General features: G+C 48.7%; 2 protein-coding genes and 1 long non-coding RNA gene across 4 annotated transcripts; 2 read left to right on the top strand and 1 right to left on the bottom strand.

The window, feature by feature from the left end:
* Positions 1 to 6064: 6064 nt before the first annotated feature.
* Positions 6065 to 10723, top strand: NKX1-2 (NK1 homeobox 2). The gene is made up of 2 exons (XM_058698046.1): positions 6065 to 6443; positions 8113 to 10723. Exons 1-2 carry the CDS (start codon positions 6230 to 6232, stop codon positions 8862 to 8864), a joined length of 966 nt encoding a protein of 321 aa, XP_058554029.1. The 5' UTR covers positions 6065 to 6229; the 3' UTR covers positions 8865 to 10723.
* Positions 10724 to 23541: 12818 nt separating this feature from the next.
* On the bottom strand, positions 23542 to 25938 carry LOC131493518 (uncharacterized). Its single transcript, XR_009252722.1, has 2 exons — positions 25440 to 25938; positions 23542 to 23795 (listed from the first exon to the last, which is right to left on the bottom strand). It is a non-coding gene; the product is annotated as an uncharacterized LOC131493518 (long non-coding RNA).
* A 28-nt stretch (positions 25939 to 25966) lies between these two features.
* OAT (ornithine aminotransferase) lies at positions 25967 to 47765 on the top strand. Of its 2 annotated transcripts, XM_058698045.1 has the most exons (11): positions 25967 to 26073; positions 32933 to 33018; positions 35372 to 35599; positions 38050 to 38274; positions 38378 to 38473; positions 41802 to 41929; positions 42697 to 42819; positions 43460 to 43588; positions 44614 to 44727; positions 45463 to 45607; positions 46702 to 47765. In XM_058698045.1, the coding sequence occupies exons 3-11, from the start codon at positions 35401 to 35403 to the stop codon at positions 46860 to 46862; spliced, it is 1320 nt and encodes a 439-aa protein (XP_058554028.1). In that variant the 5' UTR covers positions 25967 to 26073; positions 32933 to 33018; positions 35372 to 35400; the 3' UTR covers positions 46863 to 47765. The 2 variants fall into 2 exon arrangements, with proteins under 2 accessions (XP_058554028.1, XP_058554027.1); XM_058698044.1 differs by lacking the exon at positions 32933 to 33018 and having other exon boundaries at positions 25976 to 26073.
* Positions 47766 to 69854: the final 22089 nt, after the last annotated feature.

The following is a 69854-nucleotide window of genomic DNA, read 5'->3' as shown; positions in this document are numbered from 1 at the left end:
CACTACTGGCAGGAAACGTGCCATTGGGTCTTGATCAGACTCTGGGATCGGACTCCTGGGGTCTGACTCAGCCAGGTCACCTGGTTGAGCTGACTGCTTTAGGCAGCCCAGGACTGGGCCAGCCCAAAGGCTGGGTGTCCCCTCTGCTCCCCTGGCCCACTGACCAGTCGCCGGGATCCAGAGGCTGGGCAGAGTCTCCGAGAAGGCAGCACGTGTGGGCAGGAGACCCACACACATCTCACATGGAACACCACCGTGCGGGGACCAGGCAGTGAGTGGGGTTGGATTGTGAAGAACACCCCCCCCCCCGCCCCCGCCGCTCGGTGCTAAGGCATTTGGTCTTCACCCCGCGGACCACGGTAGCCACGGAAATGCCGCAAGCCCTGGTGAATCAGGTGAGGTCCCTTGGCGTGAGCCCAGCTAAGGTAGCCGACTTGCGACTCACAGATGTGCTTCTGATGGTTTGGTTTTCAACATTTTGAATTGCTTGCCAGCATTGAAAACTTTGGACTTGTGACATACGAATCCAGCTTCCCAGCTGCTTTGGGGCAGCATGGAGACCAGGCAGCGCTGATCAGCATTCCACCCGGTGGAGTCACAGCAGCCCCCAGTCGGGGAACACTGGCACTCCAGCTGGGTTTACTGGTTTAGGCCACGGCCACGGCCAGGTGCTCTCAGGGCTGCAGTCTGCACACCCACGTGAGGTGAAGAGCTTGGGGAGAAGGCAAAGCTAGGGGGACCAGGGACTAGAAGTTAAGAGCATGAAATTTAGGGGCGTGCTGGGTGGCTCAGTCAGTTAAGCGTCCAACTTTGGCTCAGGTCATGATGTCACGGTTCGTGGGAACGTTTGAGCCCTGCATCGGGCTCTGTGCTGACAGCTCAGAGCCTGGAGCCTGCTTCAGATTCTGTGTCTCCCTCTCCCTCTGCCCCTCCCCTGCTCATCCTCTCTCTCTCTCTCTCTCTCAAAAACAAATAAACATTGAAGAAGAAAAAGAAGAAGGAGGAGGAGGAGGAGGAGAAGAAGAAGAAGGAAGCATCAAATTTAGGCACAGATGTGGGGAACAGAGGGCTTTGACGCTTACCTTGCAGGACACTTGCCTAAGAATGACGATCGTACTCATCTCCATTCAACAGGGAAGCAGATGCTTCATATATTTGCAAAGTGCCACCTTGGCTCCTGTCTTTATTCTGCAAGCGGTGTCTCCCTTCGGAAGGGCATTAACACGGCATTCGATGCTCACAGTGAGCAACAGCCCAGACTGCATTCATTCGCGTCCCTCTTCCTTCTGGCCCTGTCCCTCCCTCATCACTTCTCACCCCATATGTCCTCAGCTTGTCACTTGGCATTTCTCCCCCATTCTCCTTCTTCCAATTACATGTCTCTATTTTTCCAGATGCCCAGAGCAATTTGGTTTGCCTGGCAATCCCCGTGTCTCAGGCTCCTCCCGGGAATATCGTAAAACGGTAGGAAAAAACACTGAATGTAAGAGCCAAAGCTGGATCCCCAAACCTGCGCCACAGTCTCCTCCTAGGTAGTGTTGGGCTTAGTTATTTCCTGGCAGGGCTTCTCACATATCCCAGCTCCGTGTGTAACTTTGAAGGAAAGCCATTCGATCAATGTCTGAGATTAGATTTCACCCTGGGGCAGCAATGTGATTTCCTTAATCAGGATTTTACCAAAGCAGGTTCCGAAATCTCACCGCCCAGGTTCAGATCTTAGCTTCACCACTTCCTCGCTCTGGGGTCATGGGCAAATCGGGGATAATAACAGTGCCTGCTTCGTGGGGTTGTGGGGAGGATGAAATGAAAAAAACCCCGAATAAGCAAAGAGCTTGGCCGAGTGCCTGGTTCAGAGCAAGTTCCCCAAAAGAGCAGCTATTATTAATATCGTCATTATCGGAAAAAAATTAACATGGATTCTACTTATCAATGTAACCCCTGCTTTATCCCCTTCTTTGATGCTTCCTCAACATTGCTGAGATAAAGAAGTTGATTTTTTTTTTTTGTAACCTGTTGATTTCCAGGAAGAAATACTGATTTCCTAGAGCAAACTATGCTAAGTACACATTTTTGTTTTGGTTGCAATGGGGGACGGTGGGAAGGCTACTGTTTGAGCTTTCACAAGTGAAAACCTCCAAGGTGGGTTTTTAAAAGACCTTGCTCTGCTTGGCAGTCAGAGTTCAAAGCCCTGGTGGGAAACTGTAAATGCTAGCCTTTAATTGTAAATGAACTCTCCAGCAACAAGGGGTATAGAGTCAAGTAAACATTAACAACTGATTCTGCTGTTATCAGTAGTTTCCTTTTAAAATCCAGCACCTTCCATCTCTCCCCCCCCCCCCCCCCCCCATTTTGCAGACCGTTTCTGAATTGAAATACATCTTGGGGAAAACTGGCTGAGGTCATGAGTAATGGGGTTGCCCACAAGGCTATCCCTGCAGTTGACTTCTCTCCCTTTGTCACCAAGCTGTGTCTTATGAAGCTGTCTCTTTGGCATATATGTCCTGCCCAGGGGGCTGGCCCAGAACTGCAGGGTTTTACCTAGAGAATTTGTTTATTTTATTGCAGGAACATAAGATGTTATCTAAGGTGCTTTGACACGGCTCATAATATTGCTCTCCCTCTGCATAAATAGCAAATTCTTTCCGTGTTAACACTGTTCATGTCTCTGGCAACAGCTCTTCAAGGCTGTGCTGGAATTATAGGCCACTTTGTTTGTGGAATAGCTTGGGAAGCTTGGCACCATTGATTTGCATCAGTGCCTCTGGAATAGCCTTTGCCTTCTCCTTAAAGATGCTATCTAAACTGTGAAATTCATTAAATAGCCCCAGAAATGGATCAGGTTATTTAACACAACATCCCTAATGGCGCAATATCTCAGCTGTCTGCACTGATAGTGAACATTGTCTTGGACAGTGTTATCAGCCCAGGACACCCGCTATGAATATTGATCCCGAGCTTGTTACAGCCATCAGTTGCCATCAGGACAGGTCAGGGTGGGAACCCACCTAGCATCAAAGCAATTTAAAGACAGCACTCAGGCAGAATTTTAATGCCCACGTTGAAAAAACAAATCAACTCCATGCACAAAGGGAAGGTGGCTTGCTGGATATGGATATATTTATTATACAGGAACACCTCGGGTATAAATACATGGGTGAGGACATTAGCGAGTGAACACAAGGCCAGATTGTACCAATCGGAGGTCTCACTGCCTCCTGGTCACTCACAAAGCCGGTGGCCAGAAAGACAATTCCCTAAGGCCTCCCCCGCCCCTCACCAAATTGCAGAATTTTGCCTGTCTGTTGGGTGGGGTGGTTCTCTCTAAAATGGGTAAAAGGGAGCATTTTCTATTCCTTCAATGCTGCTGGTACACGCTACAGTGTTTCTTTTGCATCATCTATTTCCAGAAGCCAAGCACAGAACCTGAGCTGCACTGAACACACGTGTTAGAGAGATGATGGGGCACCTGGGTGGCTCAGTTGGTTAGGTGTCCGACTTCGGCTCAGGTCATGATCTCGCGGTCCGTGAGTTCGAGCCCCATGTCGGGCTCTGTGCTGACAGCTCAGAGCCTGGAGCCTGTTTCAGATTCTGTGTCTCCCTCTCTCCGACCCTCCCCTGTTCATGCTCTGTCTCTCCCTGTCTCAAAAATAAATAAAACGTTAAAAAAAATTAAAAAAAAAAAAAAGAAAGAGAGATGAAAAAAATAATAATAAAGGGCCAGGAAAAATTGATAATAACTAAAAGAAGTTATTAAAGGTTGAGTCTTAAAGAACGTGGCCTTTATGTGTCCTTGACTTTGTCTCCAATTTGTTGCTTCTCCCTTTTTTGCTCCTTTTCTATATGTGACACCTGCGGACCCCAAAGGAAAGGGGATTCGTATCATTGAAACAAAATTCTTTTGAGGCAATTTATAAAGCGAAAATGGAAATGACCCAGGCTGGCATGGCTCTTAGCTGTCTGCAGCCATCCCTGTCCCTCTGGTTTGGGTACGAGGTGCCTCTGGAATGCCAGCCCATCTTCCCGTGAAAATGGCTTCAAGGTTGCCAACAGGAGAACAGAAGAAGGACTATGGGATGCCACAGATGCCCATTCTGGAGCTAGCTACCTTAAGCAGATCTCTTTCTACCCTGAAGAACCTAGATATGAAAAAATATGAATGTGGGTGGGAAAAAGTAAAAGGGGGCTGGGATCAATATAGGGAGGGAGGGAGAAAGAAAAGGAAATTAAAAAAGAAAAAAGCGTGTGATCTGGGTGAGAAAGAGCTGTCAAAGCAGAAAGCAAAACACCCTAATGGGTATGTGTTCAGGAAGGTTCTGTGATGTGCAATCCAGGGTCCTGGGTGCCACTGTTTAGTTCCAGGGCCACCTTCTCTTTGGTGTTCACAGGGCGTGCATTCCCTCTGGTGGGAGGTGGGCCAGGGGGCTCGGGCAGGGCACTTCCTTTCCTGCTTTCCTGTAAAAGCACAATCCATCATGGCTTTAGAACGAGAGCTGGTTTGAATTTCGGCAGGGCTTTAAAGTCGGCAGGGAATACAGGGGCGGCCTCTGGGAGGGGCCACAGGTTTGAATGAGAAAAGCTACAAGAAACCGGCAGATAGGGTCTTCGCTTCAACAACAGATGGGATTAACAGCGCCCCACCCACGCCCGCACTTTAATGGGCCAGTTTCCCCACCTCTTCCTACTGCTACCTTCTCGGACCATATTAATTGCCAAGTCATTGTTTGGGAGCCCCATGGGGCAGGGAAGAAAGGAACAGCAGAGTTTGAAGTGGTTCTGGGAAGAGGGGTGGGAGAAACCTCAGAATTTGCCGCTGGGATAAATACTTACAGGTCATAGACCGCTCCCCAAGCGATGAGAGGAAAAAGGAATGTTAAGATGGACCCGGCTGGGGGAAGTTTCCCCCAAGGACTGATGTGCATCATTCCATGGGACCTGGCGGGGCAGATGGGAGCCCTTTCAATTATCTCTGTTCTCTGACTTCAAATTCAAACCAGACAAGCATCTTTTAACCTTTTTCCTCCTGGGGCTAGAAGGAGATGGGGGTCAGAGATGCAACCTGGGTCCCAGAGACCCAATTTCTGTTGCAAATGATTGAATCTGTAACTGTGAAGAAGGGCTCAAGGGCATCAGGATTATGCTTGGCGTCTCAGCAAGCCGGGGGCAGCCACCCTCGCCTGGCTCACCGGGCCTCACCAGGGCATCTCCCTCCCCTGGCTTTGAACCCGCAACCTGACACGGTTTCCACAGCGGCGGGGCCCCCTGGCGGGGGGCGGGGGGGGGGGGTTGGACCTCTCTCCAAAACTCCTCCAGCTCTCCTGACTCTGCTGGGCTAGGCTCCGGCTGGGGGCAGAAGGGAAGAACTTTCTCCCTCCATTTCTGAGATGGCAGGATATACTGGAAAGGATACAGGTCCGGGAAAAGAAGACCTAGGTTCGAATCCGGACGCTGTCACCAGTCAACAGTAACCTTGGGCAACTCCTCATCTTTGAACCTCAATGTCCTCATCTTTAAACGGGGATAATAGTTTTGCCGGGCCACTCCCACCTCACAGGGATGCTCAGAGAATCAGACGAGATCGCGCAAGCCCGGGGGCATTGTGAACCGTAAACCGTGAGAACGTTGGAGCCTTTCAGTCCGAGGTGACCAGGTCTGAGGTCACCCCTGTGATCCACAGGCGCGGCAGATGTGCTGAGCGTTGCCTTCGAGTAATCAGTGCTGGCCTCAATTACATCCCCAATTCAAAGTCACGGGGGAAAAGTCACAAACGCAAGCGCAAGTCAGTGTGTGTGTGTGTGTGGGGGGGGGGGCGGGGGTGTCCCCCAGGAGGGAATCGTCGCGCGATCCCTCGCTCGCGCACGCCAGCAGTCCCCGTGGGTCGGGCGGAGGCGCGCGGAGCCGGCGGCGATGTAGGGGCGGGCGCGCGCGCCGGGCTCACGCAGGCGCCCCCGTGCCGAGGCGAGCGGCCCCCGCGCGGCGCGGGGCAGTCGTGGGGCTGCGGCGAGCGCGCCCTGCACGTGGTGGGGGCCCGGGCCGAGCAAGTGCCAATCCCGGCGCTGCGCCCCCGCGGCTCTCGCCCAGCCCCGCCCCCGCGCCCCCCTCCCCGGCTTCACTTGGCCGCCGCGACCCTCCTACTGGCCGGAGAGCGGCGGCCCCGCCACAGCCGAAGGCAAGCCCCAGCGCGGCCATCCCGGACCCCGCGCCGCCGGCCTCGGGCCCGCGGGCGGCGGGCATGCTGGCATGGCAGGACGGCGGGGCCAAGGCGGCTCCCGCCCACCACAAGATTTCCTTCTCTGTCCTGGACATCCTGGACCCGCAGAAATTCACCCGCGCTGCGCTCCCGGCCGTGCGTCCTGCTCCCCGGGAAGCCAAGAAAAGTTTGGCAGAGGCCGAAGCGGGGAAGGACGCCAGCCCGGGGGACTCAGCTCGGCAACGGGAGACCCCTGGTAAGGATGCGAAGCGGTCCCCAGTTCCGGGAAGCCTCAGCCCAGATGATGCCATGGGGAGTTGGAGGCGCGCGGGGGGAGAGGGGGAAGGGCAACCGGGGACAGAGTGAGCGGCCCTTAGCGGAGCGTTCGCCAAAGGGAGAAGGCCGCCCGGGACGAGGTACAAAGTGTTGCCTTGCCTCTGTGTCGGAACTGAACTGAGGCAGAAAAGAGGCCCCCAACATCCTGGGTCAGGGATTTGCCTACCAAAGCTGGTCCCTACTCACCGGCCAAGTCACTAAGCGCCACAGTTCTATTTTTTTGCTCGGCAGTGGAAACTAAACAGCGGGCGTCCACCTTAGTATCCAGGCTCACTCATTTATCGGGCACTTAATGCGCCCGCTACGTGCCAGGGCCTAGCCTAGAGACGGGGATAAAAGTCATGGAAAACTTCAGAACCCACGAGGCAGAGAACATCATGAATACTGCCTCCATTTTATGATTGAGGAAACAGAGGTGAAATCATGTGGAGGGGTCTTCGTGAGTGCGAGGTCAGGTTTAAGCACCCGCGTGCCCACTTCCAACCACCCTTCTCACCATAGAGACACCTGCAGAGATGCCGCTGCCCCAAGCGCTCTCTCTCCCCAGACCCAACCATTGACTGGGGTGGGAGCAGGGATGGAGTGGGGCGAGGGGAGGCCGCCGTGGTCCTCTCTCCTCGAAACATTTTGACCTAACTCTGGTGGACACTTGATGAGAAGCCTGGGAGAGTTTGTGTCCGGAAGGTAGGACAAAAGACAGCAGGATCCGTGCTGGGTTGAAGCGTGGGCACGAGGCTCCCTGGAGAGACGCTGAGTCCGGGCGCAGGTCCGAGAGACGCTGGATGTGGCACAGCCCCCCGCTTCTCCTCCCCAAGTTTGGCAGTGATTGTCTGGGCCTCCGGGCGCCTCTGGCGGCTGCGCTTGGGCCAGGGTAGTCTGCCTGGTAATTGTTCGGATCGCCCCTCGGAGGGGCCGCTCTCCCCTCCCCCCACCTCCATGATCGATATTCTATTACTGGCGCCTGCATATCTCCTGCCCGCAGCTTGCAGGTACCGACTTCAAACCCCCTTTCCCTGTCTGATCCTAATATTGTTCGATTAAAACTTACCTTTAATAGATGACATCTATCGATCCGGCCCCGCACAAATCTGAAACTCTATTAACACGGCAGGAGAGAGAAGATGGGAAAGAGGGAATTTCACTTTAAGGCGGGGGGGGGGGGGGGACTTAATAACTTCTTTTTTAATTGCTAGGAGTTCCAGACCAAAATAGGCTTCTAGCGACCAGAGAGACACAGCCCTAAACGCACTTGACATTTCGATGTCTCAACGTACAGTGATCCTACCCTCCCAATATTGTCCAATATGGTCATTATTTTTTCTTAATGCAAGGTGTCACTCATTCATTCAAAACCCACTTCTTGGAAGTCAGCTAGGCGGCAGCTGAGTAAAGGGCAAGAGGATCCCGCACCCCTAAACCTCAAATCCTGGCTTGCGAGGATGTGTGGTCGCGGGGGTGGGGGAGGGGGGAGCGCGATGCCGGAGAGGGGCCGACCTGGGGGCTCTGAAAAAGAACAGGAGGAGGAGGTCTGGGGACCCGGAGGGGCTGGGTCGTGCGGGGCTTCTGGTCACCCGCCCCTTTTCCACTAGATGCTGCGGACCGCGGCGCGGGCGCGGCGTCCCCCTTGGAGGGCTCGGAGGCGGAGGAGGCCGAGGAGGAGGAGGAGGAGGCCGAGGACGCGGGGCGGCGGCGGCGGCGGCGGAGGGAGCGGGCCGCGCGCCTGGAGGCGGACCCGGCGCGTTCCCCCGAGTCCCGGGCGGCGGCGTTGGCGGCGGGGGAGCGGGCCCCCGGCGGGCTGGCGGGCTCCCCGGGCTCGCCCGACTCCCCGCGGCCGCGGCGCCGGCGCACGGAGCCCCGCTGCGCCAAGCCCAGGCGCGCGCGCACCGCCTTCACCTACGAGCAGCTGGTGGCTTTGGAGAACAAGTTCCGGGCCACGCGCTACCTGTCCGTGTGCGAGCGCCTGAACCTCGCGCTGTCGCTCAGCCTCACTGAGACGCAGGTCAAAATCTGGTTCCAGAACCGCAGGACCAAGTGGAAGAAGCAGAACCCGGGCGCCGACGGTGCGGCGCAGGCGGGGAGCGGCGCGCCCCAGCCCGGGGCGCCCGGAACGGCAGCCGCGGCGGGCGGCGGCGGCTCGGGAGGCAGCCCCGGCGCCCCCGGGCCGGGCGCGCTGCCCTTCCAGACTTTCCCCTCCTACTCGGCGGCCAACGTCCTCTTCCCAGCCGCCACCTCCTTCCCGCCGACGGCCGCCGCCGCCGCCGCCGCCGCCGCCGCCGGGGGCCCCTTTGCGTCCTTCCTCGGACCCTCCTACCTGACCCCTTTCTACACCCCGCACCTATGAACCTGGAGCTTCTCGGGGGTCCACTTCGTCGGGACTCACAAATGACTGGCGTCGTCGTGTGGTCCCGGTTCCACCGAGGGCGCCGACGTGCACGGCCCGCCCCCTCGTGGTGAACGGGTGTCTGCGCGCCGCTTCCTTTCCAGCTGTGGGGAGGCGCCACCGGAGGGCAGGGAGAGGCCGCCTGCCGACTCCCGCAGCGCCCCTTGCCGCCGCGCCGACCCCCTGAATCCACGAGATCCGCAAAGGGGATCAAGGATCTGCAGTCTTTAAAAGTGCCCCGAGACGAAGGCTGTCCTCAGAGCTTAGCGTTTCTGAACTTGGCTCTTCGCTTCGGGTCAGGCTCCATTCGGTTCAAGGGCTCCTCTTGAGGGTCTGGGTGTCCCGAGCAGGGCTGACACTGCCGCGCTGCGGGGTTGCAGATGCCGGGGACCCGAGACTTCCTGCCCACGGGTCGCTCACAATTAGGATGGACTCTTCGAACATTTTAGCTCACACACGTGGTAAGCAGCTTGCCCTTTTCGGAGCGGATGGTCTCCCTTTTCGTACTTGATTTTTGGCCCCAAACCAAGGCTTCCTCCCAAATATTGAATGAGCTGGGTCCACGAGCACACACTGGCGCGGTGAAATGGACTATTTTTCAGATGCACAAATTTCTACGTTTTTAGATTTTCATTTCAGATGGGGACTTGAGCACAATTCTTGTTCCAAACGGACTCTCCTGAGAGACTAGGTCTCTTACTTTTCTGAGAAGCCCTAGAAGTCTCTGCTAGGAAACGTAACGGCTTTGTGGCCGGGCTTACCTGCTAACGCAGACACAGTTCCGCCGCGCCGCACATTTTCTGAGCAGTTTCCCGAACCAGGCAATGGCCTCAAACGCGTAAAAATGATAAGGAAGGGACCAGTGGTTCGAAGCCTATGCCTGAGGCCGCCTGTTTTGATTTCCAGTCTTTGATATTCTTAAAACTTCAGTCCTGTTTCCTACGTCGGTCCCGGCAATGCCTAGGCCCGCAAATAGTGAACCAAAAGCTAGGAGAGAGGAGCTCCTCCGGCACACGTGACTGTCATGAATTGGACTTTTTTTTTGAGCAGCAGGCAAAAGTTCCTATTAGAGTATCAGATTAGAAAAGAATGGTATGAAAGCTGTCTTTACAGAGAGGGGACATTCGAAAGTGAATGCCTGCTGGGCTATTTTTTAAAAGCACAAACTCAACATTATTAGAGCTTCATCTAGAGCAATTCTTGTTCCAAACAGACTCTCCGATGGCATGGTGAACATGTGAAGGGTTGTCAAGGGTGTGAAGGAAGTATTTCTGGGGCTACAGCGGAAGCAAAATCGTACCCATAATGGATTCAACCGCCGCAGCTTAATGTATGGTCCTTAGTTCCAACTGCTACTTTTTTCTCCCTTAAAAGATTAGTTATTCTGTCAAATTCTCACGCCAGACTTGTTTGGAATGCTGCTTTTAGTTTTCTATGTAATATGTGTGAAGCTCATATCTCAGAAACCCAGCTCTGCCTAACTAGGTCACGTTTATTTCTTCCTTACCTGGATTTGATTATTTGAGGCCTGCTGCTATCTACGTGGATAGCATCCTGCTTGCCATTTTTTGATAGCCTGTGCCATTAAAAATTAAATTTAATGATCACGGGCTGCTTCTAAAGTACATGCAGTTTGGTCTCATGAACACATGATATCATAATTTTTAAATATCTAGTTTATGGTTATCAGAAATGATAGAAAATATCCCCCCTCCCTTATGCCAAATTCAATGAAGACTCCCTATTCACAGGACTCTCACAAGATTTGAGAATGTGTATCATTTAATTGCGTATTATTTACTAATTACTGTTTTCCTTCTATTTTATTTTATTTTGTTTTTTTTTTTTTAATTTTTTTTCAACGTTTTTTATTTATTTTTGGGACAGAGAGAGACAGAGCATGAACGGGGGAGGGGCAGAGAGAGAGGGAGACACAGAATCGGAAACAGGCTCCAGGCTCCGAGCCATCAGCCCAGAGCCCGACGCGGGGCTCGAACTCACGGAGCGCGAGATCGTGACCTGGCTGAAGTCAGACGCTTAACCGACTGCGCCACCCAGGCGCCCCAGTTTTCCTTCTATTTTAAAGAAGAGTGTCCCCAAACAGTGCATTGTTTCTAAAAGACAATTGATGCCAGATGAGATTAAAAATGCAGTTACTATGGTAGAGAACATTTTATTCACTTTACGCGTTCCTTGGTTTCTGAAAAGCAACACCCATGAGTCACAAACAGGCAATTCAAGTACACAGAGGCAAGATCTGTAACAAGAAGCTGGATTTCCATAAGATGTGGAAACATTTCATCTCTCAGGTACCAGAATCCCAGAAGACTCCAGTCGGAAGAGGGGGACTAGGGAGGGAGGCGGGAAGCTTATCTGTGGACTAGCTTGAAGTGCTGTCATTCTTGACCTTTCCTGTTAGGACACCTTGTAGCAGAGTAATGCTCCAAGTGTGTGGCTTTGGATTTGTGCTGCTTTGAAAGGCCCCGTGGCTTTCCAACCAAATCCATGGATGTGTTTGTCTAATAAATCCTTTTTGTAATGCTTTCTCATTTAACTGTTTCTTGTTTTCTCTTAGCAAAGTTTTCAACTAATTTTGTAATTATCAGAGTTTGTATGTATGTGTCCCCTCCCCTCGCCAGCTAGTATTCACAAACTGAGGGTATCTCCACCCTAACCCTACTTTTTCATGCCACGTTAGGTACTTTGCCAAACCCATGCCAAACATACACGGAGTGGCTACCCTGGCAGGCAGGATATACAAACACACAGGGCCATTTTCTTTTCTTTTCTTTTCTTTTAATTTTTTTTTTAACGTTTATTTATTTTTGAGACGAGAGAGACAGAGCATGAACGGGGGAGGGTCAGAGAGAGGGAGACACAGAATCCGAAACAGGCTCCAGGCTCTGAGCTGTCAGCACAGAGCCCGACGCGGGGCTCGAACTCACAGACCGCGAGATCATGACCTGAGCCGAAGTCGGCCGCTTAACCGACTGAGCCATCCAGGTGCCCCAACAGGGCCATTTTCAAAGCAAAAGTGAAGCATCTTACAGAATTTTGTTAGTGGCTACAAATTAAATCAACACCTATGTACCAGATTTTTAGGGCATTAACTTCCTAGACTTACTTTGCAAGTTCTTAGTACCTTATAAAGTGCCTGGTAGGTCACTTTTTGGAGTTGCGCCATCCATTGGTCATAGATTTCTGACGTTAAAAAATGACTATTTCAGATCCCCACTTGAAACCCCACAGCCAAGAAGAAGGGGAGTGAGTGGAGAGCGTCTCATACGTTGAGAAATCCCCATCCGTTTTATGGGCACGGATCAATTTAGTGTATTTGTCTTTTTAGAAATAACTGCTAAGCACCTATTGAACTAGTTTAGAAAAAATCTTTTTTACATTTATTTATTTTTGATAGACAGAGGCGGAGTACAAGTGGGGGAGGAGCAGAGAGAGAGAAGGAGACACAGAATCGAAAGCAGGCTCCAGGCTCTGAGCTGTCAGCACAGAGCCCAACACGGGGCTCGAACTCACAAACCGCAGGATCATGACCTGAGTGGAAGTCAGACGCTTAACTGACCGAGCCACCCAGGTGCCCCTGAACTAGTTTTAAAAATTATGAATAGGTCAACAAGATATTCTTCAATAAATGCTAATAAGTACACTTAAAAACATAATTCCCCCTCAGGGTGCCTGGGTGACTCAGTCGGTTACCCGTCCAACTCTTGATTTCGGCTCAGGTCATGATTTCAGGTTGGAGCCCCATGTCGGGCTCTGTGCTGACAGCTCAGAGCCTGGAGCCTGCTTCAATTTCTGTGTCTCCCTCTCTCTCTGTCCCTCCCCTGCTCGCACTCTATCTCTGTCTCTCAAAAATAAAATAAACATTAAAAACTTAAAAACAACAACATAATTCCCCCTTAAGGCCAACCGAAGGGAAGCATTTAAGCGTGAATGAAGTGGGAAGACCAGATTCAGGGAAAGAGAAATAGGAAATGTCCCTTCTTGCTTCTAGTTGGAAGAAAATCCCACGGGAGCCCAGTTGTAGAGACAGAGGGAGAGGGAGCCTTGGAGACTGGAGGACTCGGTCCCTGCAGGAAGTGGGAGGGGAATGCCAGCTGGAGAAAGCCAGGCTTCCCCATACCTAACCCTCCCTGGTTCTCTGGGGCTGTGGTTATCAAGGACCACAGGTGAGGCCCCTGACCTCTGAGTGGCTGGGTTCGAAGTCACTTCCACCCCGGAGTCCATATAGGAACTTGGCAAGTTCCCTGTGTCTTGGGCCTCAGTTTCCTCATTGTGGTGCCTAGCTCAGATGAGCAATTTGTATGGAAAACACTTAGTTCCTGACACATTGAAGGTAGTTGTTACGCCCAGTTTGATGCTGGGAAGGACAGTAAGCACGCTGTACCTAGCCCGACCACCTCATTTACAAAATTTTTACTGCAGCATAATAAACATACAGAAAACTGAAAATACCCGACGCGTACAGCTTGGTGCCTTTTCACAAACAGAATACACCTTCCTAGGGGCACGTGGCTGGCTCAGTGGAGCGTGTGACTATTCATCTCGGGGTTGCAGGTTCAAGCCCCACTTCAGGTGTAGAGATTGCTTAAAAATAAAATCTTGAAAAAAAAAAAGAATATACCTTTATAATCAGCATCCAGATCAAGAAACAGAACAGGATGAGCATCTCAGAGCCCCCTTGTGTCCCCTTCCAGTGATTACCTCCCCCACGGACATCTGAAAGCATAGATTACTTGTGCCTCGTTCTCTTTTTCTTTTAATTATGGAAAAGGAGTCCTGCAGTATATATACTCTTTGTGCCTGGCTGTCTTTGCTCAACATTATTTATGAGTTTCATCCATGTTGTGTGGCATATAGTTGTAGATTATTCATTCCTGTTAACTGTTAGCATAGCACTGTAGACACAACTCATTTATCCATTCTACTGGTGGTGGGTGATCGAATACTCCTTCATTATTTGATTGAACTTTCTTACACACATCTTTTGGTAAACATATCTTCCTATTTCCGTTGATAATGTATCCAGCAGTGGGGTTACTGGGTGCGCAGATGCCTAGCTTTAGATACAGTCAACCAGTTTTCCAGCATGTGGGGGCAATTTCCATTCCCACCTGCAAGGGAGGAGAGTTCCAGGTGTTCCACATCCTCCCAACATATAGTATTGACCACCTTTTCCATCTGATGGTCCTGGAAGCTATGTAGTAGGCATCGCACTCTGGTTTTAAATTTCATTTCCTGATGGGTAATGATGTTGACTACCTCTCCATATGCCTGTTGGCCATTGGCGATCTGTTTCGGTGAATGCCCTGTCACATCTGCCCACTGGTAAGACAGACTGAGTCTTAGAGAGGAGTGGACTTGTCCCAGGTTGTCCGTGTTACCAAAGAAACTGAGACTCGGCGAGGTTATGAGACTCGCCTAAGGTCTCACAGTAAGAGAAGAGCAGAGCCTGAAAGCTAGGCCTGATGACTCCAGGATGATTTAAATTGTACATGAGGCCACCAGTCATATAAAATATTTGGTAATTTTTTTTTAATGATCTGAGCGCTGCTTGGGCATTTAAAAAATGTTTATTGGGGCGCCTGGGTGGCTCAGTTGGTTAAGCGTCCGACTTCAGCTCAGGTCATGATCTCACAGCCCGTGGGTTCGAGCCCCGCGTCAGGCTCTGTGCTGACAGCTCGGAGCCTGGAGCCTGCTTCGGATTCTGTCTCTCTCTCTGCCCCTCCCCTGCTCGTGCTCTGTCTCTCTCTGTCTCAAAAATAAATTAAAAAAAAAAAACATTTAAAAAAATGTTTATTTTTGAGAGAGAGAGAGAGATAGAGAGTGCAGGGGAGGGGCAGAGAGAGAGGGACAGAGGACCCTGAAGCAGTAGTTATAGCTAAGTATCAGTGTTGGAAAGAAAGGGTATTCCATTGCTCCTCCGTCCTCCCTCCCCCTCCTCCTTCCTTCCTGCCAGACTTGTACTGAGCACCCATTCTGTGCCAACTGTTTTGGATGGTGGGAATTTAAGTCAAATGAGTTCCCAGACACAGGGTAGGTTACAGTCTGTGTATTTCTATCTTTTCTGTGATCATGGTGGTTTGTGGAGACAAAAAGAAGACAACCCACAGGGCACCTGGGTGGCTCAGTCTGTCAAGCGACAGACTGGGTCCGGTCACGATCTCATGGCTTGTGAGTTCGAGCCTTGCCTCTGGCTCTTGTGTTGACAGCTCAGAGCCTTAGAGACTGCTTCCGATTCTGTGTCTCCCTCTCTCTCTGCCCCTCCTCTGCTCACTCTCTGTTTCTCTCTATTTCTCTCTCAAAAATAAACATTAAAAAAAAAAATAAAGAGGACCCTTTATTTTCCCTCTACCACTTACCAGCTATGCAATCTGAGGCGAGTTTCCTCAAATGTCTAAGCCTCCAAGAGGCACATATATGCCCTTAGTAATTGTTAAGGTTCTTCTTGCCAGTGTAGAGATTGGCTTATGTAGGTAACCGAGGGGTTGGACCAAGGCCCAACCTTGGGATTTTTTTTAACGTTTTTATTTATTCTTGAAGGAGAGAGAGACAGAACATGAGCGGGGGAGGAGCTGAGAAAGGGGAGACATAGAATTTGAAGCAGGCTCCAGGCTCTAAGCTGTCAGCACAGAGCCCAATGCGGGGCTCGAACTCACGAACTGTGAGATCATGACCTGAGCCGAAGTCAGACCTTTAACCGACTGAGCCACCCAGGTGCCCCTTAAAGATTTTGTTTTTAAGTAATCTCTACACCCCATGTGGGGCTCAAATTTAAAACCCTGGGATCAGGAGTCACAGGCTCTAATAACTGAGCCAGCCGGGCACCCTGGGGACTGCATTTTCAATAAGCGCTCTTTTTTTTTTTTTTTTTAAGTTTTATTTATTTAAGTAACTTCTACACCCCATGTGGGGCTGGAACTCATGACCTTGAGATCAAGAGTCAGCATGCTCCTTTGGGCCAGCCAGGCGCCCCAATAAATGCTCTCCCTGGCAGCTGCTGATTACACAGTGCTCATCCTTTGCGAGATTTACTCTGGCCAAGAACACAGGGGGCGGGAGAGGACAGTAGACAGTCCACACAAAAGAGCTGAGTGGACAATCTTGTAAAATTATTTATTTTACAAAATCGATTCCCTTCTTGTGAGTCATTTTCTTTCATGTGTAGTTAATACATTTACAAAAGGAGCTGCTGTTCTCTTTGCTTTTATTTTCTTAAAAAAATTTTTTTTTTAACATTCATTCATTTTTGTGAGACAGAGACAGAGAGAGAGAGAGAGAGACAGACAGAGTGTGGTTGGGGGAGGGGCAGAGAGAGAGGGAGAGAAAACATCCGAAGCAGGTTCCAGGCTCTGAGCTGTCAGCACAGAGCTGGATGCGGGGCTCAAACCCATGAACCCTGAGATCCTGACCTGAGCCGAAGTCGGAAGCTTAACAAATTGAGCCATCCAGGCGCCCCAAAAGATTTTATTTTTAAGTAATCTCTACACCCAACGTGGGGGCTTGAACTCACAACCCTGAGATCAAGAGTTGCACGGTCCGGGGCGCCTGGGTGGCTCAGTCGGTTAAGCGGCCGACTTCGGCTCAGGTCATGATCTCGCGGTCTGTGAGTTCGAGCCCTGCGTCGGGCTCTGTGCTGACAGCTCAGAGCCTGGAGCCTGTTTTAGATTCTGTTTCTCCCTCTCTCTGACCCTCCCCCGTTCATGCTCTGCCTCTCTCTGTCTCAAAAATAAATAAACATTAAAAAAAAAAGACTGATGATGTTGAACATCTTTAAAAAAAAAAAAAAAAGAGTTGCACGGTCCACCGACTGAGCCAGCCAGATGCCCCTCAGCCTTTTTTTTAATCGGGAAAATATACATTACGCCGAATTTACCATTAAAGCATTTGATTTAGTGGCAAGAGGTATGGCCACAATATTAAGGAACCGTCTCCTCTATCTGGTTCCAGAACGTTTTCATCCTCTCATGCAGAGACCCTGCACCCATTAAGTAGTTACCATCCATCCTCACTGCCTGTACATTAACAGCCACTAGTCGGCTTCCTCTGCACATTTGTCTTCCCTGGACATTTCCTATAAATGGGATCATATAAAACACGGCCTTTCTTGTTTAGCTTCTTTCTCATGTAACGTTTTCATTGTGTTCATCCATGTTTTAGCAGGTGTTAGTACTTCACTGCTTCTCATGGCTGATTAATACCCACTGTAGGGAGAGCCCACATTTTGGTTATCCATTCCTCAGTCGATGGACATTCGGGTTCTTTCCACACTTTTGCGATTGTGAATAATGCTGCCGTACACATTTGCGTAAGAGTTTTTGTTTGCACGCCTGTCTTCAGTTCTCTTCGGTACGTAAGTAGGGGTGGGATTGCTGGCTCACGTGGTAATCCCATGTTTAAGTTGTTAAGGAGTCCTAGAGTATTCTGCACCCTTGTACATTTCCCACTGGCAACAATGAGGGCTCCGATTTTTCCACATCCTTACCAACAATTTTTATGATTACTGTTTTTTTTTTTTAATTTTTAATGTTTATTTATTTTTGAGAGAGAGACAGAGACAGAGACAGAGAGAGACAGAGCATGAGTGAGGGAGGGGCAGAGAGAGAGGGAGACACAGAATCGCAAGCAGGCTCTAAACTCTGAACTGTCAGCACAGAGCCCGACGCTGGGCTCCAACCCCAAACCGTGAGATCCTGACCTGAGCCGAAATCGAACCCTTAACCGACTGAGCCACCCAGGAGCCCCTGTTATTACTGTTTTCAAATTAAAACCAATTAGTCGGTGTAAAATGTATCTCATTGTGGTTTTGATTTGTATTTCCCTAATCACTAATGATATTAAACATCTTTTCATGTGCCTGTTGGCCATTCGTAGGTCTTTGGAGAAATGTGCATGTAAACCTTTCGCTCACTTTTTCATTGGGTTGTCTTTTGTTGTTGAATTTTAAGAATTCTTTGTATATTCAAAACACATACCCTCCTCCTCCCCCTCTTTTTTTGTACATTAAAATAATTATACTCCCAAGACTCCTCCCTCCCTTCCTTTGCACAATTACTGAGCACCAGCTGTGTGCCAAGTGCTATCCTAGCATCTGGAAATGCAACAGGAAGACCCTGGCTGGGCCTGGGACAGGAGCTCGGGTGAGTGAAAGTCACAGACAGGTGCGCACCTGGTGCAACAAAGTGTAGAAAATGCCATGGCTTTCTTGTCAGCCGTTTCTGTATGAAGCAACACTCTCCTTAGCACCGATGTCATTTGGAATTCGGGCTGGAAATAAATAGGCTATTGATGTCACTTCTGCCATGCTTGTTCTATACAGATCTGGTTTGTGTTTTACAAAGGTCTTGCCAGGCATTTATAACTCCCAGGGTGTGGCAGACATTATTAATATAGAAGCTAATGTTATTTGCGAGATATGTTCAAAGGATCAGTTACTTGTTTTCCTGAGATGAATCGTGATTGGTTTTTTTTGCCCTTACAAACTTGCTAGCTTTGGGTTGCCTGGGTGGCTCAGTTGGCTAAGCATCCGCCTTCGGCTCAGGTCATGATCTCACGGTTCGTGGGTTCGAGCCCCGTGTTGGGCTCTGTGATGACCGCTCAGGGCCCAGAGCCTGCCGGGGTTCCGGGGACCCCTGGGTGGCTCAGTCGGTTAAGCTTTGGACTCTTGGTTTCAACTCAGATCATGATCTCATGGTTTGTGAGTTCAACTTCTACTTGGGGCTCCATGCTGACAGTGCAGAGCCTGCCTGGGGTTCTCTCTCTCTCTCTCTCTGCCTCTCCACTGCTTGTGCTCTCTGTCTCTCTCTCTCTCAAAATAAATAAAAGCTTTAAAAAAATATATATATACATATGTGGCACCTGGGTGGCTCAGTCAGTTAAGCGTCTGACTTCGGTTCAGGTCATGATCTCACGGTTCGTGGGTTCGAGCCCTGCGTCCGGCTCTGTGCTGACAGCTCGGAGCCCGGAACCTGCTTCAGATTCTGTGTCTCCCTCTCTCTCTGCCCCTCCCCTGCTCATACTCTCTCTCAAAAATAAATAATGAAGATTTTTTAAAATTTAAAATAAATAAACATTAAAAAAATTTAAAAATTAAATATAAATAGAATTTCTAACATTTTCTTCCTGCACATCCTTATCACATCTTACACTTCCTCCCAGACCGAATCCTGACACATTGCTTTTCTCTGCCTGGGCGGCCAGATCCTCTAGCAGGAAAGGCCTCACCTTAATCCCTTCGCACCTGCTACATTTTGGAGTCATGGCTTCTTCCGTCTGGGAGAGCCTGCCCGTTTCTTTCTCTCTGTCTCTCGCTCTCTTTCTCTGCCAATTCATCCACATATCTTGGGGATCTTTTACCTCTCACACTGGAATATGTTGGCACTCAATCAATTGCCATTAAATGATCGAACTACCTTTTCACCTTTTGGTGGGTCTCATATTGTCGTTTCCTCCGGTGTTTGGGGTTGGTTCCATTTTTCCACAACCTTTTCAGAAATTTGGATAATGAGTCTGAGGCAACACCACACTGAAAAAAGAAGTTGTTCATAACTTTTGTGTAGCAATAGAAGCAATTTTTTCCCCCTTTCAGGTCATCACAGATGTATAAGCTCAATAAAAATCAACTACTTAGAAAAATGGCCACACAGTTGAAGGTCGCAGTGGGAAATTGCTCTAAGTTTTCCAACTGCCTTCAATTTGTTCGCTACCCCTTTGAGAGACGGCACCATTCCGTGGACCACGCCAGCCTGCTTTGCTCTCCTCGGAGACCTGGATTTAGAGTCTTAGCCTTGAAATTGGAAGTGCAGGTCAGTCCTGTGACCTGGCAATCCTACTTGTAGGACTTTATCCTACAGCTACACTTTTATGAAATGTCACAGACGAGGTTATCTATTGTGACACACTTTGCATTAGCAAAAGACTGGAAATAATCCAAGGGTCCTGCAATGGGGCTATTAAGCAGCTGTAAACAAAAGAATGAGGGCCCTCTCTCCCTATTGACACAGAGGGAGCTCTGGGGCACCTATAACCTGCTCTCAGGGGTGTTAGAAAGTGGAGAAAATAATGGCATGCATTTGTATTTGCTTCTATTTGTATCAAGAGTCGAGAAACCAGAAGCTAATACAAAGAGTTGCCCTTGGTAGGGGATGCTGACTGGATGGCTTTGGGGCAGGAGGAAGAGTTCTTGGGGTGTACTTTTAAATTTGCTTTGACTTGTAAATGAGGCAAAGTATTAACTATTTACAAAACAAAAAGAAGTTGCTTGGGAGTGAAAATGTCGGAGAGGAAAGTAGTTCTATAGAGTTGTCAAAAAAGAAAGAAAGAAAAAGAAAAAAAAAATAAAGAGCTACATGCTTTATACAATTGGATGACTTCCAAAGTTCCTTCAAATATCTCACTCTTTGGAAATTAGGAAGAAAATTGGAACTGTTTTTTTCCACAATCTGCCCAGTAGGGCACTGGGCTACCTCTCTGGATTTATGACAAGTTTCCTTTAGAAAACTAACATACATAGGAAGGTGTTACCAAAGCTTGTTTCAAGGACCAGAAGAAGGCCAGCTCAGAATGAAGTTCCTAACATATAATCCAGCCCAATTGTGCTTTGCTTCCTGACCTCCAAGGGGCAGATGAGAAAACCCTAGGGTGGTCATGAGTAGGGCCAGAGTGGGAACAATTTCTGAGCTATCTGAGCACCATTTCAACTGTTAAAAAAGTTGCCTTTTTGGGGCGCCTGGGTGGCTCAGTCGGTTAAGCATCCAACTTCGGCTCAGGTCATGATCTCACAGTTTGTGAGTTCGGGCCTCGCATCCGGCCCTGTGCTGACAGCTCCGAGCCTGGAGCCTGTTTCGGATTCTGTGTCTCCCTCTCTCTCTGCCCCTCTCATGCCCATGCTCTGTCTTTCTCTGTCTCTCAATAATAAATAAACGTAAAAAAATTAAAAATAAAAGTTGCCTGTTCTAAATAAAATTTACTCCAGCAGATCCCAGGAGTAAAACAGTTGCCTTTTTAAAAAAAATGTTTGATTTATTTCTGAAAGAGAGAAACAGAGTATGAGCAGGGTTGGGGCAGAGAGAGACACACACACAGAATCCGAAGCAGGCTCCAGGCTCTGAGCTGTCAGCACAGAGCCTGACGGGGGGCTTGACCTCGTGAGACACGAGATCATGACCTGAGGCCGAAGTCGGAAGCCACCCAGGCACCCCAAAACAGTTGCCTTTTTAATTGGCACTTCTCTAGCTTTCTAAGTATAAGACATGATTTACTTAGATTTCAGTAGGAATCTGCAGAAGAGGGAAGATTCAAAGCCAGGTGATGATGGTGAAGTTTTGTGAAAGAACCTTTACTCATTATTGTAAATAAAAAGATTAATGCCCCCGTGGTTTGAGCCACTGGGTAGCTTAGAAGTAGGTAGATCTTTTACTGTGACATTTATTAGAGGTCTTCAGGATAACCCGTTTTACAACACGGATAAGTGAGCAGTGGGATCTCAGGTTACCCAGGCAAGGAGTGGAGTCAGGATTGACTTCTAGATTCTCTGACTTCAAATAAAAGCTATCCAAGTTTTGGCACTCAGAGTTAGCCTTCATGGAATCAATAAAAAAATCATTGCAAAATACACTGAGCTTATTAGTATCTGGATAGATAAGGCTGTAAATATTTAACTAGCACTTGAGATTTCTCTTATTTTTTTAAGTCATGAGCAATGCAAATAATTTCCAACATAAGTGGCTGCAAACTCACTACTTGGATTTTTTTGTAAAAAAAAAAAAAATGGACTTTAACCTTGAACTTTCTTACTTGAAATTCCTTCTTCTGATTGTCTCAAGTGTGGAACTTGATAGGGTGGGAAACCTGGCTTCTTGGCTGGTCCATTACCTATTTCTTGTAACATTGGCTGGGGCCTTTACCTTGGAGTCTTGGATTTGTCTTTAAAAGTATTAGATTACATGTTTAAAGCTCTTCAGCTCTAAATTCTACTATGCATTTATATCTCTAATTCATCATTTCAAAATACTACATTTATTATGCTTCAACATTGAGGATTAGCTGACTTTTCACCTCCACGAGATGAGTCTCTTTTTAAACACTTGCTATTGAGCTGATTTAAATAGTCTTCTCCTCTAGCTGGGTAAGCCCAAGTGGCTGGTTGGCCTCTATCCCCCTTCTGGTATTTTCCATTCTTTTTCTACTCAGACTTCCAGGCACACGGTATACTCCAGCTATAGTCACCAGATCCCAGAGTCCTCGGAGGCTCCCTTCCTGGATCCAGTTCTGTCCCCATGAGATTTGGGGATGTCATGGCCCATGCTAAGGACTGGTCTACCTCCTCCTCTCCAGCACTCAACAGTATAAACTTACTGCACCCAATGACATTCCTCCAGCACTTAGATAATGGACAATAGGGGCGCCTGGGTGGCGCAGTCGGTTAAGCGTCCGACTTCAGCCAGGTCACGATCTCGCGGTCCGTGAGTTCGAGCCCCGCGTCAGGCTCTGGGCTGATGGCTCGGAGCCTGGAGCCTGTTTCCGATTCTGTGTCTTCCTCTCTCTCTGCCCCTCCCCCGTTCATGCTCTGTCTCTCTCTGTCCCAAAAATAAATAAAAAATGTTGAAAAAAAAAATTAAAAAAAAAAAAAGATAATGGACAATAATGGTTTGAAGTGTCCTCTTTTTTTCAACCCCAGCTTCCAGGGCTGTCATCTGCACTGCCGTTCCTAGTCTGAGAGTGAGGAGGGCTTTGGGCCACCGGGGCTTTTGGAATCTCAGGATCATACTCCCGTAATGGCCACTTGCTCTGTCACTAATTCCTGTCCACCGGAAAACAGTGTAGAATAATAATTCCTACTAAGGCACCATGAAGATGGTTTCTGGGAGGCTGTAAAAATCCCGCAAGACAGGTTCAACCTTCAAGAACTTACAGCCTCCATGGGATGATAAGACATAGATAGAGCTAGAGGTGTATGGTAGGTGAAACAGTGACAGCAGGTGGGTGACCACTGTGGCCTTTGTAGCCAGGATGGGTGTCATGTGGCAGGTGTGGAAGGACAGGAGCTGCAGCTAGATTTTTTTTTTTTTTTTTTTTTGGTTGCATCTAGACTTCTTAAGTGGAGTTCAGCTGCTGGGGAGAGAAAAGAAATACTCCTGGCAGGCAGATCCTCCTACTAGAACCAACATTTTAACTGCAAAATTTCTGAATCGCTGCCTATTGTTCCCAGTTCAGACCTAAGTTCAGAACTTTTACCAGCTATTCCTCCCCACCTCTCGTTACCATTTTGCTTACCTTGCTCCTGCCAGATCCCTTCTGGACTTAAGCAGGTTTATTTCAGATTCAAATGTCTGCCCCACCCAGCCCAGTGCTGTAGCAGCTGGGAGGACAAGTCGTGCAAAGTCGCCAAGTCTTTAGTAGGAAGATCTCTTTTTAGGATAAATGAAATCTGGAGGGAAGGAAAATTTCTCCTGCTGGGTAAAAATCACCAAACACTTATTTTCTGAGTGTCTTCACCAGACTTTCTCCTTGGCTGTCAGCTTGGAGTTTTCCTTTTTACTCAATTCAAGGCCAAGTAGTGTAGGCTACACTAATGACAAGTAATAACGAGTTAGACATTGAAGGAAGCAATAAGTCAGAGGCCTGCAGAATCCATAAACTGTTTTACTGGGTACCAAATAATTGAGGGTTGCCGATAGGAGAAAATGACTTCTTTCCTCTTTTTGTGTAGTTATAGCTCTTTTAGATGGTCAAGGTTGCGAGATTTCAGTTCACTCCTGTTGAAAGAGCACTTCCTGAAATTTCTCCTTCCTGAAGCGACCCCTGTGCTCTTGCTTGATGTGAAACCCTCTACAGAAGCAGGGGCATGTAGGCGCTCAAGGGACTCTGTTGAGTGAACTAATGAAATTAATTTAGGTGTTGGATGGGTCTGTCTCTACATCTCCCAGATTTATGGCTCCTGAATAATTAGTTGAGTCTATGAATAGTTTTAGAGGCTCAAAAACCTTTGTCAAGTATGGTCTGTTTTACACGTTTCTAGATTGTACAAGTAAAAAGCATACAAATAGAGCAGCTCTGTTTCTTGGTTGAAAACAAGCTTCTTTCCAGTCCAGGGCTCCAAGGTCATTCCACTACTAGTAGAAAAACCATAAAATATTATCATGTTGTTTGTAACTATTGCATTTTTTTTCTGATAAGAGAGAAAAGAGATAAAAGCCAGACATTCTCAGGTGTTCTTGAAAATGATTTTTTTTTTTTTTTTTTTTTTTTTTGGTAAAGAGCATCTTATCTGTGAGTCCAAAGGCAATGCAACATATTTTGAGGTTACACTCAGATCTTCGGTGTCACGTTCCCTTCATGAACTCAGAAACGCCTGACCATACTTGCCAAGGCAGAGCTGAGGATTCCTGGGCTCTGTAAGAGTTTCCAGAGCTAGGCTTGGCTCTATATACCTGCTCAGGTCTGTGGAGCAGGACCTTGGAGGAAGGATCCCTCTTTGAACTCTAGGGCAGAATGACCTAACTTCCAAGAAATCATACTGTGTTCAGTTTTGTGGAGGGACATCAAAGAACTAAAAGGCAAAGTCCTGCTCTCAGTGAGCTCCAGAGAGCATGTGGCTGTAATAACTGGAGTAAGTGACATTGGTCTAGGGCAGGTGGAGCCAAGGAGGACTGAATCCCTTTTGGTGCCTTGCTCTGGGCATCTGCGGACACGGGCTCTGCTGTTTACAGCACTGCCTCTGTCCCACGCCGTTTTCCAGCCCTGACCACATTAGCTTGGACTTTACTTTCTACTCAGCTAAGGCTAACCTTAGTTGCTTATTTGTGCTGAATGTCTCCTGTGTGCCTCCCTACCCCATCCAGTCTCCACCCTTTCCCACAGAACCGGTGTCCCAGGAGGGTAACCTGCAGAAACTTCCTTAAAGGGCTCCCTAGGTCTCTAGCTTCCTAATATGTTCAGCCCACGGAGAACTCTGGCAAGAGATGAGAGTTTGGATGCTTACCACTCCAGCACCCTCCCAGTGGGTCACTGATGACCACAGCTCAGGCAGGTGGCCTCTCCTTTCTTTTCTCTCTTTGGGTTTTGGGAACCCCTCCCTGCAGGCCAGGATTCACAAGGGTGCACTGAGCCCAGGTTGCTTTCCACCCTTGTGGTTTACCACTCCACACTTAAATAATTCCTTTAACAAATGCATCTCAGATTTCCAGTTTGGAGTGTGCCATTTGTTTCCAGCTGGGAGCCTGACTGACCACTATGGTTTCATGAATCATGGTGCTGTCCTTTGTCCCTGTCATTGTCTTCCACCACCCACGGAGAAGGGCAGTGGTACACAGGGCTGGGCTGCCTCTCACCCGTGGGATAACCCTGAGTAAGTGGCTTCTCCTCTCCCAGTCTCTGTTTTCCAATATATAACAAAAATTGTGTACGCTAAGTGATGATGTGCAAGTCCCTTCTGATTCTACTACGAGATAATCCTGGACTGTCCATTTTGAGTTCTGAGTTTTTATCACGGATTGTGCAGGGCGCTGCAGACAAACTTACACGGAGTGCCACGAGGAGGTGGGCCGTGTGTTTACCAGCTGCCGTGATGACTTCTGGGGGTGAGTTCAGAAGCTCACAGGGTTCGAGGGGTCCCGCAGCCGTATCTGAGGTGTAGCTGGGTGGGAGCCCCACAAAAGGCTTTGTGTGGCAAGGAACGGGAGCTCGGCCAAGGAGCCCTGGGCTGGGGATCGAGCCTGTCGTCCATACCCTCGTGGCTGGGGCCCAGGAGACTCCGCGAGCCCCAAGGGCGCCCAACAGACATTTCATCCTTTCAGGCCTCGTCTTCCCGCCAGCAAAGGGCGGGAGGTGAGCGACCGACTGAAAGGCACGGGCCAGGCCAGCACGGGAAGCGCAGGGACGCGGCGGCGGCCCAGAACAGTCGCGCCAAGGAGATCCGAGCAGCCTTTCGAACCCGTGGTGGGAAGCGGGGTCCCCGAAGCGCGGCAGGCTGGGGGACTGGGCGGAGGCCGGGCGCACGGCGATTGGTGCCCAGCCCTCTGCCGCCAGCCAATGGGCGGCGAGGGCGTCCCGGGGGCGGGGCGGAAGCCGCGTCTTAAGCTCTGTGACGCGCCGCCGTTGCGCTGCCGCGCTGTCGACGCCGCCTGTCCCGTGCCGGGTTTGGAGGTGCTGCCAGGTATCCGCGCTGGCGCTCCGGGGCCGGGACTTGGGTCGAGACCGGGGCGCCCCACACGACGGCCGGCGAGGCGGCCGGCCTGCGAGGCTCCGGTCCGGGGTCCGGGGCCTGGGGTCTGGGGGCAACGGGCTCAGGGGACGCGCTGGGCCTCGGCCGGCGGGCAGGCTCCGCCTCTGCGGCCGTTTTACGTGGCCGGCGGCGGGCACCGCGGGGCAGGGGAGCAGTGGGCCGGAGCGCAGCCTCGGCGGGCAGGGACGTGGCGCATCCCGGCCCCGAGCGGCGGGCGGGCGAGGGAGGGAGGGAGGCAGGCGGCAGAGAGAGGCTGGGGATGTGGCACCTCCGCCTGCCAGAGCGGGCGGAGCCGGGCCGGCCCTCGGTCCTCCAGGCCAGCGGCCCCCGACTCCGCGCCGCGGACCCCCCACTCCCCGGGGTCTCTGCGCCTTGGCCGCGCACCTCCGGGTTTGCGAGAAAGAGGTGATGGGGCGCCGGCTCGTGGGGAACAGGCTCCGGACACCGCGGGTATCCTGGGTTCCCGAGGTCGACCAGAAGGGTGCCTTGTGGGTGCGGGGAAACTGCTCAGTAAACGGTGGCTTTTGTAATGGGGCGGGGGCCCCATGGAGACTCTGGAAAAGGGTTCGAATCCTTCCGGGCTGCGCCTGGGCCCTGCAGCCAACCTGCTTATCTCTCCCCTCCCCCAACGTCGTTTTCTTTCCAGCCTTTGTCTGAATAAAAAATTGCAGAAGTAGAGGCTTATCTGCAGTAACGTGCAGATTCATTGGATGGTGTCAAGGGATTGGGGCCAACCGGGCTTTCGGCACGAAAACTTAATTCCTAGAGTTCCTTTGCCAGCAGAGCTGAGCATCAGTAAATTCTGGTTGAATTCAGTGGGGCACTTGTTCTCAAGAACCTTTGATCCTCGCTTTTTTTTTTTTTGTCATCGTAAACTCTTCTTGATTTCAGTTTTGTCTCTTTGATAAGGTGATCAATTAAGGGAGAAAAGGAGTGGGTTTGAAAGGAATTAGCTTTAAGAAATTACTGATCTTTGGGGCGCCTGGGTGGCTCAGTCGGTTAAGCGTCCGACTTCAGCTCAGGTCACGATCTCGCGGTCCGTGAGTTCGAGCCCCGCGTCGGGCTCTGGGCTGACGGCTCAGACCTTGGAGCCTGCTTCCGATTCTGTGCCTCCCTCTCTCTCTGCCCCTCCCCCGTTCATGCTCTGTCTCTCTCTGTCTCAAAAATAAATTAAAAAAAAAAAGTTAAGAAATTACTGATCTTTAATTTTCTCAATTCTAAATCTCTTCGGGTTTGTAAGAGTTTCTGTAGGTAAACTGGTTGTGTCAGTTTGAACCGGGAAGTGTCTCTTCTGTGATCCAAATTCTTTACGTCACCTATTTGAAAGAAACCATAGGCTTCTTTCATTAGAATATCCTGGTTTCATCTTCAGAGAATCTAGTTCCGGATTGTGAAAAAGATCCAAGTATGAAAGTAGAGTCTTTTTAATTTTTTTTGGAAGCATCTTTAAAAGTTTTAATTCCAGTGTAGTTAAGCTGCAGTGTTCTGTTAATTTCAGGTGCACAATGTGGGTTCAGCAGCTGCATATATTATGCAGAGCTCATCGAGATAAACGTACTCTTAATCCTGTTCTGAAAGTTAGAATCTTCTAATAAAAATAAGATTTAAATAAAACTTACTGTTTTGGGTTGACAGTTTTTCCTGGTGTTGAAGATCAGTTTTACATCCCCCCCCCCCCCCCAAGACGCAGCATAACTTTAAAGTAAAACTTTGGGGGCGCCTGGGTGGCTCAGTCGGTCAAGCGTCCGACTTCGGCTCAGGTCACGATCTCGGGCTCCGTGAGTTCGAGCCCCGCGTCGGGCTCTGTGCTGACGGCTCAGAGCCTGAAGCCTGTTTCAGATTCTGTGTGTCTCCCTCTCTCTCTGCTCCTCCCCTGTTCATGCTCTGTCTCTCTCTGTCTCAAAAATAAATAAACGTTAAAAAAATTAAAAAAAAAATTAAAGTTAAACTTCGTAATAAAAATTCTTGAAAAGGCACTTTGTCCCCTCACGCTGTCTTATTTTTATTTCCCCCTATACTCTGCCTTTGTTACATTCACTTGTGTGCGTATTTTATGCCCTTTACTGAGTTCTGGAGGACGGACTGACTCCTGTATTTTAATATTGAGAGGAAGGCACCAGATTTGGGAGGTGTGTGGAGGGTGTGGTGTGGCTGAACCAGTCCTTTTTCAGTAGTAATGCCCAAGGTGTTTGCCAGTGACGCACTTGGGTTGAATTTTAGCCAGATTACGTACAAAAAAAAAAAAAAAAAAAACCCTCAAACTTTTGTTGGCAGAACTTTTAAAAAAAGGACTGCATTTGTGAATGGTTACCTCAAGAAAAGTAAATATTTGACCAACATAGTAAAGCCAAATTTACTCCGCAAGTTTTTAGTGGCTTTTTGATGAGCTTCCACTGGTTTTTCTTTCAGCATCATTAAAAACCCAAAGTGCACTGCTGACTTAACTCTTCAAAATGCAGCCTTTTATGGAAATTCTGTTTTAGGTGTGTGTTGAGGTAGACAGGGTGGATTAGATGGAAAGGAGTAATGATAGCTTGGAGAAAGACTGGGAGTTATGGAGATGACTGAAAACACTCAATGTTAAAATTTTTGCTGTCAGTCGCAATGTGTTGTTTTCTCCAGCACCTGACTGTGGGCCTTGGTTAAACGCATGACAACAGCCCGGACTGGTCACAGTTATACACGTTGCTTTGACTCTTGAAGGCCATTAAATCTCATAAAGTGAACTTTTTTTTTTTCATTTAAAGTTTTAATTTAAATTCCAGTTAACATACAGTGTAATATAGTTTCAGGCATACAGTTACCCAGTGCTCCTCACAAGTGCCCTCAATCCCCATCACCCACTTAACCCATCTCCCCATCCACTCTGTTCACCATCAGTTTAACTCTCTATGGTTAAGAGTCTCTTTCTTGGTTTTCCTCTTTTCCCCCCTATGGTCCTTTGTTTTGTTTGTTAAGTTCCACGTATGCGGGAAATCATGTGGTGGTGGTTGAAGTGATCTCTTGATGGAAAGATTATAGTTCCTCCTGGTGGTATCTTAGGGAATGCTGGCTTCCTCCTAGAGCTAGACTCGGCTCAGGGATGGACGATTTCATCTGCCCTCTAGATGGCCTTGCTCTCTCTGCTGCCTTGACTTCTTCAGGAGTCCTACCTGTATTTAGGAATGACCTCATTCATTTGACAAAGAATGCTAGCGGAGTGTCCAAACCTGGGCTGGATTCTGGGGATGCAAAGTGAGTTTTAAGACATGGTTACTGTTCGGGGCACCTGGGTGGCTCCGTTGGTTGAGCGTCCGACTTCAGCTCAGGTCATGATCTCACAGTTCGTGGGTTTGAGCCCTACACTGGGCTCGGAGCCTGCTTCGGGTTCTGTGTCTCCCTCTGTCTCTACCCCTCTCCCGCTATGCTCTGTGTCTCTAAAAAATGAATAAATGAATAAAAAAAAATTAAAAAAAAAAAAAAAGACATGGTTACTGTTCTTTTAAGGAGCCTACTGGGATTGTACTAGGGGGCCAGGCATGAAGACGAGTGTCCTAAGGTGTTAGGACCTGGGACAAAAACATGCAAGATTCCTGGGAGTCTTCGGGGGGGGGGGGGGTCTTATGTTGTAAATTCTATGGGGGAGCGTGAAAAAAAGCTAATGGGTATAGTATTTATGCATACTACAGTTTTATACTGCAAAGTATGAAACTGCAGCTAATTTTTCTTGTCATCTGTGTTTCTAATTTTTTATCAATAGAAAAACAATTTTCTTGGAAGTTAAAAAAATTTTTTTTTCACATTTATTCATTTTTTGAGAGTAAGAGAGCATAAGCAGAGGGGCAGAGAGAGAAGGAGGCACAGAATCAGGAGCAGGGCTCCAGGGTCTGAGCTGTCAGCCCAGAGCCTGACGTGGGGCTCGAACTCATGGACCACGAGATCATGACCTGAGCTGAAGTTGGACACTTAACCAACTGAACCACCCAGGCGACACCCCCCCCCCCCCCGCCCTCCCCAGCTTTTTTGGGGAAGTTTAACAAAGAAATCATGGCAATGTTGATTTTTATATTGTAGAAATTGTCAAGTTCCATTATTGGATTTAAGGGAGGAAGGGAACTGAGTGGCCATTTATGCTAGGTTTGGCAGTTTAACGTTATGTCATTTAATCCTCAGTAATGACCTTGAGTGGTTTCAACCTCATTTTACAAATGGGGAAATGAAGCTCAAGATAATCCAAAGGTCCTTTGAAGAGGCTCAGCTAGAATTTATTTTTTAAAAAAATTTTTTTTTTCAACGTTTTTTATTTATTTTTGGGACAGAGAGAGACAGAGCATGAACGGGGGAGGGGCAGAGAGAGAGGGAGACACAGAATCGGAAACAGGCTCCAGGCTCCGAGCCATCAGCCTAGAGCCTGACGCGGGGCTCGAACTCACGGACCGCGAGATCGTGACCTGGCTGAAGTCGGACGCTTAACCGACTGCGCCACCCAGGCGCCCCTCAGCTAGAATTTAAATCCTGGTCTCTAGACTCTGGACTTTCTGCTCTCCTCTCCTGGTTTTCTAATCCTTTTTGGAAGAGGAAATTACTGATACTGTCTATTTTTGAGCCCATCTTAAGTCTGTTCTAAGGTTTCTTGGATAGTGCCAAGCATAGTAACTTGACCACAGAAGGTTCTTTAATAGAAATATGTTTACAGGATTCTGGTTATATCATCACACTTTCAACTGCAAGACTTTCTCCAGTTGAATATCCAGAGTTCATCTTTAAAAACCTTAAGGATGAGTATTAGCAATGTTTTGAATGTTACCGATTTGTCTGTGAGTTGTAGTTATTTTTTTAATAAGATTGTTTGAACTCTGCAGATAAATGGGTATTTTGTCCCATTTCTTTTGCAAAGTAGCTGAGTAAATAGTAGGAGACCATTGAATTTAGATAATTTCAAAGATTCCTTTCACTTGCAATACTGCATCAACCTTTTAATGAACTTAAACAATTTTTTTAAAATTTAAAATTTTAAAAGTTGTATTATTTTGAGAGAGCAGAGGAGGGACAGAGAGGGGGGGAGAGAGAGAGAGAGAGAGAGAGAGAGAGAGAGAGAGAATCCCAAGCAGGCTCTGCACCATCACACCTGACATGGGGCTTGAGCTCGTAAACTGGGAGATCATGACCTAAGCCTTAACCAACTGAGCCACCCAGGCGACCCTTAATGAACTTAAAACATGCCTTAAAATGAACTTAAAACAGGAGCCTGGCTGGCTCAGTTTGTAGAACATGTGACTCTTGATATCAGAGTTGTGAGTTCAAGCCCCATGTTGGGTGTAGAGCTAACTTAAAAAAAAATCATGCTAGTTAAGAGAGTTTTTAGTATTTTTTTTAAATACCTCACTTAGTTTAGTAGTGCCTCTTTGCCAGATGCTAGTCACAGAGCTGCAGACCTTGATGGCAAAATCATAGAGAATAGTTTTTATTTTAGTATTTGACCCTCTTCCCTACGTACAAATGGACTTTTAGACCTAATTTTTGTAATCCAGGCTGCACTTCCTAGGGGAAATGAACGCTACCTTTCTTTTAACCACAATCCATTTTTTTCAGAGCTTCTCAAACCTTTATTTTCCCCTTAGTTTTGTCTGTTGCCTAAACCTTTCTAATGTGACAGCTTAGGCAGGAACTCAGCTTCATTTTTAATAATTTTCTTTTTCTTTTTTTTTTTTTTAAGTTTATTTTTATTTATTCTGAGAGAGAGCAAGCAGGTGAGGGACAGAGAGAGGGAGACAGAGAATCCCAAGCAGGCTCCGTGCTGTCAGCGCAGAGCCCAACGCAGGGCTCGAATTCACGAACTGTGAGATCATGACCTGAGTTGAAGCCGAGTCGGACGCCTAACTGACTGAGCCACCCAGGTGTCGCTAACTTTTTTTTCTGATTATAAGTGTAGTAGTCCATGATCATTAGAAAATGTGGAAAGTACAGAACAGTAGAAAGATAACCACAGTGAACTTTTTTGTGCCTTTTTCAGGTAGTTTTTCCTTATGTATGATCTTGAATGTTTTGTATATCCGTTTTTCTTAAACATCCTGAAACATCCTCCATGTCATACACTATAATTATTTTATTGATTTATTGATTTTGTTTATTTTTGAGAGAGAGGGGGACAGAGGGTCCCAAGCGGGCTCTGCGTTGACAGCGGAGAGCCTGAGGGGGGCCTTGAACTCACAAACTGTGACATCATGACCCGGGTCGAAGTCAGACTCCTAACTGACTGAGCCACCCAGGTGCCCCTCACTATAATTATTTTAAATGACAGCACGTTGTTATGTATGTGATTATGTTGATCCAGTCTCAAATTATTGACCATCTTTTATCCACGAATGTAGCATCCTATGAGTGAAATTACTGGTCTAAGAGGACAGACCCTTCCAAGGCTATGATTGTGGCTATAATTCTTTTCAGGTGGTGTTTCGTTTAAGTATTACCATGGAACGCCATGTTTTATTGCTGATTCGATCAAGTCAAAAATTGTGTTTTTTAGTGGTCAAATAGAACATTATTTCTTACTGAGTAGAGCATAAAGAGGCCAAGAAATAAAGTGGAGGGGGAGGAGGAGGAGGTTTTAAACCGCACAGTAGTATTTTGAAGAAGTTCTATCTCGTTTACATCGCTAGACCTTGCATTTTTGTGAACTGCTATCTCCGGTCCGCTAGTTCCTATGTAGCTTTGTTATTGATACATGCCTCTCAGATAAAACCTGGTGAAAGCTAGGGAGCTTCTCCTTAGGAAAATGCACTCATGCATACAATTCTGCATTTTATTTCAGGAGTTCTCGGATCCTCTGAGACCGTCGTTGGATCTCAGGTCACAAATCTGCATTCTAATTTGAACTGTGGGAAGAAAGGATAGTTGGTGAGTCCTGGCGTGCCGGATTTGGTTTAGTAATTGCAAATTCCTGAGCATACAGGATTTACCAGGTCGTGCCAAGCTGAAAGGGAAGCCACGCTCCAAGTGTTAAATTTTTGTTAATCTGGCAGTTCAAGTGGAGTTCTGCGAGATTGTGTGATTTGACTTGTCATTCATGGAACTCTGTCTAAACATGAGTTAACTAGTCTTTTTAAAAAATAAATATAGACATACTGAGTATGCTTAGTATTTGGCAACTTTCTACTAGTCTTGAAATTATCTCTCTCTCTTTTTAATGTTTATTATTTTTGAGAAAGGGAGTAAGAGGGTACAAGCAGGAGAGGGAGAATCCCAAGCAGGCTCTACACTGTCCTGCAAAGTGCATTGCAGGGCTGGATCCCACGAACCATGAGATCATGACCTGAGCCCAGATCAAGACTGAGACGCTTAACTGACTGAGCCACCCAGGTGCCCCAGTCTTGCAATTATCTTTAACCCCCTGCCCAGACATAATTGCTATGCATTTTCTCCACGTTCCTTTTTCTTCCAAGCTTCTTCCATACCTCAGTCTTTGCTTCATGGTTTATGATGACTATTAACGGTCCAGGTGGATACAGAGCCCTAAGGGAAGCTCTGTGGCGGGGCTGGCTTTAGGGCTGGCGGGGACAGATGAGGGGGCAGCCGCGACTCTGAAATCTATACATAGGTTGTGAGGAAATGTCAATTTGCTCAGTGATGTTTACATTTTATTACTAAAACTCTTAGCTCCTTGTGGTTTGTTCTCTAGTTCCTGATTACCTTTTTCTCCTTTCAATACTTGCTTTTGTAGGGCAGGTTTTTGGGGATAAGTTTTATAGAAACACCCATCCTGGCAGAGTAGACTTTCTTTTGGGAATTGCCAGTTTTCATCTGTGTGTGTGTGTGTGTGTGTGTGTGTAAATAAATGTATATGATGTGTATTTTATATAATTTATAAAGTATGTAATATATAACATGTAATATATGTTTTGATCAGTTCATCTTAATGTTAAAGCTATTCAAATGTTAGTATAAATTACCAGATGATTTTTTTCCTGGTCTTTTTGCCTTTAACCTTTGTTAAAGGCGTAAGATACTTTTGTCCTTTGGAAACTGTAGATATTTGTGGCTCAGTAACAGATTTTACATTTTGTAGTTTCTGTCTTTGGTGTTATACTTAAAACACCCTTCCTTTCCCCCAATAAATCACTTTTTCCTCTCTACACCTTTTTTCCTTTTGGATGGTCCCTATTATCTTTGTTTTGTAGAAACCAAATTCTTTCTCAGTGTCTTCACTCCTTACATACAAGGACGGAGTCGGTACGCGAGGTATTTCTCAGTCCTTCCGTCACCTCCCCATGACAGGATGACTCCTGGGCAGGCTGCTTGCTTGTCTGATGTCTCCTTACTGGGGGTCTGTGTCCATCTGAAAGGATCCTGTCCCCACAGCAGTGCCTTTTTTGAAAACAGTTAAAAAATTTGTTTTTAATGTTTATTTTTGAGAGAGAGGGACAGAGCTCAAGCAGGGGAGGGGCAGAGAGAGAGGGAGACACGGAATCTGAAGCGGGCTCCAGGCTCTAGGCTCCGAGCTGTCAGCACAGAGTCTGAAGCAGGGCTCGAACTCCCAAACCTTGAGATCATGACCGGAGCCGAAGTCTGACATTTAACCGATGCAGCCACTCAGGCGCCCCGCAGCAGGTGCCTTTATAATCGTGGCTAAGTCCACAAGACCTGGTCCCATCTCTTTAGCCCCTGTGCTGTGCAGCCTTGCCTGAGGCCCCCAGAGTGAGTTCCTTGTCCTTGATGTGCCCTCAGCACTGATGACTTAAAAAAAGTATGTGTGTTTATGAAAAAACTCTCAAGTGGCACAGAAGAGGGTCAGTAAAAGCCTCTGACCTCCCATTCATAGTTTTTTCGATTTTCTTAGTGTTCTCGCGGCGTCCTTGCGCGTAGTACTTTGTGCACGTCCCGCTGTAGCGCTTGTCAGGTTTTACTCTAAATGGGTTTTAAATTGCGATTTAAAAAACAAAATGTTTATTTTTGAGAGAAAGCGTGTGAGGAGGGGAGGGGCAGAGATAGAGGGGGGCACGGGATCTGAGGCAGGCTCAGTGCTGCCGGCAGAGACCCCGATGTGGGGGCTCGAACCCACGAACCGTGAGATAGATCCTGGCCTGAACTGAAATCGGGAGGGGCCGCTCAACCGCCTGAGCCCCCCAGGCGCCCCTCGCCCGTTGTCTTGATGCTTCGGTGGACTGTGGCAAACGCTCCGTGTGGGATGAGCCCGCCCACGTGGACTCTGGGAAGATTCTTATTCTTACTGCCTTCTCTTCTCCTTGGACAGGTGGGTGGTGTTCCTCCCTGAAAGGCACGATGTTTTCCAAACTAGCTCATTTGCGGACGCTTTCTGTGCTTCGTCGCGGAGTTCACTCCTCAGTGGCTTCTGCTACGTCTGTTGCGACTAAAAAGACAATCCAGGGCCCTCCATCTTCTGATTACATTTTTGAGCGAGAATCTAAATATGGTGCACACAACTACCATCCTTTACCTGTAGCCCTGGAGAGAGGAAAAGGTACATTTTGAACTAATCCCCCCCCTGCCCCCCCCCCCGTCCCTTTTGCTTGAAACCTTTTGTAAAAATTGCTTGTAAATTTTCTCAGTGTACATTTTCCCAGATGCACTTAATTTCTATATTACAGGTCTAGTTAATTCAACATTTATTGAGTGCTTGCTGTATTAGGTATGGAGGGGAATACAAGATGCACTTCATTATTCAGTCTTTGTCACGATGGACCTTGCCAGGAGGGACTGTAAGAGACATAAGCAAAGTACTCGGCCATTGCTATTGTTTTTGTCCTTTAACTTTTAATTGGGCATAACTTTCGGCTTAAAAGTTGCAGCCGTAGTGCAAAGAATTTTTGTTTACTCTTCAGCCAGATTTCTCGGTGCTAACATTTTACCACCTTTGCTCTATCTTCTCTTTCTCTTCACACACAACTGCGTTTCTTTCCTGAACTGAGAGGAAGTTGCAGACACGTGATGCCTCTTGATACGTAAATACTTTGTGTGTCTCTCCTGAACTACAGAACTTTCTCTTACATAACAGTAGTGTAACTGTCAAGACTGGGAAGTGAACGCTGAAACAACCCCATTTTCTCATCTACAGACCTGATTCAGATTTCATTTGTTGTCCGGTAGGCAAAGGAAAATCTCCAGTCATGGATTATATTCAGTTTTCAGGTCTGTTTAGTTTTCCTTAATCCAGAACAGTCTCAGTCTTTGTCCTCTTGACCTTGGCATTCTTGAAGAGTACGGGCCAATAGTGTTGTAGAACGAACCTCAGTTTGGAGTTGGCTGGTAAGGTAGGGTCTGCCAGCCTCCCTCACTGCAAAGTTAATATTTTTCCCTTTTAAATATCTTGTGAGGACATGACTTGAGACTCTGCAAAGTTTCACTCACACTTTTGGCATCCGCTAATTATTCTCTGCCTCAATAAATGATTACTGATAGTTGCCAAATGGTGATTTAATCCACATTTTGAAATAACAGCCCTAACCTAATAAAACCAAAATTTATTACTTAGGTTTGGGCCAGAAGATGATGTATGAATATTAAACATTTTTATCATTCGCTGTATTTTATTTGGGACCAGCACTGTGATCTAGATTTTGAGCAAAATCTAGATTACAAATTTGGAAACAGTTTGGTTTATAAAAATATTCTTGGAGTAGCAGATTGTGGATTCTGGAATCTGAGTGCCTGGGGTCAAGTCCTGGTTCCATGTGTGCAGCTTGGGCTAGTTCCATATCGAAGTGTCTCTTTCCATATGTTTGTACTGTAGCGTGGTAACACTCTCATGGGGTGGTTTTTTTTTTTTAAATAGGTTCTTTCTTTCTTTCTTTCTTTCTTTCTTTCTTTCTTTCTTTCTTTCTTTCTTTCTTTCTTTCTTTCTTTCTTTCTTTCTTTCTAATGAGAATGTACAAAGACGACTAACACAGTACATTGAATACATGGTAAAAGTTAGCTGGTAAGCCACCTGATATGTTTTAATATCTATAGTCAAGCTAAAAAAATTTTTTACAAAATGTACATAACTTAAAATTTATCATTTTATTTATTTATTTGTTTGTTTAGTGTTTATTTTAGAGAGAGAGAGAGGGAGAGAATGAGTCGGGGAGGGGCGGAGAGAGAGAGAGAGGGAGACACAGAATCTGAAGCAGGCTTCAGGCTCTGAGCTGTCAGCACAGAGCCCGACGAGGGGCTTGAACTCAAGAACCGTGAGATCACAACCTGAACTGAAGTCGGATGCTTAACTGACTGAGCCACCCAGGTGCCCCTGAGATATTTTAGTTTTTTGTTTTTTGTTTTTTTTTTAAAGTTTATCTGTTTTGGGAGAGAGCATGAGTGGGGGAGAGGCAGAGAGAGAATCTCCAGCAGGCTCTGCATTGTCAGTGCAGAGCCTGATGTGGGGCTTGAAACCACAAACCACGAGATCATGACCTGAGCCGAAATCAAGAGTTGGACGCTTAACCGACTGAGCCACCTAGGCGCCCCTTGTATATCTTTTTTCGAGAGATGTCTATTCATGTTCTTTGCCCGTTTTTGAATTGGGTTGTCAGATACTAGATCCTTCTCAGTTAGATGTATGATTTGAAAATCTATATTCCCATTCTTTTGGTGGTTACAGTCAACTAATCATGATTTTTAGGTCACGTATAACTTCTGCCTTTAAATTCCAAACCCCAGTTTTCTAGGATTAAAGATTTCGCTCTACAGTTTATAGACCGTTTCGTGTTAATGGTGTTCCTGTTAAATGTGTAGTTTCAAGTTGGACAGTTAAAATGTAATTCCTTGTAAACCAGATTATTTATAACCAACCTTACTATGCATGAGCTAAACCCTGCTTTAACAACCATTCTGAATTAAGTAGAGGTTCATGTATTCAGAAGGCTTGCCAGCGATCTTAATCTTTGAACTTCCTGTAACTTAGTGGTTTTCTAAAAGAACTTTTTATATATTTAGGTATTTACGTATGGGATGTAGAAGGCAGAAAATATTTTGACTTCCTGAGTGCTTACAGTGCTGTCAACCAAGGGCATTGCCATCCAAAGATTGTGAATGCCCTGAAAAGTCAAGCAGACAAACTGACCTTAACATCTAGGGCTTTCTATAATAACGTACTTGGTGAATACGAAGAGTATGTTACGAAACTTTTCAACTACCACAAAGTTCTTCCTATGAATACAGGTAAAATATTTTTTTTCATTAAATATCCAAGGATATGATCTTACTACTTTTTTGATAATTTAAGATGCATTTTTTTAAACTGAAAATTTTTCTTCCTTGATAGGAGTGGAGGCTGGAGAGACTGCTTGCAAACTTGCTCGTAGATGGGGCTATACTGTTAAGGGTATTCCAAAATACAAGGCAAAGGTGGTTTTTGCAGGTATGTGATTTTCAGCATTAACCTCTGTGATGTCAACATACGATGCTATTACTGTTTTAATTTACTGATAGAATATTTGTCATGTGTTTGCCTCATCCATGATATACTATCTGCTGAATGTTTCATAAAAATTGAGAGTTTTTTTTCTTTTGGGATTATTTCCAAGTATTTCCACATAAATGGGATTTTTCTCTGCTAATTAACTTCCTACTCCTCACTCCCTAATATGAATGACTATATGATTTATTTCTCCTCTGCTTATCTGAATATTTTCTTTTTCTTCTTTTAATTTTTTTTTTTTTTTTTGAGAGAGAGAGAGAGCGCGTGTTGGGGAGGAGCACAGAGAGAGGGAAACACAGAATCCAAAGCAGGCTCTAGGCTCTGAGCACAGAGCCCGACACAGGGCTCAGACCCACAAACCGTGAGATCGTGACCTGGGCCAAAGTCAGATGCTTAACCAACTGAGCCTCCCAGGTGCCCCATGCTTATCTGATCTTTTCATAGCAGTTTTCTCATTAATTAGATGGTCTTACTGGTAGGGCATTTTTGTTGGGTTGTTGAGGTTGGGTTACCTCAGAGAGGAGCCATGTCCTAGGTGTGGCACGAAGTCTGAATCTTAGTATTTGATGTATTGTTGTATCATGTTCTCAGAAGCTGGTGGAAGAGAGGACTGGAGTTGCCTTGGCTATATTTCTGGGAATGGTTGAGAGGAATGGCTTGAATACTGAATACCAATTCAGATGATGTAATCTGACCCTCCTCTTCTCCAACCCCCACCTTGTATTGGCATCTTATTTGTTTATTTAGATTTTACTTCTATTTTTGGACGTACAGAGAGGAACATGTAATTAATGTATACAACTTGATGAGCTTGGAGACAGGTGTATGCCCATGAGACCGTCACCCACGATCTATGCCGTTAACCTTTCCATTACCTCCAAAAGTTTCCTTTTGCCTGCTTATGTGTTGTTGTTGTTAATGTTTATTTTATTTTTGAGAGAGACAGAGCGTGAGCGGGGGAGGGGCAGAGAGAGAGGGAGACACAGAATCGGAAGCAGGTTCCAGCCTCTGAGCTGTCAGCACAGAGCACGACATGGGGCTCGAACTCAGGAACTGAGAGATCACGACCTGAACTGAAGTCAGACGCTTAACAGACTGAGCCACCCAGGTGCCCCTGCCTACTTTTTATTATTACTAGTTTTACTTTTTGCTCATTTTTTTAATTGAAGTATAATTAATATACAGTGTTATAGTAGTTACATTAGCATAATAGAATGATTCAACAATTCTATACGTTATTCAGTGCTCACCACAATAAGTGTACTCTTGATGCCCTTTATCTATTTCACCTATCCCCCCACCCACCTCCTCTCTAGTAACCACTGGTTTGTCCTCTGTAGGATTGTTTTTAAGGGTTTGATTTTAATTTTTAAAAACATAAAGTGTGGATAAATTTGTCATTGCACATGGTCAAAGTTCATTCTATGGTAGTTGAAATGGTTAAATATTCTGATGGGCAGGGGTAGTTAGTATTTAGGGGTGACATTACTATTTCCAAAGAAGAAAAACTCTTTGCTCAGCTCTGTGACTTGCCATTTGGAAATCTTGTGCCTTAGTTGTAGGGCAGCATAACTGTTCTTGCAAACAACAATGGCATTCCTGGTGATTTTCATTCTTAACAGACTGTATCAGTCTCTATCATATTAGCAAAAAGTACAAAGGTGTTTTCACCTGAGCACTGAAAGCAACTGGTGAGTCAGTGGGGGTAGAGAGACAAAGAAGACCGTCCCTAACTGGAAGTCCCTTGCACCTGCAGAGTGAGTCACAGAGGAGACTCCTGAGGTTGAGTGGAGGAGAGCAGATAGGCTCCTGGTCTGACTGGTGCCTTTTCTCCCTCCCCCCCTCCCCCAACACTATTTATTTGTTTGAGAGAGAGAGAGAGAGAGAGAGAGAGAGAGAGAGAGAGAGAGAGAGACAAAGAGAGACAAAGAGAGACAAAGTGCAAGCAGGGGAGGGGCAGAGAGAGAGGGAGACAGAATCCGAAGCAGCCTCCAGGCTCCGAGCTGTCAGCACAGAGCCCGACGCAGGGCTCGAGCTCGTGAACTGCGAGATCGTGACCTGAGCCAAAGTCGGCCACCCAACTGACTGAGCCACCCAGGTGCCCCTGGTGCCTTTTCTCTTCAACAAGCTTGGTCAGTCTGTGTGCCATTGGTGGTGGACAAGTAGAGTGGGGGTTACTTGTAGGTGAGAGAGCCTTTGCAGGAGTCGTGTTTAGAGATGCTGAATACAGTAGTTCAGTACTGGGTTAAATTGAGTTGGTGCTGGCACAGGTGGCAGAAAGATACTAAAGCAAAACAAAAACGGGGGTGTCTGGGTGGTTCAGTCAATTGAGCATCCGACTTTGACTCAGGTCATGATCTCTCGGTTCGTGAGTTTGAATCAGCTTTGGATCCTCTGTCCCCGCCATGTCTCTGCCCCTTCCCCGCTTACGCAGACTCTTTCTCAAAAATAAATAAAACATTAAAAAAAAGAACCCCCAAACCTCGCTGTCATTCTACATTGTTTCTTTCCTAGCTTGAATTTAAGCCAGTTTAAATTATCTCATGCATTTGCTTTACTCTGGTTCAGGTTATGCTGTTTCTTCCCTCCTGGCATTTGTGTAAGCTCCTTGAGGGCAGGAAGCTTGCCAGTCATGGTGACCACTCTATCATGGTGAACAGTGCCTGACCTATATAGTAGGGCCTCAAATTTATTAATGAAACAAATTAATGGGTAAAAAGATGTTCCTGAACAAAGGCTGACGTTAGTCATTTAGCACATAAAAGATTCTAATACCAAGGAAGGCAAAACCGAAAGTGTTTAGATTGCCTGAAGATGTTTTCTGCAAATGAAATTTAAAATTCATTCTGGAGTATTGGGTGTTTAACAGGGATGTACTAATTCTCCATAGGGGATATTTTTTTTCTCCTATCACTAACATAAATGCACTGAGTCCAGAAAAACACGTATTGAATGCCTGAGTTGTTAGGGTTTGGGATTCTTGGAAGAAAAGACAAGTGTTTATCCTTGGGGTCTATACATTGCAGTCTGGAGATGAGTAGAGGAGTGCCTGAAGTAGCAATTGCAAGGCCAGACCTGGGTGGTCATGTGCATGTGAACCGTGGTGTTTAATATCAGGTTTATTTTAACCAAGGAAAGCTCACCGGAGGCTCTCTAAAGCAAACCCTCATTTTTTTTTTAACAAATCAAACTTCTTAAGGCCTTTTGGGGGGAAGTGCTTATCAAACTTGGGCGTTTGAAATCTTCTCTATTTATTTCTCGTTTTCAGCTGGAAACTTCTGGGGCAGAACACTGTCTGCTATCTCCAGTTCCACAGACCCAACCAGTTACGAAGGTTTTGGACCATTTATGCCAGGGTTTGAAATCATTCCCTATAATGATCTGCCTGCTCTTGAGGTACTTCCCTAGCATCATAGTGCCCTGGCGCAGACTAAGTAGAAATTACAGTTGTTGGATATATGAATCAAAATAGGTATCTGGCTGCAGTGAACATCTAACTTAAGTTGAGCCCAGGTTGCAGACCTGTCTCTGTAATGGTCAGTTAGTTTCCAGCATGGGGAAGTTGGGTGCCATGGTCTAATCCTGAGAACCAGCGAACTGCTGTTTGTATCCTGCATGAGTAACTTGGGTAGTATGTGTTTAATTACTTCATTAGGTAAGATGACTCAAGTTTTCAGCTAGCTGCTTCAAATTATGAGTGGAGGGACGCCTGGCTGGCTTAGTGGCTGGAGCATGCCACTCTTGACCTTGGGGTTGTGAGTTTGAGCCCCACGTTGGGTGTATAGATTACTTGAAATAAAGAAAAAAAATAAATAAAATTATTGAGTAGATGACTTGTAAAATAAAAAGATTCACTGAGATATTTGAAACTAATATCTTTAATCTTTAAAACTAATTCACTGAAATTACTATAAAAATTAATGTCTTAGTTTTATACAGTTAAAACTAATATCAGAAAATATAAGGTAGAGTAGCTTAAAGCTGAAGTATTTAGAGCTTTTGGCAATTGAACGTCAGAAATGTGAATACTTTGAAGTCAGAATATAAGTTAGTGTAAAACTTTAATTTGCATACTTAACGTAAAAATATATGCAGCCTGTGGTTTCAGATTTCCAAATAGGCTAAAAAGGAAGTTACTAAAGTGTATTCATATTTTTTCGTAGCGTGTTCTTCAGGATCCAAACGTTGCCGCGTTCATGGTAGAACCAATTCAGGGTGAGGCGGGCGTCGTGGTTCCGGATCCCGGCTACATGATGGGCGTGCGAGAGCTCTGCACCCGCCACCAGGTTGTGTATCCTGCACCTGCCTGCCTGGCTCAGGGCTGGGCCCGTAGGGGAGAAGTAAAGGTGGCATCCCCTTTCCACTAGGGGGAGACCTCATTCTGAAGCCCTCTAGTACGCCCTATCAGCGGCCTGCCCAGAAGCTGACTTTTTACTGGTTCTGGCCACTGGCCAACCCGGGGCCCAGGCAGAGCTGCAGACTTCCTGGCCCCAACTGTGGTTCCTTCCCTCCACGCTAGCAGCCTGTGCTCGTCCCCGGACCCTTGGTTGTGTCCGTCTCCTCCTCTTCCCACCACGCTAGTACGGATTTAAGAAGGAAATATTTAATTAATAAGTGTTTGGAATAAGCAAGTGAATTTATTTTTTCCCAGAGGGTAGTTCTGTCCCCCTCTCCCCCAAAGTGCTCACTTTCTACTGTGCGGAACAGCAGAATGGGCCCTTGGGGAGAGTGGCCTGACACAGGAGATGATTGCTTGTCTACAGGATGTTCACAGGATGGTGTTGAAATTATGCCGGTAATTAAAAAGATGTTCACGTATCCGAGGGAATGTCTGAATGACAGATTTGTGTGGGGAAAGGTAGGAGGTCACTATCTTCCCTATGGAAACAAAACTGATAATTAATGTATTATGTTGTTTTCCAATAGGTTCTGTTTATTGCTGATGAAATACAGACAGGATTGGCCAGAACTGGTAGGTGGCTGGCTGTCGATCATGACAATGTCAGACCCGATGTAGTCCTTCTTGGAAAGGCACTTTCCGGCGGCTTATACCCTGTAAGTTGTATGCTCAGCCCCTTGTTCTGTTCCCTACTCTCATGAAACCTGCCCTGAAGATATTTTTACGTCAGCTGGTGGTGACAATAATGCCTTTCCCTTGGTTTGTTACACTCCCGGTGCTCTAGGTCACCTGGCACACGCATAGAAACATTTCCGAGGCCACAGGGTTGACCCACTTAGTTAAGTTCCACTGCAGAATTGAGTGTGCCTCGCAATTTGCTGCGGTCTTTCTTTTGGGTAGAAACATTTTACCCCAAAAGTACTCCTGGAGACCCCTGGGGTTTTTTTCCATTGTTCAGAAATCTAGCGTTACCAATTGTGTAAAACCGTGACTGGGTAATGTAGAGGTTGGAAAAAATGAAGGTTTGGTTGTAGTTTTGTCCTTGGGTTTGCCGTTCAGAGCCGGTAACTGGTCCTGGTTTAAAGGTAAAGGGCTTTGAACACAGTGCAGCACATTGTTTTTTAAGCAGTTAAACCAAGCCTTTTACCTTGAAAGTGGAAAGAATTCTAAAATGCATTGTTGCAGAAACCGCTTTCCTCTTGGTTCCCAAATGGTCTGGTTCTGTGCCCTCGAAGTGCCCTGACGTGCTTACACTGTGTTTCGGGTATTGCCAGTTTGTCACCGGTAGTTACGAGGAAAGAAGTATAACTCTTGTTTGGGGAAGCTTTCTGTCCAATTTTGTATGCGCTTCATAAACACTTGTGTTCCTGCTCTGCCACGAATAGGAATGGTTAGTCTGGGGGTGCCTGGGTGGCTCAGTCGGTTAAGCGTCCGACTTCGGCTCAGGTCATGATCTCACGGTCCTGAGTTCGAGCCCCGCGTCGGGCTCTGGGCTGACGGCTCAGAGCCTGGAGCCTGCTTCCGATTCTGTGTCTCCCTCTCTCTCTGCCCCTCCCCCATTCATGCTCTGTCTCTCTCTGTCTCAAAAATAATAAAATAAACATTAAAAAAAAAATTTAAAAAAAAAGGAATGGTTAGTCTGAGAAATGATTTGGTTGGTACCGAATTCTCTCTCTCTCAGGTGTCAGCGGTGTTGTGTGACGACGAGGTGATGCTGACCATTAAACCGGGGGAGCACGGGTCAACCTACGGTGGCAATCCACTAGGCTGCCGCGTGGCCATCGCGGCCCTGGAGGTGAGGGCTGATCCAGCCGTGTGGTATCCATTTGTGGAGGTCATGTTGAAGTGGCCTGTTGGTGTAATGAGACATACACAAGATGGCCGAGTATTATAGAACATGGGGTGCAGAGGAAGGATTTTAGGGGCAAGGCGCTCGGTAATTTAACCTTGGTCTAGTAGATGAGGATACTCTGGGGGTTTCTGAGTTGCAGTCACCTGGGGCTTTGGGCCCATAGGCCCTGGGTGGCTCACAGAGCTCTCACCCTATGACCAGCCCTAGCCTGCAAGGCATTGATTGATTGATTGATTGATTGATTGTAGATTTGAACACTTTTACACTTCTTCCTTAGGTGCCTACTACAGGTGTAAAATTATGTGATCTCTAAGGATGGACTTTTAAGGGAAAAAACAAAAGGAAATTATTGTAGTTTAAAAATTAAAGTTAGTCAATTGACTTATTCAACTAATAAGAAAAGATATCAGTCAGTTGCATTAAACAAATTTTAATTCTTACTATTTTGCCATCAAATCAGATGGATGGATTCGTGACTAAAGCAAGGCTCTATCTGAGCTTGTAAATGTTTAATTAGATATTAAACCAGTGTAGGCTTTGGAAAACAGAAATGAAAGTTAAGTTACTCTAGTCTTTATCTGATGATGCTCTTCCTTTGCTTATAGTCCATGTTCTCTACTAAAGAACAACATAAAACAGGGTAGTCTTAGCATTTGTGTAATTCCTCTTTAAACACAGGTTTTGGAAGAAGAAAACCTTGCTGAAAATGCAGAAAAAATGGGTATCATCCTGAGGAATGAGCTCATGAAGCTGCCGTCTGATATTGTAACTGCTGTCAGGGGAAAAGGATTATTAAATGCTATTGTTATTCGAGAAACCAAAGGTACGGACACAAACGTTTTACTCAAGATGTTATTTTCATGGGAAGAAAGAAAACACATATTTTGTCTGGTTGTTGGGTTCCCCTGTTGGAAATTGTTGACTAGGTCTGTTAGACAGAGTATCACCTGATTTATATTAGTGGTCTTTGGAAATGGAGCCCTTTCCTACAGGAAGCATTTAACTACTTTGACCTATTTTTGTTCTGTTATGTCATTTGTTATTCTGCCTTAGGTTAGGTCCCAATACTTCTAGATTTCCAGTTACTTTCTGTTAGTCTGTACCCAGCACTTTCCTGGAGGGTTTCCTCTTTGCTATCCACCCCCTTCCCCACACTCCTTTGGGCTTCAGGAAAGGTAGCAGGAGCAGCAGTGATAACCTTGATGATGACGGTGATCACTTAACTGAGTGTGTGCTGCTGTTTCATTTGTAATAGCCCTCAAAAGCTCCTTGCCGGATTTTCCTGTGCTCACCCTTCCTTTTAAAGCAGCGATTCCAGCCGTGGCAACACTTTAGAATCACTTGAGGAACTTTTTAAAGAGTTAATTCAAACTTGCCTCAGCCTGGAGATTCTGATTTGACGGGTCTGGGGTGGTGCCCAGGCGTTGGCAACGCCTTTTTCCACGATTCTGATGTGCAGCCGAGGTTGAGCGTCGTGCCATAACAGGGTGAGCGTCTCCTTCCACGAGCTCAGGAAGCAGATCCGGTTTAGGAACGTGTCGTGTTCACTGGGATTGGGGTATTGGTCATTCTATGCCAGTTTCCTTCTGCATCCTACCCAAATTCTTTTTGCATTGGTTCCTCATAATTAATACGACAGCCTTTAGCACATAATTTTGCTTGGTCTTTTTCATTTTTGAAAAACCAACAAAAACTGTATGTCTAATCATACTGTTCAAACCTAGTTATGCACTTGCTGAAAAATAACTTCATCTTTAAGGATAAGGGCAAAGCAAGTTTGCACCACCAACCGTCTTTCTTTAGTAGGCCCTGGGTGTTGTATCCTGCCAGGCGAAGTGTTAACCATCCATCCGTCCTGCAAGGGAGTGTTACACATTTGTCTTTGATCAGCATGCATGTTGGGCCGTTTTTCTTTAGATTGTGATGCTTGGAAGGTGTGTCTGCGACTTCGAGATAATGGACTTCTGGCCAAGCCAACCCACGGCGACATCATCAGGTTTGCACCCCCGCTTGTGATCAAGGAGGATGAAATTCAGGAGTCCGTGGAAATCATTAACAAGACCATCCTGTCTTTCTGAGGGTGGTGACTGTTTCCAGTGCTGCCCGGAGCCAGCTAGAGACGGCGGTTCCTGTAAGTCCCGTAGCTTTCCTGTGCTTCGCGTGGGCACAGTCCACTCCCCAGTGTCCAAGGACTTTTTTTTAAAATACACTTTGTTTTTTTTAGTTCATGCATAATAGAATGACATTTATAAACACGCAGTTTGCTATGTAACATGACTAAGAGAATGTAATGGCATCTATATTCGATTCAGTTTCTGTGTGTGTGTGCTTTCTAAGATGAAACACATCTACTTGTATATAGAGAGCCTTTTAATCAAGCCCTTCGGTATAATTTATATGTTTTTATAATTTCTTTACTGACACAAATGTTTTGTATTTGAAAAAGTTATATGGGGTGTTACGTGGAAGACTTGCTTAACCTTAAAAAGTTAAATTATAATCATTAAGTTTTAGGAAGCCTTGGTGGTTAAGCTTATATAAAATACTGGATTTAAGGAAACTTCATATTGGCCAACATCAAGATGTACCCTGTGAATGTCATTTTTAACTAAGAATTCATGTTTAACATTCCCAAATTATGTTTTAAGTGATACGATTTGTAAAAAAAAAAAAAAAAAAGATTTATTTTCGGTTTTTCTTCAGCTTTAAAGTAAAGCTTATATTTAAAGTGTCTGTAGCATGATCAGTGTGCTGATCCTGATTACCCAACACTTTTAAGCTCCTTGAGAATGTTCTTCCCTTGCTTTATTTTGTGTATTTTCTAAGAACATTTCAGCTTCTTTGGTGATATCTAGAAACAGAAATTATGAAAAGAAAGTCTTTTGTTATACTCCCTTTTCCTCTCTCAAAATGATTGTTTTTCCTGTGCTTATGTGCTGGTATTTACTATTTTTATTAAAGGATCCTTATTAAGCATGGTATTATGGAACTTTTTTTTCCTTTTTTCTTTTTTTTCCCCCTTGAATATAGTATTTTGGATACTTTCTATGTCTGTAATTACAAGTTTATTTCATTCTGTGACGACTCATGTGGATATATTATAATCTCATATTGGGGAACATTCGGATGGTTCACAATTTTTCACTCTTTAAACAAAGCTCGTTGCGATTGCTTTATGTTTATACAGTTGGTGTTTTTGTAGTAGGTCTCTCGAGGTGGATTGCTGGGTCAAAGGTCAAAGGGAATGAACTTTTATTTTCATGTTTTTTTTTTTTTTTTTTTTTTTTTTACAGTTTTATAATTTTTAAGTAATCTCTAACCCAATGTGAGGTCGAACCTACAACCCTGAGATTGAGAGTCACACGTGCTACCAACTGAGCCAGCCAGGCGCCCTGGGGATGAACTTTTATTAAAAAAAAAAAAAAAAAAAAACAAACACAAAAAAACCCAAATTCCATTTATGTTTTTTTTGAGAGACAGAGCACGAGTGGGGAAGGGGCAGAGAGAGAGAGGGAGACACAGAATCCGAAGCAGGCTCAAGGCTCTGAGCTGTTAGCACAGAGCCCGACACGGGGCTTGAACCCATGAACCGTGAGATCGTGACCTGAGCCAAAGTCAGATGCTTAACCGACGGAGCCACCCAGGTGTCCCTAAACTTTTAAATGCAATGGTGCCACGTGGCTCCCTGCCACCTCCAGGTTCCCGTAGCGCCATGGGAGTTCATGACTGAATGTGTGAGCGGTTAAGGGAGAGTCTGCTCTTACCACAATGGCAGGGCTTACTGGTCTGGGTAGGGGTTTCTGATTTAAATACTTGTAGGGACTAGACAGGTCTGTCTGTATGGCACTGGAGTGTGAGGTTCCTCCTAAAACGTTCAGAGGCTGCCCGTTCTTTATCCCTGGTTTGGACTATAGGACCGACTATTTCTGGTGCTGGTCCCAGTTTCCCAGTCTTCCCGCCCGGCCTCCTGGAGCCCCCTGATTGCAGCCTCCAGATGTCCTTGTGGCTGCACTAGAATCCCCAGGGCCGCTGGAACCTCTGGGATGGCGCCAAAGCATCAGTAAGCGTAAAGCTCCCCGAGAGGATTCTGCGCGCAGTCAAGGTTGAGAAACCTGGCTCAGGCGTCTTACTAACATGCGGATCCTAACTCGGTGTGAGTGGTACCTGGGAGCTCCCAGTCCATGCCGATGTGGATGGTCCTGTCCAGAGTCCATTTGATCTGCGTTCCGCAGTTCTCACCCATCCGAGAAGCCCTGAAGGCTAGGTGAATGTCACAAACCAACAAGCTTCCTGCTAAATTCTTCGCAGGCTTTTAGAGTTTGAGAAATGACCCTGTAGGGAAGCACGGGGTGCTCTCGGGGCAGTTAGAACCCCCGGTGCAAGAAGGTGGGAATGTCGGAGAGTATGCAATTCCCGGCAAGGGGTTGGGGCTTTATCTGGCGTCCGTGGAGGAAGGGAGGGCAGCCGAGAAGTGGCATGATGCCAAGCATGTTAGGAAACCCTGCCAGGTGGAACGGTGCAGACCGGTTCGCCCAGTGCACGCGTACTGGTTCGCTAGTCGCATCTGGGGCCGTGGGTGTGTGGAGTGTGGGGAACAAGGCAGGACGACCCAGTCGCTTACTTCACTTTATAATCTGTGCAGTGGGGAGCCTGGTAAGGGGGAGCCCAGGCAGTGGGGAGGCAGGAAGGAGGCAGAGGCTTTAGAAAGAGCTATTGTCTTTCGAATCTCACTGTCCCCATCTGAGGAAGTGGGACAGTCCCTACCTTTCAGGAGAGGTCTGAGTATTAAAAGCAATAGGGCAGGTGAAGTCCTGACCTACTCCATCACTGAGTGAGTTGCCAACCTACGAGGTACGGATGTTGCCTAGGGCATGTGATCACGGGGGTACCTCTGGGACTCCTCTGAGTCTCCCTGAGAGTCAGGAAACCTCTAGACAAGGGTGCTGGCCGGATGGGGTAGGGTTGATAGAGCTGTCTGCCCTGAAGGGGAGGAGCCGACCTAAGGCAGAAGCCGCGGGGAGTACGGGATGCCCAGGTACAGGCCCTGAGCTGGAATCGCCCAAAGAAGGGTAATCCAGGTGTTCTGCCCTTGCAGTGGTCACACACCGTGTGCTCCTTGGCCAGATCTGTCGTAACAAAGTACCCCAGACTGTCTTCAATGGCAGAAGTATACTTTACCGTCCTGGAGCCTAAAGTCTGAGGTCAAGGTGTCTGCAGGGTTGGTTTCTTCTGGGGCCTCTCTCACACCTCTCTCACTCCCGTGTTTGTCCTAAACCCTCTCCTCTGTGTGTGTCCTAAATCGTCTTATAAAGACACCAGTCACTCTGGGTCAGGGCCCACTCTAATGACCTCATGCTCACTCAGTTACCACTTTAAAGACCTGATCTCCAAATAGTCACGTTACAAAGTCCTGGGGGTGAGGGCTTCCACATACTAATCTGGCGGGAGGGGTACAACTCAAGCCCTAAGAAACCCCAACAATGATTTGTTCTTTGGATTTTGACTTCCGAGGGCACCTGATCTAAACTTATCATCGCACATGTAAGAAAATAGAGATTGGGATGAGACACCGGATTTCCCTAGGATAGTACTGAGATCACAGTGCATTTGAGGCAGTAGGAATTTCAAGTTGCCAGCCTCTTCCCTACAAGCGAGGGATATACCACGTGGGGGCCATTTGTAGGTTTAGACCTGTGCTTTTCTTTTTTATTTATTTTATTTACTTTTTATTTTTTTCAACGTTTATTTATTTTTGAGACAGAGAGAGACAGAGCATGAACAGGGGAGGGGCAGAGAGAGAGGGAGACACAGAATCTGAAACAGGCTGCAGGCTCTGAGCGGTCAGCACAGAGCCCGACGCGGCGCTCGAACTCACGGGCCGTGAGATCATGACCTGAGCCGAAGTCGGACGCTCAACTGACCGAGCCACCCAGGCGCCCCCAGACCTGTGCTTTTCAATGCTGGCTGCATAATACAGTCACACTTGGTGTGCTTAAAAAATGAATTTCAACATCCAGGCTCCACCTCAAATCAATTGCATCGGAATCTCTGGGGATAGGGTCTGGGTGTCTGTATGTTAATTGCCCCTCCCCTCATCTGGGGGTTTCTAACGTGCAGCCTTTGCAAAGTGGGTATTGGATGTAGATGTATGATGGGTATTGAGTACGAATGCAGGTGTCATTCACTCAACGTACCCTGCCAGGCACAGAATTGCACCGGGGTCATTGGTGAAAGAGAAGGACTTCATGGGCTTTTTAGTCAGTACGTTTATTTGAAAAATACTTAGTAACACTTGGCTAGCCCCAGAGGAGAGGCAGTGGTTCAGAGATGCATTTATTAAACAGTATGTGTGAAGCGCTATCACAAATGTGTTTTACACCTGGTACAATCATTCCCCTTTCACAGATGAGAAAACTAAGTCCGAGGGCAAAGAAACTTGCCTTGTAGTATTTAAAATAATTGGTGGAGGCCTGGAGCCCTGGGTGGGCTGGGCTAGGCTTCTGTGGGGAGGGAGGGGGTGGTCCCAGGTGCCCCAGGGACTGGGGGGTTGGGGGACAGACTGCCTCCACCTGTCTAAGGAGTGGTTGAATGGCCCCGAGTGTGTGTAAAAGCATTTCAATTTGTTTCCAACTTGCGAAATGGATTCTCAAAAGTACCAGCAGGAGCCATTCAAATGAGTAATATATACAAAAAAGCAGCTTAGTCCACTTAGGAAAAACTCTTTAAAATCTATTTCAGGACTTTACTGTTTCGTGCATGTATAATGGCTCCAAGGAATTTTATTAGGCTCTCAGCCTTCATTTTGATTAACTTGCAAATGAGATCTTTTCCCCCTACGCACCACCGGTCCAGTCCGCAAATCGTTAATGAAATATCTGAGCTAATGTGGCTTGTTAATTTGCATCACAATATCAAGTGCAGAGCAGATGGTGGCCAAAGATAAGTGGGGGGAGGGCAGAACTGGACTCAAAGCAGCCTGTTCCTCGGGACTATGTATGGCTCTGGCGGCTGCGGGAACGGGCCCCCGGAGGGCCTGGGTGACTTCTGACCTTGGTGGCCTTCTCTCAGGCCGGTGGGGTAGATGGAAAGTGAAAGATGCTAACTAGTAAAATTAACCAGCCCCCAGTCTCCCCTGCCTTCCCTTTTATCACCAAGCGCCTTCACTTAGTGGCTCCTGAGTGCCAAACCCCATTATTATTAATGATCTGGAAGTCAATCCCTCCTGGGAGTGACTGGAAAGAAATATGCAAATAGCATACAGAGCTGCAGGACTTGGCCAGGGTGACCTGGTTGCGGGAACCTGGCCGAGGGTCGGCTTCTGCCCCAGGAGCTGTAGAGCCATGGAGGGTCTTCTCCTGATCTCTTAGAACACAGACCCAGGGGAGGAGAGAGGACTGCCCAGGGCACACAGCCAGTGTGGCAGGCCTGGGATGGGAGACTGGCGATGGTCTCCTGGTTTACCAAACTGTGGGACGCGGGAGGGGGTTGTGGATGCGCTGTCTGCTTTGCTCTTCCCTCTGTGGCCTTTGGGAAGGCACTGCCTGTCTGTCCTTTATGCAATGAGGGGTCGAATGAAGCCAGAATTTTTTAAGTTTATTTTTTGAGAGAGAGAGAGAGAGAGCACTAGCGGGAAAGGGGCAGAGAGAGAGAGAGAGGGAGAGAGAGGATCCCAAGCAGGCTCTGCACTGTCACCGCAGAGCCCAACGTGGGGCTTGAACTCACGAAACGTGAGATCATGACCTGAGCCGAAATCGAGAGTTGGGTGCTTAACCACCTGAGCCACCCAGGAGCCCCAAGCCAGTATTTCTTAAAGCGTGGCTCTGGCTGAGCTGGTCTCTAGAGGGAGGCCCAGGAGTGACTTGGGTGAGCCTGAGCCCCCAACCACTGGGCCTTCGGCCCACCTTGTGAGCCCGCAGAGGAGCCAGGGGCTGAGACCCACCCCACCCCCGCAGAAGGTTTCAAATAGGGACGGCCAGAAAACGGCCACTGAAGTTTGTGAGGCCCTCATTCCGTCTGGGATTTTTAGACTCTCTTGTGACTTAGTTATTCCTCTAAATCAGCTCCTTGGACATGGTGTTGCGGGATTTTTTTGCCTCGATACCCGGGATTCGTTGTCTCACCGCTTTGAAGAATGAAGACGTGGACATAAAACGAGCAGCAGGCAAAAGTTTATTAGAGTATCCGATCGGAAAGGGAGAACAGTAGGAAAGTTCTCTTTACGGAGAGGGCGCATTCGAAGGTGACAGCCCCCGGACTATAGGCAAGGTCCTAGCCTCACTGACTTGATAACCTAGGGGTCCATTCCTGAGTGGCTCGTTTCCCTTGTAGGAGGGGTGGTCTATGGCCATATCATTCCTTGTGGGTCCTATGTTTTATGGTTTACTACTTCTCTTTAGTTAGGTGTTTTATCAAATTCCTGAGGGAATCCTGAGGGGGAGTAGGTGGTGTTACGTCCTTTTTTTTTTTTTTTTCCAATTTTCTTTTTTTACATGTATTTATTTTTGAGAGACAGAGCACAAGTCGGGGAGGGGCAGAGAGAGAGAGGGAGGCACAGAATCCAAAGCAGGCTCCCAGGGTCCGAGCTGTCAGCACAGAGCCCGTTGCGGGGCTCTAACTCACAAACTGTACGATCATGACCTGAGCCCAAGTTGGACGCTTAACCGACGGAGCCACCCAGGTACCACATTCTTAAGAGGAACCTTGCACGGTAAGGGAGTGGGCTGTGGTCAGATGCTCCCAAACATTGTTCCAAAATGTGTGTTTTTCTCGACCCAGGGACCTCAGGTCCTATCCTTCCCCTCTCTGCCTACCGAATCCTATCTTTCCCTATCATAATGGGAAGTCCCATTCCTGCGGAGAAGGGGCTTCGGGCTTGGGTAGAGGATCGGACTGTGACGAGTTGCCTCTGGTCCCCAAGATCCGGCACCCCTCAAAACCAGGAGAGGGGTTTGGCCAGAGCCGCTCGCAGGCCCAGGGCCCAGAGCGCCTCCAGACGGCAGGGGGCGCTGTCCGCAAAGCTTTGCTCCCGGTCCCCCTCCCCACCAGAGCCGCGGGGGCGCGTGCGCTGGGGGGGGGGGGGGGGGGGGCCGGCCGGGAGGGGCGGGGCTCGGAAGGCCTGGGCGGGGCCTGTTCCGGCGACCTCTGAGTCGCTGCGCTGCAGGGCCGGGCTCAGGGGCGCCGGCGACCCGCCCAGGCCTCGCGACCGCGCGTGGACCGCAGTGTGTACTTTTGTAGAAGTTGTTTTGTTATTTTTAAATATGTTTCTTGTAGGAAGTTCGAAAGTGTAGAAACAAAGCTCCCACGGCCGCTGCCCGCAGAGACGGGCCCTGTGGTCCACGGTCCCCTACACGTGGCTCGAGGGCTCGGCTTTCTGGCTTGTGGGGGCCTGCGAATCGCTTTCACCCGCTCAGAGCCCAGACGCCGTTCGCTGCACCCCTCTGGACCCCTTTTGTTCACTGTACAGAGGTGGGGCTCCCGAGCAGCTGGAGAATCACCCACCGCCCGGGACAGTGACAGAAGGAGCCCTGTGGCCGACTTGACAAGCGAGGGCCGCCTGTGCCTCCACCGGGCAGGGGACAGGGGGCGCTCTGACACTGTGGGAAGGGGCTGCTTCCCGGGACTCGCCACGACCTCCTAGAACCAGACGTGATGGGAGGGATTTGCCGCTTGAGGTCCTGCAGGGACTGTGCAGGGGTGGAGGGTCGGGGTGGAGCGACCCGCTGGGGAGTGTGTGTGTGTGTGTGGGGGGGGTGCTCTGGCTCAGTTTTTGTCACCGTGCAGCCGGGGTAGTAATGTCTGTCCTGGGGGGTTGGAGGAAGGGAGTTGTGGGACCTGGTGCGGTCCTGGCTGTGACTGGCTAATCTTGTCGTGGGTCACTGAGATAGTGACCGTCCTGTTATAGCGAGGTCTCGCAGGCCCTGGGTGTGTGGGTGGCCAAGGGCAAGGCCAGTGCCTGGGGCCCAGACCTGGGCTTACTGCTCTCTTCCTCGATGGGAGGGAGGGATGGGGGGAGCCAAGAGGGTTGCTATCCCTTGACCTCCAGGGAGGAGCCAGGTGCTGCAGGGAGGGGGTGGGGCAAGCTTGCTTCTGAGTCCTTTGAGGCTAGTTACCAGCTCCTTGGCCTTGGTCCAGTTTCCTCATTTAGAAAATGGGAGCAAGGTACTGGGTGGGGAGGAGTGTTGGGCTCTTGGTCCTGTCTGTCTTCCCCTCTGCCCCGACCCCCTCCTCTGGGAATTCTCAAGTTCTGGAGGGCACTGGGCTGGCTTGAGACTTGATCAACAGTCCTGGGTCCTGCTCCACAGGTCTGGGTGGCCCCAGGAATCCTGCTGGGAACAACCCTCTTGGGGTCTGGTTGTGGACCCCAGGGGCCCTACCACTGGGCGTGGAGGTGCTAGGGTAGTGGAGTGTGGGGGACGTACCCACCCCAGACCCATTAACCTACAAGGCTGTGTCAAGAGTGAGGGATTTGGGTGGCTTGTGCGGGGGTGGGGGGACTTTGGGCAGGACCTGAATCAACGTTTCACTTAGGAGGGCTCATTGCTCCCAGGAAGCGAGGACACCCTGGGCTCGGGTGGCCTGGAGGTCGTAATCCTGGATTCACTTGCCCACTGCCTGTCCCTCTCCCCTTGGCTCTCAACCTAATAAGTGAATAGTGATAATGATCCTATCCTTCCTTCCTGATTGAGGGCCAGTTCATGCTTTAGATTCATTAATCCCTGTAGCAGCCCTGAAAAGTTGGTGGTTCCCAGACCCCATCCCAGGCAGCTCAGACGGCTCTAAGGGTCTTCAGACTTCAGGCGTTGAGGCCTGGCACCCACATGGAGCCTGGCACCCACATGGCCTGGTTACTGAAACTCCAGACCCTGTGATCGCGACAACAGTGACCCCGTGTTCTCCAATCCAAGAGTGGTCAGGGCTGATTTGGTGAGCAGGACCCAAGGTAGGGCTGGATCCAGCCTGTTCTAGAGGCCGGGGTGGGGGAGGTGGCTTCCACCCGTGGCTTCTGTGCCCCTCACTTGTTCCTGCTGCGTGGGGCTGAGCCCCGGTGACCCCACCCCACCCCACCTGGAGCATGGTCCTCTCTGGAGAGGTTCTGGCAGCTTGCCCTTGGGTGTAGCCAGGGCTCTCTCCTGTGGTAAGGAGGGGTTTTGTCCCCCCCCCCCCCCCCCCCCGCCACCTCCCATTTAGAGAAATGTCTGCCTTGCTGGAGGCTTCTTTAGGCTGCTCTCCCTCAAGGTGGGGGAGCTCTGCATCCTTGGGTGTGGGGCACATTGGGCTGCAGGAGCAGTGCCTGGCCCCGCTTGCCAGAATTTGGTCTCCCCTCCTGCCTGGCCTTGACTGTTTGTGCTTCTCCCCTGCCCAGAGTATGTTTGTTTGGGTTATAGCCAGCCCCTGGCACCTCTGTGGCAGCCAGCCCCAGCCCCGCCCATGGCCAGCCGCTTTTCCAGAGGAAAACGCAACCTCCCAGGAACCCCCAGCTCGGCCCTGACTGCAGCCTTGAAGGTGGGAGCCAGGAGGTGAGGGCAAAATTGCACGGAGGGGTAGACAGCTGAGGACCCCGTCTGGCCTGGTTGGGATGTCGGCTGGCTACAAAGGGACGCTTGTGAGGAATGCCCTTGGAGCAGAAGGGACCCATTCAGTTCTCCCAGAACGGGATCTGCCTGCTAATGGGGTGGGGGGGACCCTGGCCCTGGGTGGGGGCCTTAACATATGCCAGATCCCCGCCTGGTGCTCTCTGAGCGTCGGGCCTTCCACTGCTCCCCTCAGCATCCTGGGGGACAGGGGCTGAGCTCTGGGGTGCTTGGGTGGGACTCCGGGGTGGGACAGCCCTCACGAGCCGTGTGTTCCTTCACTCAGTGCGCCGTGCAGATGTTTCGTATTCTCCATGTGCCCTGTCCTGAGAAAGTTGTGAACCAGCTTCTTTCGTCTTGTCGCAGGACGGGCCTCTTCCTGTCCCCCCTGCACAGGTGGGAAAACTGAGGCTCCGCGAGGTTAACTGATCTGCGCGAAGTCGCACCATGCTGGGGCCGGAACTTTCTCCACGAGGCTGCCTTCGAGGGGTGGGTGGGGCCTGGGCACGTGATGCTGGAAAGTTCCACGGTGCCCGGACTGCGCAGCCCTGTCAGGAGCCGCGGTCCATGGGACCTCTCGCTACCATGCCTCGTGGCTTCACTGCACAGAAGCTTCCGGCACCCAGAGCTCCAGGTGGGCGAGGTGAGGGAGATGCCCGTAGACGCGCTGACGGGCAGCACGGAGACAGGCGCCAGGGGAGGGCTCTGACTTCCAGGGAAAGGGATCCCCTTCTGTGCAGGGACACCCGCCCGTGCTCAGTGGTGGCAGCTGAGAGTCATCCCTAGATCCTTCTGGAGATGCGGCTGTTCTTGCAACAGCGGTAGCTTGTTTGCTTAGCGGTGTTCTGAATGCAGGGCACCCGGGTGGCTCAGTCGGTTAACTGTCTGGCTCTTGGTGTCGGCTCAGGTCATGATCTCCTTGTTGGTGAGTTTGAGCCCCACGTTGGGCTCTGCTGACAGTGGAGAGCCTGCTTGGGATTCCCTCTCTCTCCCTCTCTGTTTCTCCCCTGATTGTGCTCTCTCTCTCTCTCTCTCTCAAAATAAATAAATAAACTTAAAAAGAAAAAAAGAATGGTCTGAATGCATTTTGGTGGGCATCTGGTGGGCTCATTCAAGGTTGCCTGATTTGGGGCCCACCTTCTATACCTGGCTTGGAGGCCGGCACCCAGTAAGTAGGCACTTACTCAAGGCTAGTTTGATTGGAGTAAATGGGTCCCAAGGCGGGGACTGAATGGAGAGCCAGCTGCCTGCAGGTGGAGTTTTGTGGGCTCTGGGGCTGAGCAAGGTTTGGCGGTCCCACCAGAGGCAGAGAGAGGGCGAGTGGGCTCTAACAGGGCTGAGGGGTCCTGAGTGGGGGGGGGGTCCTAGGTGACTCCCCGCAAATACACTCAGTAGTCTTGGTGACAGGTGCCCGGCCGTGACGGGCTGACCACAGGTTCAGGCCCGGGGCAGCTCTTGGGTCCCAGTGCTCTCTGATCTGCACAGCTGCACCCTGCTGTGTTGGTGATTGGGGTCAGCCAGGGAGGCTTGGGGACTTCTCTGCGACAGGCCTCCCAGTGGTCTTGGGCAGACCCCTGCGTAGAAGCCACCGTGAATTCCTGTGTGAATTACTCCATGGCCCAAGTGAGGGGAGAGCTGAATTCCCATCGTTCTCTCTCAAGGACTCAGAAGAATGTGCTTGGACAGGTGAAAAAATGGGAAAGGTTTGCTTAGCTAGCAGACTGTTCCCAAAGCAATTCACAATTTGGATTGAAAAGTGGGTTGCTATTTCTTAGGCTGTCCCTTAAAGCCTAGTAGGCTTTTCATTCCGGCTTGTGGCAGGAGAGGGAGTGTGGCTGGGGCTCTGTGGGGCTGGATGGAGCCCAGGAAGGCCTCCCGGGGTGTCTGAGTCTTTGGGGGATCTGACATCTGCCCCGGGTCCCCACCTCTACTCCGAGTTCGAATAAAGGATCAGTGGAGAGATGGAGTCCAAGATGAGATATTCTGGAAATAAATCTGTGACTTCCTTGACCCTGTAAGATCTTACTCTTGAAACTACAGCCTTCGAATTTCAGGGCTAGAAGACCCTGAAGAATGCTAGGCGGCCGGGTCTTATTCAATGACACCCTTAGCAGGAGCTGAACTTGAACCCAGCTCATGGGACTTCCAACCCAGGGCTCTTTCTGGAGTCAGAAATCAGAGCTGAAGAAGCCTGGCTTCTGTCTGCTTTCTCTTAGACCCAAACCCTCATGTGCTAATGACAGTGGCTCAACATGACGAAGTAGATAATTTAGAAAAATTATCCAGGGAGATGTTTCTTGAATCTGGGTGTCATGGACCAAAGTCACACTTGTTACACAAATTAAATATTTGTGGCTGGCACCTGCTTTATAAGGTCTGCAGTGTGGGTTCCTGTGTCTCGGGCAGACCCATGTGGTCGGAGGGGGCACAGGATTTTATTACATCTGTTGTAGAGACGAGAAAGCTGAGATTCTGACCAGTGACTGATGACAACCACACAGGATGTGGGAGGCACTCTGTCCCTCTGTGGTCCAGTGGTCCTTAGCCTCTGGAACACTCTTAAGACACTTGGGAGCTTTAACAGCACCAAGTCTTGGGTGGGGGGGGTGCCCACATGCGTCTTTGTAACAGACTTCCCAGGTGCTTCGGTCGAGAACCCTGGGATCAAAAATTTTGATGATCAAATCCAGAGAGTTTGGTCGGTGATGAGACGAAGGACCGGTCCACCCCCTGAACGTTGAATGACTTCATTGAGGACAACTGGGGATAGATTTGTTTTCCTGGGGTGAGGTCAGACCGTGCCGTTATGACTGCACGTTCGACGCTGACCTGCGGCCCGCGTTCGGAGCTTAGAATTCATAATTCAGCAAACTTCATCGAGTCCCTACCACGGCTTCTAGAGAGAGAGCCCCCAGAGGCCAGCGAAGCCACGGGTTCGGGGCCTGTGCGGGTGGGATGCATGCTGCTGCTGCAGTTTTGATCTCAGGGGGTGCCCCTTGCGCACCTGTCCTGGCCCTGACGTCACCGGCCGTGTGACCACATGACCCTCCCACGCGCAGGGTCCCCAAGTCTGTCCAGTCCGCATCTGGCACAGCCCGATCTCACGAATGCGGTGCATCAGTCAAAGATGTCCTGGCTTTGACTGCCTCCCTCAGCTCTGACGGTGGCTCAGGGATGTCCCCGCCTGGCCGCAAGGGTTCGGAACGCAGTGCCCATCCTTCACCGCGGGAGGGGCCTCTTGTTTCCAGTGATTTACTGTGCTCACAGCACTGATGTTCACAAGGCACTGCGTATTTATTCCAGCACAGCAATTTGCTCCCCTAAATACATGCATGAAGGAAAACCGAAGAGTCTGAGTCTGGGAGGCTTTCCGAGGAGGTGGGAGAGGCTGCTTCCCATTTCCTCCACGTGCCTGGGTATCGTGGATCAATTTACAGAAAACTGCCAAGAAAATCTTGAGGTGGATTAATTTCAGAGATTGACTGGCAATCTCAACTCCAACCAGGGTTGGCAGGGGGCTTGCAGGGCCAGGAACAGTGGCAGGGGCCCGAGGGTGAGAGTAAGAGAAGACGCAAGGCCCGTCAAGGTCGCAGGGAGGGGGAGACCAAAACAGTAAACCTCAGGCAAGTTAGGGGAGGTGCATGGAGACGCTGGGAGAGCTGGGTACCAGCAAGGGACAGCTGGGTGTCGGAACAGGTGTATGGGAGAGGTTTATTTATTTATTTATTTATTTATTTATTCAAAGTTTATTTTGAGAGAGAGCCAGTGTGATTGGGGGTGGGAAAGAGAGAGAGGGAGACACAGAATTCCAGTGCGGAGCCTGACGTGGGGCTCGACCTTATGAAACCTCTTATGAGAGCACAGAGCCTGCTTGGGATTTTTCTCTCTCTCCCTCTTTCTCTCTCTCTCTCTCCCTTTCTCTCTTTCTCTGACCCCTCCCCACTCGTCATGCTCTCTCTCGCTGTCTCTCTCTCAAAATAAATAAACATTAGAAAAGAAATGGGTCCTTGTAGCCTACCAGGAATGTGACCGGCAAAGAAGAGTGGGAGTCAGGGGACTCCTGGGCGGCTCCGTCGGTTAAGCGTCCGACTTCGGCTCAGGTCATGATCTCGTGGGTTTGTGAGTTCGAGTCCCGCGTCGGGCTCTGTGCCGACAGCTCAGAGCCTGGAACCTGCTTCGGATTCTGTGTCTCCCAATCTCTGCCCCTCCCCAGCTCATTCTGTGTGTGTGTGTGTGTGTGTGTCAAAAATAAATAAACATTAAAAACAATCAAAACCCAAGAAGGGGAGTCAGGCCCAGAGGCTTGGTGGAAGGAGGTCCCGATGCACATTCACCTGTCCGGTCGGCATCTATGCAGCGAGAGGGTTGAGCGCTGCTCTCTGACAGAGCGATTTGGGACTGAAAGACCTTGGAGAAGCTGGATCCGACCCTTGTCTCCCTTGGCTGGTTACCCTGCTCCTCGGTTAAGCCGTCTCTCTGTAAGGCTTTCTCACCAGCCTTCACTCCTCTGAAATGCTCTGTGCTGGGCTGGAACTCTGTCACCCTACCAACGGCCCTGGTGGTGGCTGTATACCCGGCACCTTGGATCTTTGCTACTTGAAGACAGCAAGCCACTCTCCCTCACCTCTGCTAACCTCACCTGCATTAGGATGCTGGGCCCAGCTCCCTACCTTGAGATCTCTGCTGACAATTGGCAAACTGTCAGGCCAGAGATGGATGGCTAAACCTTCTGGTAGTTTCATGCCCCAGATATGCCCCCAGTGTCTGCAAGGCCAAGACATGGCCTCGTTGCTTGGTTACTACGTGTTTCCACAGTGCCGGGCAGGCATCACAGCGTGTGCCCCAGCCCTGCCCCACGCTCTCCCTGGCTGGAGCTCCGAGTATTAAGTACCTTGGTCTGCTCCCAGTGGACTAGGGGGTGAGGGGAAGCCTGACTGCATTATAAATATGCTTTTCGATTTTAAAAGTCATCTATGTTCATTGAAAAACAATGGTATAGAAAAAATAGGCAGGAGAGCAGAAAACTCATCGGTTATCCCATCTCTCAGAGAGAACTCCTGGTCATATGCTAAGCGTCTTTCCTCCTGGGCTTTCCGTCTACCCTCACATAGCGATCCCTTCCCCAACTGGAGCACTATGGGTAACATACTGCTGGAGAAGGCGGAAGGCAATTCCCCATCTGTGTTTACCCGAAGAGCACCGTCTGTGGTCCCACTGAGTTATGCAGATGTGGACCAGGCAGGCGCCTAGCTCCGGGGGGCCGGGGTGGATCTTGAGGCTCTTGGAGAGGAGGCTGGGCACCAGGTCCCCGTTCCCAGCTGCCCAAGATTGCAAGATGGGGAGATCCGTGGGGACCACCACAGGGTGGTCCCCGTCTGGTTGTAGGGTTGGAGTCGGCTCATGATGTCTCTACAAGAAATCCATCTCTAGGAAAGGGGCCACTCAGATTGGAGCACAGGGCTCTGCCCTGGGGCAGAACGGCCCGCCTCTGGTCACTCTTGTCCACCAGGGCAAAGCGTCCGTGTCTGGTGGTCCGCGTCACCAAGGACAGCGGACATCTGTGCGTGACGGGGCGCGTTCCCCAGGACCCCCTTCCTGCCACAGTTCCAGGTTGGCTGGGGCCGCCAGAGGTGTTTGGCCTGAGATTTTGAGGGAGAAGGGAAGTGGCAGCCGTGTTCCCTCACCTTCGGGGGCTTGGAGGTGAGCACCGGGAGCAGGCAGCCCACACACGGCCTGGCTCATCTGCGGGCTTCCCCGGCTGGCCTGGCGTCAGGGCCTCCTTCAGCCTCGGCCACTCCTGGCCTGGGGCTGTTTGGCTTCGTGACGAAGGGTGTCGGAGCCAGGACGCCCCCATCATGCACATCGACTCCGGTGCATCCTCTGGGCTCGGCACCTCCTTGTTCTCCCTGCCTCCCTGACCTCGCATCCACCTTCCCTTCTCCACTGCTGACCTGGGGCTGTGTCACCAGCTAGAGAAGGACCAGCTTCACAGAGACGGTGTAACCAGCCCCCACAACTGGGCAACACCACGCCCCTATCATCACATATACGTATTTATTATACAATGAGTCCATTATATACATTATTACATAATTATTGTTATTGCACCTATTTTAATTTATGTTCATGTTTATTTATTTCTGAGAGACAGAGACAGAGCACAAGGCAGGGAGGGGCGGAGAGAGAGGGAGACTCAGAATCCGAAGCGGGCTCCAGGCTCCGAGCTGTCAGCACAGAGCCCGACGCGGGGCTTGAACTCACAAACTGCTAGATCATGACCTGAGCCGAAGTCGGTCGCTCAACAGACTGGGCCCCCCAGGCGCCCCGATTGCACCTAGTTTACACATATGGAAATGGAGGCTGGGAGACTACCAGCCCACAGTCGGGCTGCTCCAGATGCCGGCTCAGCACCGGCCCCAAGGGACCCACAGTCCCCCGCGGACATTCTCCTCCAGTGGCTGAGAGTCTCCAGACACTTCAGCAAAGAAGCAAGATAGGGAGGGCGCTCCCCATCACCGTCTTCTTACCCTGCTCCCCCTTTTCCATTTCCTCCGAACTGTCAGTGCCCAGAGCAAGAGGTGGGCCCTCTGCCCATCAATCGGCCCTCAGCTGATTCAGAGAAGGGGGGAGGAGGTTGGGTGCCTGGGCGAAAAAAGAGGAGAAAAGATAAAAGAACTCAGAAAGGAAGGGGCACCGGGAGGGAGGTCCTGAAGACTAAAGGGCCCCCCATGTGGTCTTCACCCCAGAAGAGGGCACAGCATCAGGGGGCCACTTGGCACCAACAGCTGGGCCTCTAAAATAAATATAGCAGCATTGTAGGGAGTCCTCTCCCTTGTCCCCTGGAGACCCCGGGCACCATCCCAGACAGAGGGGCGGAGCCACAGACTCCCAAGGCTGTTTTGTAGGGTTTTTCATGCTGGAGAGAAAACTCGGGCATACCTTCTGGGAACAGCCCCCGCATGGACTTGGGGAGGGGGCTGGGAAAGATACCACCTCCCATCCCTCAAGAAAGAGTGCCCAGAAGAGAGGGCTGGAGCACACATCAGCTCTTTGAAGTGGAATGAAAAGAGTCCCTTTATACCTAGATTCACAAGTCTGTAACGTCACACGGGACACCGGTGTGGAGGCAGAAGGGGAACCCCAGCCCTGGAACTTCGCTGGGGCCTTGCCGTCCGCCGGCAGGCACCCTGGGCAGGGTTTGATGGGCTCGGGGCACGGGGACTTAGAATGCATCTCGGCCCTGCCCACCTTCTTGCCGAAGTCACCTGACAGCTGTTGAAAGATAAACTGAGGCATATTTAACATTTTAAGGGTTTGGGCAAAAATCAATTCGAATCAGGCCGCATTCAATTTAGCAGATAGAAAGGAGCTCTGAGGAGCTGTACAAAAGAAAAGACTTTTGCGGCAGAAGGGAGCGGGAATAAGGAAGTTAAAGTGGCAAAAAGAGAGGGCTGGTTGTTGCAAAGTCAGTCCTGAGGGGGGGTTCTGTGAACTTGGCCTACTTAGCACCGTCTTCCCTTTGTCACCCTGACCTTGGCCCAGGAAGGGACCCAACAGTGGCATTGGAGGGAACAGTAAACAGTGCCCAGGCTGCTGCTCTGTGGGCCAAGGGGGTTACTTGCTTCTCAGAGACCCTGGACAGTAGACGCTCCAGTCGTGGGGTTTCTTGTCCCACGTGGGACCTTTCTTCATGGGTACATGCAGCTGTACTTGGCTTAGAATGGGTCCTCAATACAACAACCTTGATGTTCTTAAGGTGCAATCTGCATGATAGAGGACCTAAAATAATTTAGGATGTGGTTCCAGTGGGAAGTTTCATGTTGTCACACAAGTAGTATCCAGGCACCAGCAGCGGGAATTATTTTCAGGTGGGACTCGCAACAGGAGGTGACCCCTCCCTCCCAAGAGGATTTCATGGTGGAAGAACCACATTGGATTTAGGGTCAGACAAAGCTAGAACACACCGCGTCGCTATCTTTTCTAGCCGTGTCGCCTTTGAAAAGTTGCAAACCTTCTTCGAACCCCCATTTCCTCATCTCTAAAACTGGCAATAATCTTAGGCAATAGAGTTGTTAGAAATAAGAATGGGCACGTAGAAGGCTTACGCTAGCACCTAGCCCACAGCACTAAATTAATAGGAGATCTTGAACATTGAAGATTGGCAGAGAGTGCAACGGTGTGTTAAAAAAAATGTACGTTATGTGCAACGGCGTGTTAAAAAAAATGTACGGAAGTTATCTGCTTCATAACTGAGCGTCTCAACAGCTATCGAGACCTCTAAAAATGTCCTCCACCTAGCCATTCTTCTTCTAGAAACCCATCCCAGGAAAGTAACCTAGGATGCAGTCAAAATTCTGTGTACAAATATGCTTTTACAGCATAACTTATAAAGTAGAAAATGGGAGGCAATATGTCAACGTCGGGCAATATGTCAGACAGACGAAGGGAAACTCTCATTTTGGATTGTTAGACATTAGAAGAATATTAATGATGTGGGGAAATGTGACAATTAATAAAAGGAAACCTGGTTTGGACTGGAGTCCAGAGGCTGGCGGAGGAGGCTCTCATCCCCCTCCTTGTCAATTGTGAATCCAACAGGAAGGGAGGCACCTCGTGGGGTGGATGCTGCTTTATTATCCAAGCAGGAGGAAGACTTTCCTTCTGCCCCAGCGACAGCCCAGCCAATGAGACGGCCGCAAAGCAGCCAGTGAAAAGTCACCAAACTTCAAACTCCCAGTTTGTCCCAATGGATTTTTTGTTTATAACAGCCCTCCCAACACCCCCCCCCCCCCAAAGAAAGTTCGTCTCCTTTGTTCTCTGGACTTGCCCTTGGTTTTGTCATAGCTTGCTTGTCCTGGTTGGTAAAACTCTGCTATTCTTGAACAAAACCATTTTTGCTGGTAAATAACCAAGGGTTCTATTTTTTTAAGGTTAACCACATCCACAACAAAACGTCAGGTGGGATACAGGATTACGGGCAGCCAGGACTTCAGAATTAACCTAAATGTTGTCTAACACTGGGGTTGGGGGCAGGGCAGGCTGAAGTGCATCCTCGTTGCAGGTGGTCATGGTGCCACGATCAGAGAGTGTCCTTGGGGTAATGGAGAGAGGGAAGGGCAGGGAGAGGGGGAGCTGGGACCTGGGTCAGCCTGGAGTCTAGCCACAATGCCAAGTGTCCTGGGAAAGGAAACCTGGCAGACTGTGTCCGGGGTTCCATGTCCATGCTTTCCCTGTATTTTCTCACCGAATCCTCAGAGACACCCAGTTCAAACCAGCTTGAGCTAAAAAGGAACGACTGGATCATGGAACTGAAGTTTCAGTCGTGTAATTAGCTTCAGGCCCAGCGGGACACATGGGCTGGAAGGTGTCACTGTGCCCCATCTCCCTGGATGTTATTTAGAGCAGAATCCCAGGTCTGCTGTCTCCCTCTTCATCACCCCAAAGGGCACTCTTCTGCGTTACGGCCAAGATGGGTGCCTGCAACCAACATGTACCTCAGCCTTCGCAGCACTCTCGGCAAAGACAGATGCTTGTTTTTAACCAGAAAGATCCTGGGAAATCTTTTTTTTTTTAATTTAATTTTTTATTTTTTAAAATTGACATCCAAAGTAGTTAGCATATCGTGCAACAATGATTTCAGGAGTGGATTCCTTAGTGCCCCTGACCCATGTAGCCCATCCCCCCTCCCACACCCCCTCCAGCCACCCTCTGTTTGTTCTCCATATTTATGAGTCTCTTCTGTTTTGTCCCCCTCCCTGTTGTTACATTATTTTTGTTTCCCTTCCCTTACGTTCATCTGTTTTGTCTCTTAAAGTCCTCATAGGAGTGAAGTCATATGATTTTTGTCTTTCTCTGACTAATTTCACTTAGCATAATACCCTCCAGTTCCATCCACGTAGTTGCAAAGGGCAAGATTTCATTCTTTTTGATTGCTGAGTAATACTCCATTATGTTTATAGACCACATTTTCTTTATCCATTCATCCATCGATGGACATCTGGGCTCTTTCCATACTTTGGCCATTGTCGATAGTGCTGCTATAAACATGGGGGTGCATGTGTCCCTTCAAAACAGCACACCTGTATCCCGTGGATAAATGCCTAGTAGTGCAATTGCTGGGTCGCAGGGTACTTCTGTTTTTAGTTTTTTGAGGAACCTCCGTGCTGTTTTCCAGAGTGGCTGCACCAGCTTGCATTCCCATTTTTTAAAAATCTTAAAAAAATTTTTTTTTAACGTTTATTTATTATTATCGAGAAACAGAGAGACCCAGAGCATGAGCAGGGGAGGGGTAGAGAGAGGGGGAGAACAGAATCTGTAGCAGGCTCCAGGCTCTGAACTCTCAGCGCAGAGCCCGACGCGGGGCTGGAACTCAAAAACCGTGAGATCGTGACCTGAGCCGAAGTCGGTCACCTAACCAACTGAGTCACCCAGGCGCCCCCTGGGAAATCTTAATGAGCCTGGAGACCCATGCCCATCGTCAACAAGTCAGGAATGAATTTACCCCAAGAATGATGGACTCCATCTCCAGGAGGCAGAACAGAGTTGCTGGGCAGACAGTCTTGGATGCCCATCGCGAATCTTCAGTGTTATTACCTTCATTCTACAGATAGAGCCAAGGTTCAGAGAGGCTAAGTAACTTACCCAAGAACACATAGCCACTGAGGGACCAGGATCCTAACCCAGGCGGGCTGCTGCCCAAGCTCACGCTCAGAGCGCTCTTTTATGCCACGTGTTAGTCTGCTTGGGCTTCCGTAACAAAATGTCATAGGCTGGGACGGAGGCGGGGGGGGGGGGGCGGGGGGCGGTGGTGCTTAGCCAACAGAAATTAATTTTCTCATAGTTCTGGAGGCTGGAAAGTCCCAGATCAAGCCCTGCCACAGTTTGCAGGGAGAGCCCTCTTTCTGGCTTGCAGATAATACCTTCTCTCTGTGTCCTCACGTGTTAGTGAGAGGTATCTCTTTCTCCCTCTCTTTTTTTTTTTTTTTATTTTTTTTTTTAACTTTTATTTATTTTTCAGACAGAGAGAGACACAGCATGAACAGGGGAGGGGCAGAGAGAGAGGGAAACACAGAATCGGAAGCAGGCTCCAGGCTCTGAGCCATCAGCCCAGAGCCCGACGCGGGGCTCGAACCCGCGGACCGCGAGATCGTGACCCTGAGCCGAAGTCGGACGCTTAACCGACTGCGCCACCCAGGCGCCCCCCTCTTTTTTTTTTTTAAGTGTATTTATTTTGAGTGGGGGAGGGGGAGAGAGAGAGGTTCCTCACTGTCAGCACAGATCCTGACGTGGGGCTCGAACCCGCACACCTTAAGATCATGACCCGAGCCGAAGTTGAATGCTTAACCGACTGAGACCCCCCGGTCTTATAAGAGCCTCCCTCTCCTTATAAGAGCGACCAGTCCTACCAGATTGGATTGCTCCATCATGGCCTCATCTAACCCTAATTACCTCCTAAAGGCCCCATCTCCAAATATAGCCACGCCGGGGGTTAGGGCCTCAATCTCTGAATTTTGGTGGGGCTCAGTCCAGTCCCCAGCACCACCCATTAGAAAGAGGAGCCAGCCAGCAGCCCAGTCTCGAAGGCAGGCGGTCACACAGAGCTCCGTCCCTGGCTCACTCCCAAACCCTCCCATCAGAATCCTAGAACCAGAGCGCCTGCAAGCAGAAGCCAGCAGAGCTGCGTGCGCTAAACTGTGCGTCAATCAGGGAGCTTAGTTGAAGCAGCTGAAGTTAATTTTGCTCATTACAGCCAAGCGGAAATGCATTAAAATGCATTAAATGCTACGGAGCAGCTCACAGGACGGGCCAGACATCTAGGTCTGGGGGCTGCGCGGCCGGGAGCAATGTTCGACGTCACTCTGCAGAGCTGTCCCGGGGCAGACACCTGGGACAGTGGGAACTGACACCTCCACGTGTGCTAGTGACCCCGATAGTCAATGGCTGGCCACTGCGGCTGGAGCCCAACCCTGGAAGCCTCTAGAACTGCCATGTGGGTACCTCCGCTGCCCCCAACCTGTCCAGACTCTGTGTCACTGGCTCCCGTGGGCACCTAATTGGCACCTTATCAAATGTCTGCTCCCCTGGATGCAAGGGAGGCCGGGAAGGCAGGGGTTTCTGGCATTTCCAGCCTCTGTAATGGGATGGGGTCTCCGCCTTTCTCCAAGCTGCACGAAGTAGGGAAGGGGTATACAAGGATGGCCAAAAAGAATGACATTGATCAGAGAAGCAGAATCACTAGGAGGTTATATATATGTATGTCTGCGTGTGTGTGTACGTGTGTGTGTATACATACATATATATACATATATGTGTGTATAGATATGTATATATGTCCATCTCTGGGTCTCTGGTCCCCCTGTTTTGGCCTCATCCCCCCAGTGAGAGGCTTTCCCGGGAGGGATGTGACCCGACTGGTGGCCAGCAGGATGTAGGTCAATGTGTTGGGGCTCTGTGTGCAAGCCCCTCTGTGCTCAGAGCAGGGTGGAGGAGGGCAGACCTCACGGTCAAGCGCTGACGCCCCGTGCTGGTCCAGGAACATCCGCCGGACTCTTTTCCGTGTGGTCAGTGTGGACAGCATCTCCTCCCCCTGCCCCCTAGGAGTTTTCATTCAGCTTCTTAATAAAATATGGCCAGTCCCCCTGCCCCAGAAAGTTGACTTGTTATATTTATAGCTCTTGAAAAACTCCCTGCCCAAAGCCTCAAACCCTCGACCCGGCCTCTGCCAACAGAGATCCTTTCCCAGAGCGGGTATTTCCGCCTGGCTCCGGAGGGGTGTGGTGCCCTGGGGCAGATGCACGCACTGGGTGATGGGCTGACAGGCTGCAGCCTCCACCCCAACAGGTTCAAGTTTGCCGGAAAGCAACTTAAAATCACTTTCGGAGAAGGAAGTGTGCCTTATTTAGGGGGAAACGGGAAGAGTCTTGCTGTTTAAGAGTCTGTGGCTTATTATATATTTTTCATCTCCTTCTTTTTTTTTTTTTTTTTTTTAACGTTTTTATTTATTTTTGAGACAGGGAGAGACAGAGCATGAACGGGGGAGGGTCAGAGAGAGGGAGACACAGAATCTGAAAAAGGCTCCGGGCTCTGAGCCGTCAGCACAGGGGCCCGACGCGGGGCTGGAACTCACGGACCGCGAGATCGTGACCTGAGCCGAAGTCGGCGCTCAACCGACTGAGCCACCCAGGCGCCCCATTCTTTTTTTTTTTTTTTTTAACAGGAAGTAGAACGGGATTATCCGAAGCCTGTTTTTTTTTTTTTTTTTTTCTTTTCCCCTACACACCAGGAGCAGAATTCAGAATAATTCTGCTCCACCAAAAGAGACACTTCTGTAAAATTCTCAGACACTTCTGTAAAACCCTGTAAAATTCTGCAGAGTCCTAGCTGGCCCTGCTCCCGTGACAGAGGGCGGTGAGCAACAGAGTGTGAGTTTCTTTTTGCTGCTGTAACTAAGCGGTAGCTTAACACAACACAGATTTATGATCTTACAGGTCTGGAGGTCGG

The sequence above is a fragment of the Neofelis nebulosa genome, chromosome 13, assembly GCF_028018385.1.
Source record: "Neofelis nebulosa isolate mNeoNeb1 chromosome 13, mNeoNeb1.pri, whole genome shotgun sequence".
In the NCBI taxonomy this organism is placed as follows: Eukaryota; Metazoa; Chordata; class Mammalia; order Carnivora; family Felidae; genus Neofelis; species Neofelis nebulosa.
This window is presented reverse-complemented; position numbering and strand designations above follow the sequence as displayed.

Coding starts and splice junctions, on each gene's coding strand:
- OAT (XM_058698045.1), top strand. CDS start 35,401: ATGTTTTCCAAACTAGCTCATTTGCGGACGCTTTCTGTGCTTCGTCGC. Junction 38,275..38,377: donor AGTTCTTCCTATGAATACAG/GTAAAATATTTT, acceptor CTTCCTTGATAG/GAGTGGAGGCTGGAGAGACT. Junction 38,474..41,801: donor GGCAAAGGTGGTTTTTGCAG/GTATGTGATTTT, acceptor TCTCGTTTTCAG/CTGGAAACTTCTGGGGCAGA.
- NKX1-2 (XM_058698046.1), top strand. CDS start 6,230: ATGCTGGCATGGCAGGACGGCGGGGCCAAGGCGGCTCCCGCCCACCAC. Junction 6,444..8,112: donor TCGGCAACGGGAGACCCCTG/GTAAGGATGCGA, acceptor CTTTTCCACTAG/ATGCTGCGGACCGCGGCGCG.